General features: G+C 47.5%; 1 protein-coding gene across 1 annotated transcript; it reads right to left on the bottom strand.

The window, feature by feature from the left end:
- Positions 1-11,509: 11,509 nt before the first annotated feature.
- LOC142312055 (uncharacterized) lies at positions 11,510-34,218 on the bottom strand. Its single transcript, XM_075350933.1, has 6 exons — positions 34,074-34,218; positions 33,765-33,944; positions 33,558-33,681; positions 33,377-33,474; positions 29,232-29,322; positions 11,510-13,836 (listed from the first exon to the last, which is right to left on the bottom strand). Exons 1-6 carry the CDS (start codon positions 34,149-34,151, stop codon positions 13,004-13,006), a joined length of 1,404 nt encoding a protein of 467 aa, XP_075207048.1. The 5' UTR covers positions 34,152-34,218; the 3' UTR covers positions 11,510-13,003.
- Between the last annotated feature and the right edge of the window lie 37,871 nt (positions 34,219-72,089).

Below are 72,089 nucleotides of genomic sequence, written 5' to 3' on the forward strand. Positions count from 1 at the left end.
AGCCACGGGCTGCCTCCAACCCCCAGTTGCCTATTTGTACCCGGCTGGGAACCAAAAATATAGGGAAGCCCGTTTTTTTAATTATTTCACTTATTTCATGAAATAATTAAAAAACAAATGACGTGGGCTTCGCCCTATTTTTGTGTCCAGCCGGGTACAACTAGGCAGCTGGGGATTGGAATCCGCAGCACAGGTTAGCCCGAGGTTTGTGGGCGCCTCTGCTGCGGATTTCAGTCCGCAGCCGTCCCAGAAAATGGCGCTCTCATAGAAGCGCCATCATCTGGCGCTGTATCCAACTCTTCCAACAGCCCTGGAGCCGGGTGGCTTGTTGGGTAATCATGAGTTAATACTGGCTTTGTTTTACCAGCCAGTATTAAGCCAGAGATTCTTAATGTCAGGCACGTTTGACCCGGCCATTAAGAATCTCCAATAAAGGGTTAAAAAAAGACACCACACAGAGAAAAAATACTTTAATAGAAATAAATACACAGACACATTAGAGACTCCATCTTTATTACCCCCTGTCAGCCCTCCACGATCCTGCTCTTCTGTCTTCTTTCTTTCTAGTGTAGTAGTAGTGACGATTGTAGTGAGGAAGGATGAGATTCACCAGCTCATCACTTGGGGCTGGGGAACCTCCATCCTAACTACAATGCTCACTACAATCGGGAAGCAGCGTGCAGCCTTCACTCCGTGAGTGATCACTGCTGGCTGTCAGCGGTAACAGCGGTAACGCTGACAGACGCGTTACCATAGCAACGGTGCTCCCGGAGCCGCGGTTAGCGGTGACGTCACCGCTAACTGCGTTGCTATGGCAACGGTGATCTCCGTTAATGACCGGCTGTGTCAGCCGGTCCCTAACGGAACGGGGAGTCGACCGTGTGCTAGAGCATGTCGCCGGTACACGGCGATACACATATGTGCACCGTGTACCGGAGAGATGCACTCGCAGGTCCTACATGACGTGTCATAGTCATGTGACCAGTCTGTAGCCAATGAGATAATAGCCACGTGACTGGTCACATGGCTATTTTGACGTCACGATAGGTCCTGCTTCTCTGCTGGCAGTGCAGGTCACCGGGAGGATTCAGCGATCATCGGATGGAATAGCGGCAGGAGACAGAGTGCAGAAGGGATCGCGAGGACCGGTAAGTGTTATGGCAATGTTTATTAACTGTTTGTGTACATTTATAATGCATTTTTATGTGTTTGTGATTGCCTCCCATTATAGCCTATACGTTCGAGTTCGGTTCGTCGAACGTTCGACGAACCGAACTCGAACGGGAGCCCCGTTCGGCGAACCGGCCTCGAGCCGAACCGGGACCGGTTCGCTCATCTCTACTCAAGAGCTCTGCAAATGTGTCATAATGCCCAAAAAGTCTGAATTCCAAAATATCACTCCTTCCATTCTGAGCTCGACAGTGTGTCAAAACAGTAGTTTATCACCACATATGGGGTATTTTTGTACTCAGGAGAAATTGCAAAACACATTTTGAGATCCATTTTCTTCTGCTATCCTTGTGAAGATGAAAAGAATTTGAAACTACAGCAACAGTTCTGTGTGAAAAATCTATTTTTTTCATTTACATGGTTCAATGTTTTAAACTTTTTTGAAGCACCTGTTTGTTTAATGTGCTCACTACACATCTAGATAAATTCCTGGAGGATTCTAATTAATAAAAAGTGATTACTTGTGTTTTTTTCCCCCCTGTTTAAGCACATCAGGGGCTCTCCAAATGCAACTTGACGCCCGCAGATAATTGCATCAAAGTCTGTATTCCAAATCGTCACTCGTTCCTTTCAGAGCTTGACAGTGTGTCCAAACAATAGTTCCCACCACATATGGAGTATTGTTACAATGAGGAGAAAGTGCTCAACAAAATTTGGGGTCCATTTTCTCCAGCTATCCTTGTGAAAATGAAAAAAATTGGGGCCAAAACATTTTTGTTATAAAATGTTTAAAAATTCTGTGACTCTCGGTATCGGGTCGATGATATAAGGATGATAGGGCTGATGTATTATTCAGTATTTTATTCATACTCGCACTTGCTTTCTATATGTAACTGTATTTTGATGAAAACATTTCAATAAAAACAGATTTATCATAAAAATTCTGTGACTGCTGTAAATGGGAGAGAAAGGCACAATAGGGTCTTACCCGGTATAAGGGTGGAAAGAAATAAAGAGTAATACACTCACCTGATGAGGTTGTGCCAGTCACAACCCCTTATGAACGTTTGTGAGTGCCCGGGTGGTTCAGTAGCGGCCCCGTTGAAGTATGTGGTATATTTGTAAAAGACAGGAAAACAGATTTAATGTCGTGCTAAAAACCACAGATGCTGGTATATTAAAAATTTCTCTTTTATTTCACAGTTCTACGCGTTTCAGAGACATGTCCGTCTCCTTCTTCAGAAAAAAAAACTAAAAATAAAAATCTTTTTTTTTTTCCTGAAGGAGACGGACATGTCTCTGAAATGCACTGTGAAATAAAAGAGAAATTTTTAATATACCAGCATCTGTGGTTTTTAGCGCGGCATGAAACCCGTTTTCCTATCTTTTACAAATATAAAATTCTGTGAAGCAGCTGCAGGTTCAAAGTGGTCACCAAACATCTAGAAAATTTTGGAAGGGTCCAGTTTCCAAAATGGGGTTACTTGTGGGGGTTTCCATTGTTAGGTACATCAGCATCTCTCCAAACGCAACATGGCATTCGCTAATGATTCCAGCAAATTTTGCATTCCAAAAGTCAAATGATGCTCTTTCCCTTCCGGGTCCTGCCATGTGCCCAATCAGTATTTTTCCACTTCATGTGGGGTATCCAAGTACTCAGGAGAAATTGCGCAACAAATTATCTGGCACATTTTCTCCTGATACCCTTGTCAAAATGCAAAATTTGGGACTACAGTAACATTTTTGTGGGAAAAAAAGCTAAATGATAAATTTTTCCTTCCAAATTGCTTTCATTCCTAACACCTAAAGGGTTAATAATAAATATACAGACACACTTGAACAGATATATAGACACACTTGAACTGTGTTAGCCAGGAAATCTAATTGTGACTTTTAACAAATGGATATCGATAGTACATGCTGTGTTTATCCCTAAAGGCCGCTTTACATGCTGCGATATCGGTACCAATATCGCTAGCGTGCGTACCCGCCCCATCGTTTGTACGACACGGGCATATCGCTGCTCGTGGGGAACAAAATCGCGTGGACCCGTCACACATACCTGCATAGCGACGTCGCTGTGACCGGCATACCGCCTCCTTTCTAAGGGGGCGGTGCGTTCTGCGTCATAGCGACGTCACTAAGCAGCCGCCCAATCAAAGCGGAGGGGCGGATATGAGCGGGACAAACATCCCGGCCACCTCCTTCCTTCCTCATTGCTGGCGGGACGCAGGTAAGGAGAGGTTCCTCGTTTCTGCGGTGTCACACACAGCGATGTGTGCTGCCACATGAATGACGAACATCGCTGCTGCAGCAGCAACGATAATTGAGAATAGGGGGGCATGTAAACGATTAGCGATTTTGAACGTTTTTTGCAACGATTCAAAATTGCTAATAGCTGTCACACGCAACATCGCTAACGCGGCCGGATGTGCATCACAAAATCCGTGACCCCACCGACATCGCTTTAGCGATGTCGTAGCGTGTAAAGCGGCCTTTAGGGTCTTTGCTCAGGCTTAGAGCTTTTTGCTCTGCCAATCAGCCTGTGTGTTTGATTTCCAGTGCAGCAGGTGCAATTACGTCACTAGATTAACCTGTTGCACAGAGCCTCAATCCATAGACAGCACATACTGAATCGAAGATCATGAGAACAGCATAGACAAGTACTTTTTGTGTGAGTGCATTTTTCCGTGAGGTGAGGATACATCCTACTGTATTGAGGAGCACAGTAGAAGCCTCATACTGTATTAATGGCCACAGTGGTGGCCTTACATTGTATCGAGATAAGCTATTGGGTAAACCTACTGTATAGGGACAGTATACTGTATTGTATGGTAATGTGGTGGCATCATAATTTGTGGATGTTCACTATGGGGGCACTATGATGAGTTTAAGGGGTGCTGGGTAGGTTATCATAGTATGTGATGTAGGACTGTGGGGGCGTTGATGAGGAAATTTGTGCTACTAGCAAATATCTGGCCTGCACAGGTGATTTGAATAGAAATGTATTTAGAATAAGATTACAATTTCAAAGGGATAGATAAACATGAGAAAAAAACAAAATAACTGCATGGAAACTGGTCTGGTTTGTTACCTAAAGCCTAAAGTATTTCTAGGGAATCTGCCCCTGATTCGTGCTACCCATATTACAGACAGCATAATTCAGAGCCAGGCCGCACAATTGCATATTATATATATATTACAGTATATACACACTGTATATATACAGTACAGACCAAAAGTTTGGACACACCTCATTCAAAGAGTTTTCTTTATTTTCATGACTCTGAAAATTGTAAATTCACATTGAAGGCATCAAAACTATGAATTAACGCATGTGGAATGAAATATTTAACAATAAAGTGTGAAACAACTGAAAATACGTCTTATATTCTAGGTTCTTAAAAGTAGCCACCTTTTGCTTTGATTACTGGTTTGCACTCTCTTGGCATTCTCTTGATGAGCTTCAAGAGGTAGTCACCGGAAATGGTTTTCATTTCACAGGTGTGCCCTGTCAGGTTTAATAAGTGGGATTTCTTGCCTTATAAATGGGGTTTGAACCATCAGTTGTGTTGTGCAGAAGTCTGGTGGATACACAGCTGATAGTCCTACTGAATAGACTGTTAGAATTTGTATTATGGCAAGAAAAAAAGCAGCTAAGTCAAGAAAAACGAGTGGCCATCGTTACTTTAAGAAATGAAGGTCAATCATCTAGAAAAATTGTGAAAACTTTAAAAGTGTCCCCAAGTGCAGTGTCAAAAACCATTAAACGCAACCAAGAAACTTGCTCACATTAGGACCGCCCCAGGAAAGGAAGACCAAGAGTCACCTCTGCTGCAGAGGATAAGTTTATCTGAGTCACCAGCCTCAGAAAATCGCAGGTTAACAGCAGCTCAGATTAGAGACTTGGTCAATGCCACACAGAGTTCTAGCAGCAGACACATCTCTAGAACAACTGTTAAGAGGAGACTTTGTGCAGCAGACCTTCATGGTAAAATAGCTGCTATGAAACCACTGCTAAGGATAGGCAACAAGCAGAAGAGACTTGTTTGGGCTAAATAACAGAAGGAATGGACATTAGACCAGTGGAAATATGTGCTTTGGTCTGATGAGTCCAAATTTGAGATCTTTGGATGCAACCACCGTGTCTTTGTGCGACGCAGAAAAGGTGAACGGATGGACTCTACATGCCTGGTTCCCATAGCGAAGCATGGAGGAGGAGGTGTGATGGTGTGGGGGTGGTTTGCTGGTGACACTGTTGGGGATTTATTCAAAATTGAAGGCATACTAAACCAGCATGGCTACCACAGCATCTTGCAGCGGCATGCTATTCCATCCGGTTTGCGTTTAGTTGGACCATCATTTATTTTTCAACAGGACAATGACCCCAAACACACCTCCAGGCTGTGTAAGGGTTATTTGACTAGGAAGGAGAGTGATGGGGTGCTACGCCAGATGACCTGGCCTCCACAGTCACCAGACCTTAACCCAATCGAGATGGTTTGGGGTGAGCTGGACCGAAAAGTGAAGGCAAAAGGGCCAACAACTGCTAAGCATCTCTGGGAACTCCTTCAAGACTGTTGGAAGACCAATTCCGGTGACTACCTCTTGAAGCTCATCAAGAGAATGCCAAGAGTGTGCAAAGCAGTAATCAAAGCAAAAGGTGGCTACTTTGAAGAACCTAGCATATAAGACATATTTTCAGTTGTTTCAAACTTTTTTGTTAAGTATTTCATTCCACATGTGTTAATTCATAGTTTTGATGCCTTCAATGTGAATCTACAATTTTCAGAGTCATGAAAATAAAGAAAACTCTTTGAATGAGAAGGTGTGTCCAAACTTTTGGTCTGTACTGTGTATATATATATATATATATATATATATATATATATATATATATATGTACAGTGCCTACAAGTAGTATTCAACCCCCTGCAGATTTAGCAGGTTTACACATTCGGAATTAACTTGGCATTGTGACATTTGGACTGTAGATCAGCCTGGAAGTGTGAAATGCACTGCAGCAAAAAAGAATGTTATTTCTTTCTTTTTTTTTTTTAAATTGTGAAAAGTTTATTCAGAGGGTCATTTATTATTCAACCCCTCAAACCACCAGAATTCTGTTTGGTTTCCCTAAAATATTAAGAAGTATTTCAGGCACAAAGAACAATGAGCTTCACATGTTTGGATTAATTATCTCTTTTTCCAGCCTTTTCTGACTAATTAAGACCCTCCCCAAACTTGTGAACAGCACTCATACTTGGTCAACATGGGAAAGACAAAGGAGCATTCCAAGGCCATCAGAGACAAGATCGTGGAGGGTCACAAGGCAGGCAAGGGGTATAAAACCCTTTCCAAGGAGTTGGGCCTACCTGTCTCCACTGTTGGGAGCATCATCCGGAAGTGGAAGGCTTATGGAACTACTGTTAGCCTTCCACGGCCTGGACAGCCTTTGAAAGTTTCCACCCGTGCTGAGGCCAGGCTTGTCCGAAGAGTCAAGGCTAACCCAAGGACAAGAAGGAAGGAGCTCCGGGAAGATCTCATGGCAGTGGGGACATTGGTTTCAGTCAATATCATAAGTAACGTACTCCACCGCAATGGTCTCCGTTCCAGACGAGCCCGTAAGGTACCTTTTACTTTCAAAGCGTCATGTCAAGGCTCGTCTACAGTTTGCTCATGATCACTTGGAGGACTCTGAGACAGACTGGTTCAAGGTTCTCTGGTCTGATGAGACCAAGATAGAGATCTTTGGTGCCAACCACACACGTGACATTTGGAGACTGGATGGCACTGCATACGACCCCAAGAATACCATCCCTACAGTCAAGCATGGTGGTGGCAGCATCATGCTGTGGGGCTGTTTCTCAGCCAAGGGGCCTGGCCATCTGGTCCGCATCCATGGGAAGATGGATAGCACGGCCTACCTGGAGATTTTGGCCAAGAACCTCCGCTCCTCCATCAAGGATCTTAAGATGGGTCGTCATTTCATCTTCCAACAAGACAACGACCCAAAGCACACAGCCAAGAAAACCAAGGCCTGGTTCAAGAGGGAAAAAATCAAGGTGTTGCAGTGGCCTAGTCAGTCTCCTGACCTTAACCCAATTGAAAACTTGTGGAAGGAGCTCAAGATTAAAGTCCACATGAGACACCCAAAGAACCTAGATAACTTGGAGAAGATCTGCATGGAGGAGTGGGCCAAGATAACTCCAGAGACCTGTGCCGGCCTGATCAGGTCTTATAAAAGACGATTATTAGCTGTAATTGCAAACAAGGGTTATTCCACAAAATATTAAACCTAGGGGTTGAATAATAATTGACCCACACTTTTATGTTAAAAATTTATTAAAATTTAACTGAGCAACATAACTTGTTGGTTTGTAAGATTTATGCATCTGTTAATAAATGCTGCTCTTGTTTGAAGTTTGCAGGCTCTAACTTATTTGCATCTTATCAGACCTGCTAAATCTGCAGAGGGTTGAATACTACTTGTAGGCACTGTACTTTAAAGATTTGTTTGGGGACCACAGCCAGATAAAGGATTAGTAGAGCACTGCCCTCAGCCAGCTTTACCCAGAGGTGTTATATATGATTACAAGGTCTATTAGTATGGAGTAGACATATTAATCATTTGGAAAAGTGTTGGGAAAAGCTGAACAGGGGATAAGCCACACGTGTTTAGTCTCCAGCTTTGGTTCCTAAATGGATCTATAAAGTATAATTTGCCTGAAATGGCACAGCTCTGATTCATGGTGCCCATGGTCTGGGCAGTACAATCAGGTAACAGGTTCCCTTTCAGGCTAATATTTTGGCTCACAGCCATGAGGTTTCTGCACATGTCCAAACCAAATTAATTTTTGCACATTAGAAACAAATCAAAACAATTAATTGATGTATGAACAGTTTTCAAGAATCATTTCATGCTCTTTTTATCAACACACTGGTTTCATAACCAAATCAACATTGTACTTCAGTTAAAAGAAGTTGGCATCCTAAGTTATTCTTATCAAAACAGATTCACAGTTTAACAGAGAAACGTACAATGTATTTTACAAATACACACATATATAATTACAGTGATAAACAAAAGGGGTAACAATGTTTTGAACTTTTGACTTTCAGGCTCCATATCTCACTGTCCACTAGACCTGTACGCATGAGACTACCTTCATTTTGTCATCTTGGCTATTTCATACATAAATTTGACTTGAATCAATATCATCATTTCCCATTGGGCTTCCTGGGGTGGCCAACAAGCGAAACGCGCGTCAAGGGGCGTTGGATTGCACTCCCTAAAGACAGCACAATATGGGTAAGCTGGATCTTTTGTTGCGCTACCAACAGTGTTATTGTGTGTGCTGATTAGCCCTTTAGTGGTCCTGACATATACTGCAGGCTATGCACTCCTGTATTGTGTCCTTTTACTCTTGGACACTACATATAAAGAGTCACTTTTTCACTTGTATAGGAGTATATTTTTAATTTATATTTTTCATTCACATTATTGTGCCTTGTATTATTCACACTGTTGTTGCACTGATTTATTCAGGCACAGTATGTAAATGACCTGTCAGCCATCTTTTCTGCACCTTAATCTTTCCCTTGTCATGCAATTGATCGTATTTTTTATGTGTGTCTAATTTTTGTTTAAATAAAATTTACTTATATTCTAATATTATGGATTTTTATTCCATGTTTTTTTGGATATCATAAATTTGACTTGCAACTATTTAGCATATGATTAGTTATCCAGATTCTTGTCATGTAAACAAACAAGAACACAAGAAGTTTATAGTGCAAAAATGGAAAATTTATTTAGTTTATCAATAAATAGTAAGGGAAATAATGTAGGACGTTACAAGCACAAGTTTAGCGAATAGGTACCTGGGTCCCGTGGACCACAATTGTACAGGTTGTAAATATAATGGGGTCCCACTGGGAAAACCCAGTGCAGCTACAATACAAGGTAAGGCGCAGGGAAAAGTACAAAAGTAGCAAGACCATTAGAGTGGATATGGGCTAATTATAATAGACGTAACGTGCTGACAAGCAATAAGGTGGCCCACATCCAAATATGGATTACAGCTACAAGTGAGCGCTTACCTAAAACAATGGTGGTGCAGGGGAGCCTGAGCAGAGGGGACCTCCGACGGCCGTTTTGCGGTATACTACCGCTTCTTCCGGGAGGAGTGAGAGCGGTGTTGAAAGCCCACGCCGCTCTTTTGAATGCCTGCCACCCGATCACGTGATATCAATCACGCGAGCGGAAGCCAGGGGAGTCAAGGACGCGCGTGCAGCCGCACAGCAGAGCCCCGCGCTGCGCACAAAGTGCGCATGCGCAGGGCACGCCGGGGGAGCGCAGCGTCACGGCTCCCTGGCATCAGGAGGGACGCTGGAGGCGCGGCCAGCCCAAGTGATCGCACAGGTACACGTGTGGAACGTAAACACCCGGCGAGCACTGGACACCGCACCAGCAGCGCCCCCCCGGTGACAGAGCAAGGAGAGCAAAACCATAAGCATTAAGGGACATAATAGTCCATATGAGACGCCACATGTGTAACGCGTCACCAAGTATATATTCTTTTGGTTTTGCTCTCCTTGTTCTGTCACCGGTGGGGGGGGGGTGCTGCTGGTGCGGTGTCCGGTGCTCGCCGGGTGTTTACGTTCCACACGTGTACCTGTGCGATCACTTGCCCTGGCCGCGCCTCCAGCATCCCTCCTGTTGCCAGGGAGCCGTGACGCTACGCTCCCTCCGGCGTGCTCTGCGCATGCGCACTTTGTGCGCAGCGCGGGGCTCTGCTGTGCGGCTGCGCGCGCGTCCTTGACTCCCCTGGCATCCGGTCGCGTAATTGATATCACGTGATCGGGTGGCAGACATTCAAAAGAGCAGCGCGGGCTTTCAACACCGCTCTCACTCCTCCCGGAAGAAGCGGTAGTATACCGCGAAACGGCCGTCGGAGGTCCCCTCTGCTCAGGCTCCCCTGCACCACCATTGTTTTAGGTAAGCGCTCACTTGTTGCTGTAATCCATATTTGGATGTGGGCCACCTTATTGCTTGTCAGCACGTTACGTCTATTATAATTAGCCCATATCCACTCTAATGGTCTTGCTACTTTTGTACTTTTCCCTGCGCCTTACCTTGAATTGTAGTTGCATTGGGTTTTCCCAGTGGGACCCCATTATATTTACAACCTGTACAATTGTGGTCCACGGGACCCAGGTACCTATTCCCTAAACTTGTGCTTGTAACGTCCTACATTATTTCCCTTACTATTTATTGATATACTAAATACATTTTCCATTTTTGCACTATAAACTCCTTGTGCTCTTGTTTGTTTACATGTTTTTGGAGAGTGCCATCTCGTGACCAAACGGGAGGGTTAATCTATACCCTACGCCAGTATGGCCTATCTGAGACCTTAAGGTATAACCATGAGGCTCCTTGTTTGGATATAGATTCTTGTCATGTCAGTGCATTGTTCCTGTTTTGCTCTTGGTATTTGAAAAAAAGAATTCTTCCTGTATACTACAAATTACAACCTGTTCTCACAATACCTACAAGCTGATTGTTTTATTAGGTTACCGTATTTTTCGGACTATAAGACGCACTTTTTTCCCCCCAAATGTTGGGGGAAAGTAGGAGGTGCGTCTTATAATCTGAATGTAGGGCTGCGAGGAATGAGGGTGCTGCGGTGGAGCGGGTCATCGGCGGCACAAGCAGGCTGTAGCAGCGCCTGCCGTGACCATTTAATATGCACGCCCATCATCCCACCCATCATCTCAAAGCGCTGAAGCCGATGCTGACAGGTGGGCGGGATGATGGGTGAGGGATAAACAGCTGGCCCACGTGATCACCCCTGGCAACTACAGCCCGGAGTGATCATGTGCGGCTGTATTCACTGCCCCCCGTGCATCATCATCATCAGCGCGGGTGGCAGTGAATCAGTATACTCACCGGCCACGATCCCTGCAGCACTGCAATGTTCTCCTGTCTGCCGGCCGCGGCTGTGTGTGGAGACTAGCGGTACTCAAAGCGATGACGTCATCACTGTGCACACGTGTCCACACGCAGCCGCGGCCGGCACAGATAGGAGAATATCGCGGTGCTGCAGGGATCGCAGCTGGCTCCACACAGGTCAGCAGTGCTGCTGCTGGCACAGACGGGAGGAGGAGCGATGCTGCAGGGAGTGAGGTAAGGTGAGTATGAACGTTTATTTTTTTATGTGCCACAGGATGCGGCCATACACCAGGATGGGGGTATATAGCAGGATGGGGGTATATAGCAGGATGGGGGTAAATAGCAGGATGAGGGCATATAGCAGGATGAAGGGTATATAGCAAGATGGGGGAATATAGCAGGATGGGGCCATATGCCAGGATGGGGGTATATAGCAGTATGGGGCCATATGCCAGGATGGGGTATATAGCAAAATGGGGCCATATGCCAGGATGGGGTATATAGCAGGATGCGGTCATATGCCACGATGACGGTATATAGCAGGATGTGGGTTATACCAGGATGAGGGACAAATGCTGTATATACAAGGCACGAAAATCATTACCAGGATGGGGTACCTTAGCAGAGAATTTGGGGACATTACCCCCATAACAGTGTCAGCAGCAGATCCTCGCCCCATAACAGTGTGTCATGACCAAATTTTTTGCTTAAAATTTTATTTTCCTATTTTCCTCCTCTAAAACCAGGGTGCATCTTATGGTCCCAAGCGAAAGGTCATGAAGATTTGCCAAAAAAAAGAGAAACAGCATTATCCAACACATTGATAACGGTCTCTCGGCCAAGAAAATTGCAAACTCCATCATATGAGTGCCATCCAACTCCATCCATCCATTCAAGAGCCAAGAGGTGGACGTTCAGGCAAAATATCGGAGTCAAAAAGTCGGCTCATCACAATGTCTATGAGTTCTGGTGCAACAAACAAAGGAATGGAGGTAGCTCATATGCTTCATAATAGTGAGGTCACAAACGTCCATGCAAGCACCATGCAATGCACATTACTCAAGTCTAGAATGGTGGCCTAAAAAAAGGTGACACGGCCTCAACTTGAATATCATCATAAGAAGCGTTGGCTCGAGTTTGCAAAGAAGTATGGAAAGTGGACAGTAGAAGATTGGAAACAGGTCATTTGGTGTGATGAGCCGAAAGTCAGTTGACTAGGCTCTGATGGGTCTGGAAGAAACAAGGGAAAATGGGGCTAACAACAAGGTCTATGAGTTGTGGCATGACAAACACAGCAATGGAGGTAGCTCGTATGCTTCATAATAGTGAGGTCACAAACGTCCATGCAAGCACCATGCAATGCACATTACTCAAGTCTAGAATGGTGGCCTAAAAAAAGGCGACACGGCCTCAACTTGAATATCATCATAAGAAGCGTTGGCTCGAGTTTGCAAAGAAGTATGGAAAGTGGACAGTAGAGGATTGAAAACAGGTCATTTGGAGCGATAAGCCAAAAGTCAATTGACTAGGCTCTGATGGGTGCAAATGGGTCTGGAAGATACAAGGGAAAATGGGGCTAACAGATCGAGAAACTGAAGAAACTGTCAAATTCAGTGGAGGAAGCCTGATGATATGGGATTGTTTCACAGACAACTTCAGTGGAATTGGGGTCTTTATAGATATCTACAGTACATGACATTGCTTTTCTCTTGTAGACGTGTTTACTTGACCATAATTTCTATTCTTTTCTTGTACATATTGTCAATTAATTGATTAAAAAAAAGTATATGCTATTTCCCTGTGTGAGTTTTCTGATGTATATTGAAATTTGATTTCTGATTAAAACATTTCCCATGTACTGAACATGAAAATGGTTTCTCACCTGTGTGAATTTTTCATATGTGAAATGAGATATGGTTTACTTATAAAACATTTCCCACATTCTGAACATGAAAATGGTTTCTCACCTGTGTGAATTCTCTGATGTGTTATAAGATTTGAATTCCGACTGAAAGATTTTCCACATTCTGAACATGTAAATGGCTTCTCTCCTGTGTGAATTCTCTGATGTGCAACAAGATTTTTTTTTTCACTAAAGCATTTCCCACATTCTGAACATGAAAATGGCATCTCCCCTGTGTGAATTCTTTGATGTCCTACAAGTTGGTATTTCTTGCTAAACTGCTTTCCACATTCTGAACATGAAAATGGCTTCTCCCCTGTGTGAATTCTTTGATGTGCTACAAGTCGGTATTTCTCACTAAACTGTTTTCCACATTCTGAACATGAAAATGGATACTCCCCTGTGTGAGCTCTTTGATGTGCTACAAGTCGGTATTTCTCATTAAACTGTTTTCCACATTCTGAACATGACAATGGATTCTCCCTTGTGTGATTTCTCTGGTTTTTAACAAGGTTTGATTTCTCTGCAAAATATTTCTCAGATTCTGAAAATGAAAATGGCATCTCCTCAGTGTGAGCTATTTCAGGTTGAAAGGCTCTTCTGTGAATTTTGTCTTCCATATTTGCATCTGATGAAGCAGAAAAAAGGACCTGTTGAAAAGGATCACATGAAAGGTGTGTTCTTTGAAGGACTGGAGGTTTATCTGGGATAATGGCATGTTCTTCACATATATCTGGTGTAGTATCATAATCATCTGCTGTAAAATCTGAAAATATCAGATATCTCTCTGATCTCCTGGTACAGTCATCTGCCAAGAATAAAACCGATTTTATTATTTTTCAATAACGTTCGCTAAAATTTAATTAATATTTTTAGTATAAATTTTATAACATTTCCATACCAATTGCAATGCAATTCAATGATCCACTGCGTAAGACAGTAGACCATAAAGGAGTGAAAAATAATTATATTAATCCACCAGCTTGTGATTATTCAATTGTTCACTACTCTTCTAAAGCGGTCTTCTCCATAGTTTCATGTGTTACTGTGCCTGACACCAATCATATCCAGTTATACGTTCAGTAACGGCTCATAAAAGAGGCTTTAGTCCTCAATTAAACATACCATATTTTTCGCTTTATAAGACGCACCTGATTTTGATATGACCCCCTATGGATGGCACACCTCCCCCTGTGTTTGATATGGCCCCCTATAGATGGCACACCTCCCCATGTGTTTGATATGGCCCCTTATGGATGGCACATCTCTCCCTGTGTTTGATATGGCCCCCTATGGATGGCACACATTCACCTGTGCTGCCAATGGCCCCCTATGGATGGCACACGTCCCCTTGTGCTGCCCATGGCCTCCTATGGATGGCATACGTCCCCCTGTGTTAGATATTGCCCCCATGCTGCTGCCCATAGGAAAATAAACACTTTACTTTACCTTCTCCAGTGCTGTCCTCCCTCGTGTCTCCCTCCGTGCTGTTGATCTCCTGCACTTCCTGGTTCTCGGTGCCAGTCACGTGATCGGCACAGCAGAGTCATATCTCTGCGTGCCTGATTACAGCGGCAGCAGAGAGACCGGGAGATGAGCGCTGGAGGAGGTAAATAAAGAGTTTTTTATTTTACTATGGGCAGCAGCATGGGGGCCATATCTAACACAGGGGGGGGCCATGTGCCATCAAAGGAGGCGCAGGCAGATATAATATGCGAAGCTGCCCCAGCCCATCACCACGGTGCAGTTTCAGCACCACAGTGATGGACACCGGCAGTGCATATTATATGCGCGGGAGCAGGAGATCTAACGCTGCCGCCCACAGCTTTCACCAGCCCCCAGCAGCGCTCCAGAGCTGCCCCCACCTTCCCTGGACTTTAGTATAATATATATATATATATATATATATATATATATATATACACCTCAGTATATATATCTTTCAGTAGATCAAATGACGCTAATCCTGGAAAATCCAGCCCCTTGCTCCAGATCTTCTCATATTGCGTTCTCCTTCCCCTTTTAATATAAACATTTTTCTCCATATAAATAATATAATTCACTTTTTCAACAAATTCCTTACGTGTCGGTGCTTTTTCAGATAGGCAATACAAGGCAATTAGTTTCCTTGCTGCATACAACAATCGTGCCACTGCCAGTTTCTCTTGTTCATCCACCCCCACTTCATCCACATAGCCCAGCACACACACCAGCGGGTTTCTGGGTAGGTCCACTTGCATCACTGATTGAATTAAATTTAACACTGTGATCCAGAACCCTTGTAAACACGGGCATTCCCACAACATGTGCATGATCCCTGCTTCTTCCACAGTACATTTTGGACACTTGGAATCTGTTCTCACTCCCACTTTCTTCATCCACACGGGGGTTCTATATACTCTGTATATAACATATAATTGCGATAGCCGTTTTGCCTCGCTCAGAGATATTTTGATGACATATTTCAAAATAGACTCCCATTTCTCCTCCCCAATTTCTCCCAAATCTTCCACCCACCTTGCATATGCCCCAATTTGTTGCCTCCCAACCGACATGGACAGAAGTCCCCCGTAGACCATCGATATACATCCTGCCATCCCTCTCTGCATCCCTAATATATTAATTACACTATCTAATTGTATAACAATTGGTGTTAGGCTGGTTTCACACTACGTCTTTTTAACATCCGTTGAAAACGTTATTTTAGCGGAAGTACGGATCCTGCTTTTACAGCAAATAACGTATGCAAACGCATCTGTTATTTTGCAGGATCCTGCACTGGATGTTTAGGGGCGGGCATTGGAGTCATGTGATCGGGAGTGAGGGGAACTAGACTGGGAGCCGGCTTCTGACAGCTGCAGACGCTGGTAACCAAGGTAAACATCGGCCTTGGATACCCGATATTTATCTTGGTTACGAGTGTCTGCAGCTGCTAGGAGCAGGGCTGCCTGCACACGTAACCAACGTAAACATCGGGTAACTAAGAGAAGTGGTTACCCGATATTTACCTTGGTTACGAGTGTCCGCAGCTCTCAGGTGGGAGAGAGAGGAAGGGGAGGAAGGGGGAAAGACAGAGATAGAGAGAGAGAGGGTGAGGGAGGGAGTAGAGAGATAGACAGATCACGCGAGACTGGTTCTGGGCATGCTCAGTACTTTCTGGGCATGCTCAGTACAAAAGCAGGATCCTGCCTATCAGCACACCAGCGTTCACCTGCGTTCGCGTGCTGTTTAGTCAGGATCCGGTGACTTGCAGTATTTTGACGCAGCTCAAAAACGCTACAAGTAGCGTTTTTGAAACATGTTAAAAAACTGCAAGTCACCGGATCCGCACTATAACGCACGCAAACGCAGGTGAACGCATGTTAACGCGAGTCCATTGCAAATGCATTGAAATGAAAACGCATTTGCACTGGATCCGTACTTCCGCTAAAATAACGTTTTCAACGGATGTTAAAAAGACGTAGTGTGAAACCAGCCTAATTCTGTTCTGCGATTCAAATGCGTGACGTAGCTGCAGGTATTTATAAAACATACTATGTCCCAGTGGGAAGTCTTTTAGCAGTACTTCAAAAGTCTTAAATATGTTTCCATCCATCACTTGGGAGAGGTACCAGATACCAATTCTCCTCCATTGCCCAAATTCTTTAAGGGATAAAAATTCCGGAATGTTGGGGTTGTCCCACATGGGGGTATATCTACTGAACCCGGTTACCTGTCTCATCTGTTTGATCTTACCCCATACTTTATCTATCAACTGTATAGTAGGATATAATGCAGAGTGTGGACGAAACTTTCCCGCCTCCAGACTTGCCAGCAGAGGACCTTTTCCGATCACATACTGTAATATTTTCCCCGCCGAGGTCTCCAAACCTGTCACACCCCACCCCACCATGTGTTGGCTCTGGGCAGCTAAGTAATAGCACCAAGGATTAGGTAGAGCCAGTCCCCCTTCGTCTTTTGGTCTCTGTAAATATTCTAACCTCATCCGTGGGCGCTTCCTTTCCCAGATTAAGCCTCGGAAAATAGAATTTATTTTATAGAACCTATTTTGTGGTAGCCATACCGGGGCGTTATGGAGCACATAGAGCAGTTGGGGCATTAGTATCATTTTAGCTAAGTTGACTCTCCCCACCACCGAAAGGTACAGTTTGGACCAGGCCAGAATCTTTTGTTTGAACTTAAGTAAAAGGGGGGTGAGATTAAGACGTTCATAGTCAGTCAGTTTATTGGATATCATAATTCCCAGATATTTAAACTCTGACACCACCTGAACCGGAGCACAAGTCACCACTACATTAGAAGGCGTTTCATCTAGTGGCATCAAAACCGATTTGTCCCAATTTATCGTGAGCCCTGATATCCTTCCAAAGTTAGATATGACCCTCATTACCGCCTCCAAGGAACTCCCTGCATCTGCCAGAAACAATAATAAATCGTCCGCATATAAGGCCACTTTCTCCTCCACACTCCCATATCGGTAACCCACTACACCAGGATCCCGCCGCATCACCGCCGTCAGTGGTTCGATAGCGATAGCAAACAACAGGGGGGACAGTGGGCACCCCTGCCTTGTGCCCCTATAGAGAGAAAATCTTTCTGACATGCTGCCATTTGCCCTAATTCTTGCAGTAGGAGCAGAGTACAACAGCTGCACCCACCTAATATACACTTCCCCAAACCCCATTGATCGCATCGTAGCCCATAGGTACCCCCACTCTACACTGTCAAAGGCTTTGGCCGCGTCTAGGGAGAGAATAACCCGCCTCCCCTTATTTTCCGCCGGTATCTGCATATTCAGGTACAGTCTCCTGAGGTTAGTTGCCGTGGATTTGTTGGGCATAAACCCTGCTTGATCTGGGAGTATTAGGGATGTAATGACTTTGGTGAGTCTATTTGCAAGCATCTTAGCCAGGAGATTTACATCTACCGTCAATAGTGAAATCGGTCTGTAAGAGGCTGGCAAACCCGGGTCTTTGCCTTCTTTAGGGAGCACCACAATTATTGCCTCCTGCATAGACGGCATAGGCTCTCCTCTTTCCAGACATGAATTATATACCTTAAGCAGCACCGGCAGTAAAACCTCCCTATGTTGCTTATATACTTCAGCCGGAAACCCATCTACCCCCGGCGCCTTATCATTCGCCATATCACTCAGAGCTAGCTCTAACTCCTCTAAGTCAAATGGCTCTTCTAGTAACTCTCTAGATTCCCTTGAGAGGACTGGCACCTGAGCTCTGCATAGAAATTCATCCACCTCCCCTGCCTCCGGGTGCACCTTGACTGAGTATAGATCAGAGTAGAATGTTTCTAGTACTTTTAGGATCCCCGAGGTGTCCGTGACAACTGCCCCATCTACTGACTGTAACCGTGCAATATATGTCGATTCCCTCTGTGCCGCAGCTATCACTGATAATAGGTGACCCGCCCGTTCTCCATTCTCAAAGGACTGCATGGTTTGGAACATTTTCTTTCTCTCCGCTGCCTGTATGGTCAATCTATTAACCATCTTTTGAGCTGCCTTCATCCTAGCTTTTGCCGCCGGCATGGGGTCTGATATTAAAGCATCTTCCGCCTCCCCCAATTCCTGAAACGCAAGCTGATTCTGCCTTCTTGCCTCCGACTTTACCTTAGATATACCCCTTATATACAATCCCCTCAAGTACGCCTTCATTGCCTCCCAAACCATTCCAATAGATGCTGATCCTTCATTGAACCTAAGGTATTCCCTTAAACTATCACTAATACCCCCCCTTCTTCCACTAATTGTAACCAAAAGGGATTTAATTTCCATAAGGGTCTGTTTTGGTCTTGTTGTTCCCCCAGGTCTATTTCTACACACAGGGGCGAATGATCTGATACCGTCCTGGGGAAGTATTTAGTACCCACTACCAAACCTTGCATTGCTTCATTGCCCAAGGCCAGATCAATGCGCGACAGGGATGAGAACGTAGCCGAATAACAGGAGTATTGATACACTTCTGGATGCCGAGTCCTCCACAGGTCAATCAGCGCCGTTTCTTTAAGCAAATTACCGAATGGTGTATAGTTACCCCCATTTTGCGTACCTCATGTCTCCCTTTGTCCCAATGTGAATTCGGAATATTATTAAAATCTCCCATTATCATAAAGGGAACCCCCGGAAAGTCTGCCAATAAATTTATCAGACTGTGAAGTAGGTTGCTGCAATATGACGGAGGTATGTATAGGGATATAATTACTACGGCTCTTGTCCCCAGCCTACAGGAAAGACATACATACGGCCCATCTTTATGCACGATGACCTTTGGAAATGCAAACCGTGCGCCTGAGCGGACTAGTATACTGGCCCCTCTGGAGTATGCAGAATATGTAGAATGATACCCCACCCTGAGCCACCTTCTATCCAGTAGATGCAGCTTCTCCGGTGTCATGTGTGTTTCCTGCAAGCAAATTAGGTCAGGTTTTTCTGTGCGTAAAAATTGAAATACTGCTTGCCTTTTGATGCTAGAGGCTAAGCCCCTAACATTCCAACTAATTAGCTTAATGCGTCCCGCCATATGATTAATTGACAAAATTCTCGTTCTCCCAGAGCTCCTTAATAGGCCAAATGAGACTGTCGCAGACCCACCCTCCCCCTACCCCCCAATATAAACACCCCCCACAACAATAAACATAGTAACACATCGTTGCCACCAGTCCCCTTTGTATCAGGGACGGAGAGCATATGTTCGCCTTGGCAAGTCTGCCAGATACCGTGTCCATCTTTTATCGTGTTTCCTCTTTTACGACGGACAGGGCCCTATCAACTATCAATAACACCAGAACCAGGACCTCCAGAAGGAGGGACGGACCCCGCCTGTTTGTCGTGCACGGTATTCGGCTGTCCATCTGATCAGTATTGCAGTCCTGCCATATTCTCACAATGCCCCTTTTTTAATATTAAGGGGGAAGAACGAAAGCAAGTTACAGGAAAGAAGGGAGAAAAAAAAAAGGGGGGAGAAAGAAAGGGGGAGGGGAAGTGGGTAAAACAAAGAAGAGAAAGAGAAAAGTAGTATAAGAAGAAGACAGGGTGGAATAAGAGGAGTGAGAGGGGAGAAAAAGAAAAAAAAAAAAAAAAAAAAAAGAGGGGGGGAGAATAAAAATTAATTCAGTATTTATGCATTGCGAGTCCAGTATGAGTTGGAAAGTCCCTTTCCATAGCCAGGATTCCATTTCCTCCCATCCTCAGTGGTGTTTGCAGACCCCTTTCCTCTAGAGTCCATTAAATGTAGATTTAAATTTAGATTGCCGAGGTAAACAAAAAAAAAAAATGTTTTTTAAAATTTTCAAACAGGAACTCCTCCCCGGCAACCATAGCATAGTATTTTTCCTCTACACCACTGCATGCGATGAGAGGTAGGGTGTCCCCAAAAGTCAGTCTCCAGCTTCCCCTTCACGACCCTCCCTCCGCAAGCGTTGTTCATTGCTATCCAGCCATCTTAGCGCTTCCTTAGTATCCAGGAAAAAGTGCACTATTCCTCCAGCTACCACTCTGAGTTTCGCCGGGTACATCATGGAGTATACCAGGTTCAGTTGTCTCAGCCTTCTCTTGATGTCAATGAACTTGGCTCTTTGCTTTTGCACTTCTATGGAGTAATCTGGAAAAATGGATATCTTGGAGCCATTGATGATCAGGTCCGGGTGTCCTCTGGCATACATCAGGATATTATCCCTGTCTCTGTAGTGCAGTATTTTGGCCAGGACAGGTCGCGGTGGGTGTCCAGGAGGCAGGGGGTGGGTGGGAACCCTATGGGCTCTTTCCACCGCATATAGAGGGGTTAGATGCTCAGATCCAATTTTACTTTTCAGCCATTCCTCAAAAAATTCAGTTGGGGATGTACCTTCCACTTTCTCTGGAACGCCAATTATTCTCAGGTTGTTACGCCTTGATCTATTTTCAAGGTCATCCGTTTTTGCTAGGAGTGCTGCGATTTGATGTGCTGCACGCTGCCCGTCTCTGTCAGATCCTGCCATGCGGTCCTCCATGATACTGACTCTCTTCTCAACCTCTCCTGTTCTCTCTTTCACTTCATGAAGCTTGTGCCGCATGGATGCCATGTCTTCTCTCAGGCTCCCCAGTTGCTGGGTCACCTCAGTAATACATACTCTGCATAGCATTACTGCATACCTCCCAACTTTTAAAGAAGGAAAAGAGGGACAAAGTTTGCGGCGCGCTACGCGCGCCGCGGCAAATTTTTAGGCCACGCCCCCTAACCACACCCATTTCACAGTCACGCCCATATACACTCCCCATCCACACCCATTCAGCACAAACACGCAGGCAGCCGGCGGGCCTCCAGCACGGACACGCAGGCAGCCAGCGGGCCTCCAGCACGGACACGCAGGCAGCCGGCGGGCCTCCAGCACGGACACGCAGGCAGCCGGCGGGCCTCCAGCACGGACACGCAGGCAGCCACAGTGAGGCGGCCGGTCGCCTTCACAGACAGGCGGCCGGCCGCCTTCACAGACAGGCGGCGGGCCGCCCGCACAGAGAGGCGGCCAGCCGCCCGCAGAGAGAGGCGGCCGGCCGCCCGCACAATGAGGCGGCGGGCCGCCCGCACAGACAGGCGGCAGGGGGGCGCCCGCACAGACAGGCGGCAGGGGGGCGCCCGCACAGACAGGCGGCAGGGGGGCGCCCGCACAGACAGGCGGCAGGGGGGCGCCCGCACAGACAGGCGGCAGGGGGGCGCCCGCACAGACAGGCGGCAGGGGGTGAGGGGGGAGGGAGGGAAATCAGCGCTGGAGAGATTTTACTGTACCAGCAGCAGCACAGGCAGCGCTCCTCTCTATGCCACGTCTACTAGGATGGTAGGAGGGAAAAGCAGGGAGGCGGAGAGAGAGTGGGTGGGCGGAGCCCGGGAGCCGGCCGTCCCGCCCGTGGCAACGGGACAAACAACGTAAAGCGTGAAAGTCCCGCTGTATCCGGGACGGTTGGGAGGTATGCAGCATGTTAGAATGTGTACATAAGATCCCGCTGGTGGTGGCCGCAGCTTATAGGCCCCAAATCTGGTGACAGGTTCCCTTTAAAGTGAACCTGTCAGGTGCAATATGCACTCAGAGCCAGGAGCAGTTCTGGGTGTATATTGCTAATCCCTGCCTAACCGTCCCTGTATACACTAGCATAGATAAAGAGATCAAGAACAAATATTTTTAAAGATCTTATATCTTATGCTAATGAGCGCGGGGACTAGTCACAAGGGCGTTACTTCACTTGGCTAGTCGGCTCGCATAGCATGTTAGCATGTTATTACGCCCCTGTGTGAGTACTAACACGCTATATGAGCCGACTAGCCAAGTGAAGTAACGCCCTTGGGACTAGTCCCCGCGCTAATTAGCATAAGATATAAGCTCTTTAAAAATACTTTTTCTATAGATGCCTTTATCTATGCTGGTGTATACAGGGACAGTTAGGGAGGAATTAGCAATATACACCCAGAACTGCTCCTGGCTCTGAGTGCAGATTGCACCTGATAGGTTCCCTTTAAAGGGAACCTGTCACCAGAAATTTAGCAAAAAAAATAAAAGATTCCCCTCTGCAGCTCCTGGGATGAATTCTGGAAAGGTTCCTGTTGCTATTGTGCCCCCTTTGAGACCTAAAATAATACTTTATGAAGTCTTACCTTTTTGTATGCAAATCTGTTTTTATGGTCACGGGGGCGGGCTGCCTGGCGTCCGTTATTCCCCCTCCTGCCGTTGTACGCCGTCCCCCATTGCTCATTTCCATACATGAGGACGCCTTCCTCATGTAACTGTCCTCCTGAAGTTTTGTGCATGCCCAGTGCCACTCTCGCGGGAGTAAGCACTGTGCAAAGTGTGAACGCTTTTGAGGTGATTGCGCAGGCGCGAGATTATGGGCGGCGCTGTGATTGTCATCAGCAGCGTCATCCAAGTACCTTCCCATAATCTCGTGCCCGCGCTTCTCACTCTGCCTCCACCGTTATGCGCAAGCACTGGCCATATGAACCACGTTACCTATTACCATGGGCGCGAGATTATGGGCGGCGCTGTGATTGTCATCAGCAGCGTCATCCAAGTACCTGCCCATAATCTCGTGCCCGCGCTTCTCACTCTGCCTCCACCATTATGCGCAAGCACTGGCCATATGAACCACGTTACCTATTACCATGGGCGCGAGATTATGGGCGGCGCTGTGATTGTCATCAGCAGCGTCATCCAAGTACCTGCCCATAATCTCGTGCCCGCGCTTCTCACTCTGCCTCCACCGTTATGTGCAAGCACTGGCCATATGAACCACGTTACCTATTACCATGGGCGCGAGATTATGGGCGGCGCTGTGATTGTCATCAGCAAAGTCATCCAAGTACCCGCCCATAATCTCGTGCAAGCAGTAATAGGTAACATGGTTCATATGGCCAGCACTTGCGCATAACGGTGGAGTCAGAGGGAAAAGTGTGGGCACGAGATTATGGGCGGGTACTTGGTTAACGCTGCTGATGACAATCACAGCGCCGCCCATAATCTCGTGCCTGCGCAATCACCTGAAAAAGCGTTCACATGCGCAAAACTTTGGGAGGACAGTTACATGAGGAAGGCGTCCTTGTGTATGTAAATGAGCAATGGGGGACTGCGTAAAGCGGCAGGAGGGGGAATAACGGACGCCAGACAGCCCGCCCCCGTGACCATAAAAACACATTTGCATACAAAAAGGTAAGACTTCATAAAGTATTTTTGTAGGTCTCAAAGGGGGCACAATAACAACAGGAACCTTTCTAGAAGCAGCCCAGGAGCTGCAGAGGGGAATCTTTTATTTTTATTGTGAAATTTCTGCTGACATGTTCCCTTTAACTGGTAGGGGAGCCAGGATAAAGCAGAGCTGAAGTTGTTGGGAAGCTAGGACCCAGCAGCTCTGCTCCACAGGCAGGAGACCACTGATCGGTAAGCTAATAGAAGCCTGCAGATGTCACTCTGCATAGGTTATTACTGGCCAGTGCTATCTGCAGGAGAGAGAAGAGCTGATTGCACGGTCTCCTCAGCTTCCTGATTCCCCGCGTGTCTGCAGCAGTGAGAAGCCGCACACGGGGAGTCAGAGAACAGCTGCAGAGAAACGCAGGCTCCGGGACTGGGGGGGTCGGCTCTGGTGCAGGGGGGGGGGGGGCTCTGCTGCAGGGGGGGGGTCGCTCTGCTGCAGGGGGTGATTCATACCTCAGCAGCAGTCACAGGAGTAGGTGCGCGCTCGGCTCTGTAATGAATAGTAGAAGGGAGAAACAGCGAGGCGGGGCTACAGTGGGTGGGTGGAGCCGTGACAAACAGCCTCACGGGCGGGACCCGGGATCAAAGGCTCAGAAGAGGGACTGTCCCGCTGTATCCGGGACGGTTGGGAGGTATGCCGGGATGGTTGAGAGGTATGTTACTGCTGTGAGGATGTCTCTGTGTGGGCTCTTCAGGGATATTCTGTGTGCCTGCCAGCTCTCCTAGCTGTGCTGCCTGAGATTTGGGATTTGTCTCTGCCATGCAGGCCTGAGCTCCCTCGCTGCTCTCACCCCTCCCCCCTCCTTCACTCAGCACCATGCTGTCTGCAAGTCCCATATTCATCTGCAGCTCACCTCTCACTGTCTCTCTGTGATGGGCACCGCTCTCCTGCCTGGCAAAACGCTCCAGCCGTGTTGCAGCCTGTCTTCTGATCTCCTCAGCATCTGCACCATTATCTTTTCTCTGCTCCATGCTGCCCACGGCACCATCTTGATTCTGCTCCTCCACTTCTCCCACCTGCTTTTTCGGCCCCCTCCTTGTCATATCTGTGCCAGTAAGCAATGCAATCAGGTCAGGAGGGTCAGAGGGTCGTCCAGCTGCAGCCTATGACTTCTGAGAGTGTTTTTTGGGTTTTGGGTTTCTTCCCTATGGATTTTCTAGATGCTTGGCAGGAGCTACAGGATCTGCTTCGACCCACATACTGAGTTAGGCCACGCCCCCTTTGCAGCTTTATTTTTAATAGTAACTTTGTAGAAAAAAAAAAATCTCTGATAATTTACTTTTCAGGGCTTACTGTATTTTTCAGATTATAAGACACACTTTTCCTCCTGAAAAATTGGGAGGAAAATGAGGGATTCGTCTTATAATCCGAAAGTTGCTTACAGGGGATGGTGGAGAGGGGTTGTAGGAGCAATGTTGCGGGTGCTGTGCTGGGGCCGCGAGTGCTGGTGCTGAGGCAGTGTGCGCTGGTGCTGTGGACTTCAAATAATGGCACCCAGAGTCGCCGCGTGCGCAGATGGAGCTCTCGGCTCAAGATCTCATCTGCGCACGCGCAGCCTTCAGCCCACTCTCAGCAGCGGACTTAAGAAAAATGGTGCCCGGATGTGGCGTGTGTGCAGATGAGAACTTAATTCCAGAACTCCATCTGCGCACGTGCAAACTCTGGGTGCCATTTCTATGAAGTCTGCACCGCCGACAGTTTCTGGAAGTTGCCTGCCTCACTGCACCTGCTGCGAGCATCTGGGGCACTGCCCACAGCATCGCCCTACTCCACCACTGCTCCTGCCTCCTGTGACCCCGCCCAACCACCAATGCCGCACACTCAGAGTAAGGGTGGAAACACATCTATGCGAGTAAAATCGGTCCGACTGGGCTGAAAAAAACTCGGCTGATTGTAGTTCACGTTAGGTCCGAGTGCAACGCAAGTGCGATGCTTTTTCTGAATAAATTAATGATTTTACTAGCGTGTGTAATGCGTGTGTAATGCGTATTTTTTACTATGTCATCTGCCATTCAGCTCTGCTACATGGCCGCTAACAGCAGACACAGACAACCATGTAGCAGAGCTGAATGGCAGATGACAGCAGACACAGACAGAGCCGTACGATCAGAATGAACTCGGGTGAACTTCACCCGACTTCATTGTCATGCTGCGGCTCTGTCTGTGTCGCGTCCTGATTAGCGGTCACCAGTGAAGGACTCACCGGTGACTGCTAATCCCCGGAGTGACTGAAGTTAGCAGCCCTCTCTCATACTCACCGATCCCCGATCTCCGGCGCGGCGCTGCACGGCATTCACACTGCTATGGCGGCTTTTACTATTTTGAAAAAGCCGGCCGCTCATTAAACAATCTCGTATTCCCTGCTTTCCCCGCCCACAGGCGCCTATGATTGGTTGCAGTGAGACACGCCCCCACGCGGAGTGACAGGTGTCTCACTGCACCCAATCACAGCAGCCGGTGGGCGTGTCTATACTGTGCAGTGAAATAAATAATTAAATAATTAAAAAAAACGGCGTGCGGTACCCCCCAATTTTAATACCAGCCAGACAAAGCCATACGGCTGAAGGCTGGTATTCTCAGCATGGGGAGCTCCACGTTGTGCGGAGCCCCCCAGCCTAACAATATCAGTCAACAGCCGCCCAGACTTGCCGCATACATTAGATGCGACAGTTCTGGGACTGTACCCGGCTCTTCCCGATTTGCCCTGGTGCGTTGGCAAATCGGGGTAATAAGGAGTTAATGGCAGCCCATAGCTGCCAATAAATCCTAGATTAATCATGTCAGGCGTCTATGAGACACCTTCCATGATTAATCTGTAAATTACAGTAAATAGTAAATAAACACACACACACACACACACCTGAAAAAATCATTTATTAGAAATAAAAAACACAAACAAATTCCCTCATTACCAATTTAATAAGCCCCAAAAAGCCCTCCATGTCCGGCGTAATCCACGGACCTCCAGCGTCGCTTCCAGCATGAAGGTGACAGGAGCTGCAGCAGACACCGCCGCTCCTGTCAGCTCCACGCAGCAACTGAGGTTGCTGTCACTGAGGTTACCCGGTGGCCGCCACTGGATCCAGCGGTGGCCGCGATTAACCTCAGTGACAGCTCAGCTGATCGCGCTACTCACCTCAGTTGCTGCGTGGAGGTGACAGGAGCGGCGGTGTCTGCTGCAGCTCCTGTCACCTTCATGCTGGAAGCGACGCTGGAGGTCCGTGGATTACGCCGGACATGGAGGGCTTTTTGGGGGTTATTAAATTGGTAATGAGGGAATTTGTGTTTTTTATTTCTAATAAATTATTTTTTCAGGTGTGTGTGTGTTTAGTTACTGAAACTTACAGATTAATCATGGAAGGTGTCTCATAGACGCCTGACATGATTAATCTAGGATTTAGTGGCAGCTATTGGCTGCCATTAACTCATTATTACCCCGATTTGCCAACGCACCAGGGCAAATCGGGAAGAGCCGGGTACAGTCCCAGAACTGTAGCATATAATGTATGCGGCAATTCTGGGCGGCTGCTGACTGATATTGTTAGGCTGGGGGGCTCCGCATAACGTGGAGCTCCCCATCCTGAGAATACCAGCCTTCAGCCGTATGGCTTTATCTGGCTGGTATTAAAATTGGGGGGGACCGCACGCCGTTTTTTTTAATTATTTAATTATTTATTTCACTGCACAGTATAGACACGCCTACCGGCTCCTGTGATTGGGTGCAGTGAGACACCTGTCACTCAGCGTGGGGGCGTGTCTCACTGCAACCAATCATAGGCGCCTGTGGGCGGGGAAAGCAGGGAATACGAGATTGTTTAATGAGCGGCCGGCTTTTTCAAAATAGTAAAAGCCGCCGGAGTAGTGAGAATGCCGTGCAGCGCCGCGCCGGTGATCGGGGATCGGTGAGTATGAGAGAGGAGGGGAAAATGACCGACAGACTGTGAGAGAGGGACAGAGATAGTGACGGACCGACAGAGAGAGACCGACTGACAGAGAATAGTGATTGACAGACATTGGGAGACATCACTCGATTCCAGTGTTTTAGGAAACATGCGAGAAATGTATTTAGAAAATCGGATGTCACTAGGATGGTGTGAGTGCCGTCCCGTGACATCCGATTATTTACACGCTCCCATAGACTTAAATTGGAGAAACTCGCAGTAGAAACTCGCAAAAAAGCAGCATACTGCTATTTTTTTCTCAGTCCGATTTGGACTGAGAAAAAAAAAAAAAACGCAAATGCGAGCTGAATCATTGACTATCATGTGTCCGATTCCAATGCGAGTTTTTCTCGCATTGCTCTACTGCGAGAAACTCGCAAGTGAGAAGCAGCCCTAAGACACCACCGGATTGTAAGACGGACCCCCTTTTTTCCCTCTACATTTGGGGTGTGTTTTATAATCCAGTGAGAAAAATACGGTATATTGTACTGGCATATAGAGATATTTGTATGGACCACTACAATATGCTTGCAAAGAAGAAACCCATTGAGGTTTTTAAGCTCAGAAAATTCTCGTACATGACAGTGCATCCTGAGGTTCACTGGTAATGTCTCTGTCTTACATTATCATTGGTCCTGAATTTTAATCCATGACAATAACATGCTGTAAAAGTATATTTAGAGGTATTCACTGAGCACAATGTCCGGTGTTAGACAGGACTGTAAATACAAAAGTATCACGTCTATAGCAGCTCGGAAGTGTGCTCTGGCTGTAGAGGAGAAACCACTATAAAAAACAATGTAATCAAGTGTTTATTTTGTTTAAGTGCAACATTTTTAAGTATCTACCTTAAAAAATCTCTGAACAAATCCTAATGCGGGCGTCACACGAGACGATCTATCGTGCGATCGCACGAGCGATCGCACCCGCCCCCGTCGTTTGTGTGTCACGGTCAATTAGTTGCCTGTGGCGCACAAAGTCGTTTACCCTCGTCACACGCACTTACCTGCCCTGCGACGTCGCTGTGGGCGGCGAACATCCTCTTCCTGAACTGAAGGGGGAGGGACGTTCGGCGTCACAGCGACGTCACATAGCGGCCGGCCAATAGAAGTGGAGGGGCGGAGATGAGCGGGACGTAAACATCCCGCCCACCTCCTTCCTTCCGCATTGCCGGTGGGACGCAGGTAAGCTGTGTTCATCGTTCCCGGGGTGTCACACAGAGCGATGTGTGTTGCCTTGGGTACGATAAATAACCGGCGCGCAGAAGAAGAAACGACTTTTTGAAAATAAGCGACGTGTCAACAAGCAACAATAAGGTGAGTATTTTTGCTCGTTCACCATCGCTCGTAGCTGTCACACGCTACGATATATCAAACGATACCGGATGTGCGTCACTTACGACGTGACCCCGCCGACATATCGCACGATATATCGTCTCGTGTGACGCCCGCATAAGAAATTCAACACATAATTTTACAAGCCAGTGACTGAATAAAATCTGTGACTTCTCTACATTTAGTGGTCACTACTCACCTGTGCAGTTATCTGTAGGAATCTCCTCTTTACACCTCTCATCTCCCCTCACATATGTCTCTGTAGTATTAATATGGGTTACATATTCATCCTGAAACAAATATTATAAGCCACAGACAAATTGAAAGTTCAGTGAGTTGACATAGAATATAAAAGATCCTAAATTAATATGATGACCAAACATGACATGATAACAGTCATTGTCAAACTGGGTGTCACAGGTGACAGACAGTCTTGTAGTCTCCAGCTATAGAAGGTCACAGCGTTTGGCTGCACAAACTGCTCCCTGACCTTCTATCATTCCTGCTTCATTTTCATCTTTTTAGGACCCTGTGGTGTTGTTCAGCCTGTCAACGGCTGTTCATCAGTACTTCCCTAGTATTTATATGCCTGCACTTCCTATTACTCGGTGCTGGTAATATATGATACATATTTATCAAATGTTCAGTGCAAGCAGGCAGTTTGCATACATCTGGATAATATTGGTGGTTGTTGCAGAATGTCTCCCTGAGTCAACTAAAGATAAGTTGCTTGTTGTTTTCCCTTGTTTGTTATCCCGGTGTGTCCTTTAGTGCCTAGTGGGGTTGACGAAGAGCTCATCCCATCCGCTCCCTGTGTTGGGTCCAGATCAGGGTGAGCCTAGGGTCAGATATACGGCTTGGCGCATAGGAGCGGAACCTATTTAGGGTGATGAGGAAACCCAGGGTCCCGCGGTTGGCTTGGTCAGGGGTCACCATCTCCCCCTTCCCTAGACACAGGGTTTCCCTTCCAGTTTGCTTGGTACTTCCCCATACCAAAAAATGGTGGCTGAGCTCTATGGAAGCTAGCTGTACAGAATGAAAGATAAACGCTTTAATTGCAGGAGAATGACAGCAGACAGAAAAAGCAAGTCAATTCAAACTTGCTTATATTCATGCTTTCTAAGTAATTAAAGCAATTTAATAACTTAATAATACCAGTATAACAACCTGTTCTACCTCCTCCAAGATATGCTCTATAAGATAATGATTTCGAGATAGTGAAGGCCGCGGAAGCTGTCCATGACTATACGACCATTGTGGAATGCTGCATTTAAGGGAACCTGTCACCTAGAATATGCGTTCTGACCTATCAGCAGACACATGTGTGCCCTAATTACACCTCCCTACCCATTCCTGTGTTGTAAAATTGTATAATATGAAAGTAATAAAAAACGTTTTATTACCTTCATATTTCGTATGTAAACAGCAGGGTATGTGGTCACATGGGCGGCGCCTTGCCCTATGGACGTCTGCATATTTCCGTGGAATCACGCCCCTGTGGGCATGATACCATGGAGCGACGCCCAAGCTCTATTATCCAAACAATCATCCACAGGAATCAGAAAACCCAGGATGTTAAAAAAAAAATGTTACATCACATCCAACACACTAAGGACTCATTCACATGTCCTATTCTGTTCCGTAATAACGGACCGTGACTCAATACAAGTCAATGGGCCTGCAAAATCCCTGGAAGCCGCACGGAAGCACTTCCGTGTGACCTCCGTTGGGTGCCCGTGCAAGTCTGGGTCCCGCTCCCTGCCAGCCCCGCAGCTGTCCGCACAGCAGTGTGTCAGTGTCTGCCCGCATTTCAGTATCAGCAGCTTCTCACACTGCAGTGCGGGCAGCCGCGGGGATGACGAGTACTGCTGTCAGGAGGTTAGATGAGATCATTACCTGCTGTGATGATCTCCTGCACTCCTGACGTCAACACTGTCACTGCCTTCTATGCCCGCCGCGTTCTCACATCACGTCTCACGGGCAGCCCAAGACTGTCACTAGCGGTGACGTCACGGGCTCCCGCGATTCTTCGCTGTGAACGCGGCGGACAATGGAAATCAGTGACAGCGCTGACGTCAGGAGAGCAGGAGATCATCACAGCAGGTAATGATCTCATCTAACCTCCTGACAGCAGCGCTCTCGTCATCCCCTGCAGTGACCTGGGCTGACCTATTGATGTTAGCTCAGGTCACTGCACTACTCTCCCAGCCAATGGGGAACATTCTGTTCTTTATTGACTGGGACAGTGACTATGGTATGGATCGTCATGGGACCCCCTTATTAGATTACGCCAGACCCGGATTTGATTCTTCTTTTCAATAAATTGGTGAAAGAGGGAATGTTTTGGGGAGTGTTTATTCAAATAAAACTTTTTTTGTTGTTTTTTTTTTTTAATTACTGACTGGGTTGGTGATATCGGGTATCTGGTAGACGCCATGACATCACAAACTCCAGGGTTTGATGCCAGGTGACATTAAACATCTAGCATCAACCCCATATATTACCCCATTTGCCACCGCAACAGGGCAACGGGATGAGTTGGGGCGAAGCGCCAGGATTGGCACATCTAATTGATGTGCCACTTCTGGGGCGGCTGTGGCCTGCTATTTTAAGGCTGGGGAGTGTCCAATAACGGTGGACCTCCCTAGTCTGAGAATACCAGACACCAGCTGTCCGCTTTACCTTGGCTGGTAATCCAATTTGGGGGGCACCCCACGTTTTTTGTTTTAAATTATTTATTTAATTTAAAATAACAGCGTGGGGTGCCCTCTGTTTTGGATTACCAGCCAAGGTGAAGCTGGCAGTTGTGGTTTGCAGGCTGCAGCCGTCTGCTTTACCCTAGCTGGCTACAAAAGATAGGAGGAATCCCACGTCGTTTTTTTTTAATTATTTATTTATTTTTTGGCTAAATATAATGCTAAGCACCTTTTAGTGCCACATGAAAGTCACTAAAGGGTGCCAGCTTAGAATATGCAGGGGTGTGGAACATTATATATGTCTTTCTCATCTATTATCTATCTATCTATCCCTCTCCATTCATTCATCCATCAATCCCTCTATCTCTATATCTATCCATCTCTATATCTACCCATCTATTTATCTTTCTAGCTGCTTTCGTTTTTTGCGGTCCGCAAAAAAACGGAAGGCACATGGATGCCGCACGGATGCATCTGTGAAAAAACGGACTGTTTTTTTTGCTGACCGCAAAAACGGAACGGTCATGTGAATGTAGCCTAAAAATTGGCTGCCAAATTCTGACTCTTTCATCAGTCTGGGGCAACAGAAATCTGGATTCATCTGACCAGACAATGTTTTCTACTGCTAAGTGATTTAACTTTTTTCACAATCAAGTTTTTTCTGTTTATTTCCCATAGACAACAATGGTACTGAAACTGGTCATTTGCTGCTATAGCCCCATCTATGCTAAATAACAACTAGCAAATTTGCACACATTTGTTGGACACCAGAGCTGTATTCAGCTGCAATATACTTGGCTGGGCATCACATGTTCCTCAGAACCATTACTGATAGCTTACTTCAAAAGTTGTGTTTGTCTACAAGGTCCCTTTTCAATTGATGTTTTTCCTCAATCACAAAATTCTCAGTATACTCTAGACACCACCACATTTAAAATCCCCAAGAAACTTGGTAATTATTAAAGTAATGGTCCTGGCTAATATAGCACTGATGATTGTGCCTTGTAGAAGTAGCTCAAATTGCACAATCTTCCTATTCTAATGTGGATTCAAACTAAAACTGGGGTCAGAGGTCTAATTTCTGAGAAAGGTTCGTATTGGAAAGTGTCGATGTGTCAAATAATGTGTCAGTGTCTAATATTGGCAAAAAAGACTGCCTGCACTCAGCCTCATCGACCTGACGGATTACTGAACATGACATAAAATACAAAAAAAGACAGTTTGCCCTCTGATAATGCTAAAGTATGGAAACCATGAATGTGTGAACATGGACCTGCATTACTTCTAAGGAAAATCTAAGAAAAATGAGATATTTAGCATATAGAAATGGCCATTTGTATATCTGCCCAGTTGCCCCTTCACGGCATATCTCGTAACTGGGTACCTAACGCTATTCTGAAGCCTCTCTCTGGGTTAAAATGGCCATTTCTATATGCTAAATATCTCATTTTTCTTAGATTTTCCTTAGCAGTAATGCAGGTCCATGTTCACACATTCATGGTTTCCATACTTTAGCATTATCAGAGCGCAAACTGTCTTTTTTTGTATTTAGTGTCTAATATTGGTTGATAAAACAAACGGAACACAAGACCTTTACAGCCGTCTAAACTTCAGAGGGGAGATTTCATGACACCTTCTCTCCATCTACCTGATGATCCTGAGGAACATTGGGATTTTCTTGTTTATAGTCCTGTGGAAGAAGATGACGGGGACATCTCTCTGGTGTTGTGGTCTCACTGGATAGAACTGGAGGAAACACATACAGGGACTTAATTAATTCTTTACATACAGATAATTATAGGCCGTGTGTATTTAGACCAGTCTATTACCTGGTGATGTGAGGGGCTTGGGAACCTCCATCATTACATCCTTGTACAAATCTTTGTGTCCTTCTAAATACTCCCACTCCTCCATGGAGAAAAAGACGGTGACGTCCTGGCACCTTATAGGAACCTGACAGATACAATGATACCGTCATCCCCCCGATCCCTTCATAGCGTTACTGTATAATGTCCCAGCATTCCCAACAGTGTCACCTCTCCAGTCAGCAGTTCAATCATCTTGTAGGTGAGTTCTAGGATCTTCTGGTCATTGATGTTCTCATGTATCGGGGGGTGAGGTGGAGGCCCCGTGATTGGGCTCAGGGGTCTTCCCCATCCCTCAGACACAGGGTCCTGACAGCGGTCACTAGAGGTCTTCTTCACTACTGTGTAATCCTGGTTATGGAGAGACACATTAATAAATCTCACTACAGACATTTCCAGAGTCCTCACCTCTCCAGTTCTGTCCATCTGTTATTCCCATAGATAAGAATGATGTAATGTGATGTCATCAGAATCTCTCACCTCTCCAGTAAGCCGGAAGAGGATCTCTAGGGTGAGGTGTAATATCCTCTCCACCATCTTGTCCCTGTCTCTATCCATCCTTGAGGGTCAATCAGGAAAATCCTCTTATATAGAAGATCTCCACTGAGAGGATCCGATATTGTAGGGACCTGGGGAGAAGATGACGATGTAACATCATAAAGATCCCATGGAAGGATACAATTACTAGAGCTAACATCGAGAAACATATGAGGAGATATAGCGTGTAGATGTCAGATTCTTTGTATGAATTGAAAGATCTAATTTGCTATGAAAGCAGTTCTTCCATGTTTGAAGTCAAAGCACATCAACTTGACATAAACATTACAGCTAAATATTGGAAGCAGCGATGATGGCATTATGTAAAGCTCACCAGAAAAAAGCCACGAGCCAACTCAGGTCAAAATGGCAAATGCACTTGCAGGATGCAGCCGACCCCCATGATAAAGGTATGGGTAACACAGGTGCAGAATACCAATGAGACAGCCACTCTCAACCTACCAACTCATGGAGGGGGTGGCTGCTGGTATTGAACATGCACACTAATGAGGTTTTACATAGGGCACCAGTCACACAGATATGTGCAATGCACAGTGTCTGGCTTACAGCCTATTGATGACGCCCTTCTATTAGATCAGGCGGGCTGCCCAGCACTATTTAAGTGCACTAGCCCACAGGACAGACACCCCAGAGGGCCCGGCTGCATCCTTCAAAAAGTTGTACAATCCAAAATGATATACAGTAAAATAATAAATGTGAGGTATTGGTCCATATTTTGGCCAAAATACATAAGCTTGTAACCCAAATGTCAAGGGTCCCCACGCTTACGAGTCCCTGTTTTTTCATTACTATACCCCTGTAACTGGATACTACTTTTATATCCATAGTGTTCACTACCATGATTACTAGAGATGGAGGCGCACTAAAATGCTCGAATGCTCGGTCCTCGATTCCAGCTGGTCAGACGATCGGACGAGCTAGACACAAGTAACGAGCATTATGGAAAGTCAATGATTGGCCTGTTCGTCTGGAGGGTTTTTTTTATTTTATTTTTGGCGCACACTATGTCAGATCAGAGAACACTGTTTTATTCCCCGGGAGAAACATTCGGAGACTGTAAATGTCTCTCCCTGCTGGGGTACCTGCACATATCATGCAGTGAAGCAAGCCTGTGCGCTGTGGTCCTTGTTTCATGGATGAAATATCAGAGCACCTGCGATACTCAGCTGAGCTCCACGGGTACCCCGATGCTCGATCGAGTAGCGAGGACACTCACTCATCACTAATCATTACCTTTAGGCTATGTGCGCACTGGAAAATGGAATTTTCTCAAGAAAATTCCGCAGGTATTCAAAGATTACCGCACCCGCGGTAAAAAAAACGCGGCAAACCGCACCCGAAAACAGCATGCGGTTTGCCGCGGTTTTGTTCGCGGTATTGCCGCGGTTTTGCCGCGTGCGGGTTGGGATGTGCTTTATTGCATTCAATGCAATAAAGCACATTGGAAAAAAAAACGTCATTTCACTCTGAGATAGATAAAGAGACAGAAGAATAGAGGGATAGATAGATAGACAGACAGATAGAGGGATAGATAGATAGACAGACAGATAGATAGAGGGATAGATAGATAGACAGACAGACAGATAGAGGGATAGATAGATAGATAGATAGATAGAGAACAGATCGCTGCATTTCCCACGGTCGGCAGTGAGTTCACATTACCGGCCGTGGGAAATGACCGGTAATTACCTCTGCTGTCTGCTGCATTCATTCAGCGCTGTGTCTGTGACAGTCGCGGCTGGATGTAAGCAGCACAGGACCTGTGGATTACGCCGGAGCTGTGGATTACGTCGGAGCTTTGTTTCGGGAGGGGTTAATAAAAAGGGTCAACGAGGCTTGTTTGTTTTATTTAAAATAAAGGATTTTTCTGTGTGTTTTATTCACTTTACTTACGGGTTGATCATGTCAGCTGTCTCATAGACGCTGCCATGATCAAGCCTGGAGTTAATGGCGGCGATCCGCCACCATTAACCCCTTGTATTACCCTGACTGCCACTGCTACACGGCGGCAGGAAGAGCCGGGGACACGCTGGTGCTGCCGCATAATGCATGTGACAGTCCCGGGGCAGCTGCGGCTGATATTCTCGGCTGTGGGAGGTGGGAGTGAGGCTTTGGACATTAACCCTGCCCCTCTCCCTCCCCAGCCTGAGAATACCGGGCCGCCGCTGTGTGCTTACCTCGACTGGACGGTAAATATACAGCGGAGCCCACGTTCTTTTTTTTCTATATTTCCGTTTGCTTTCTATGTGTCTGTGTCTGTGTTCTATGTCTGTGTGTGTCTGATATGTGTGTGTGTGTGTGTGTGTGTGTCTGTGTCTGTGATCTGTGTGTGTTTACTCTCTGCTTTGCTTCCTCTTTCTGTAATGACATCACTTCCCTGCAAAACCGCAGACAAGCGATGTACATTACCGGAGGTAAACCGCGAAATACCGCAGGGAATAACGCAGGAAAACACAGTGAACTGCACAGAATTTGCTGCCTGCGTTATTCCCTGCGGGATTTCACAATTAACATTGGAGTCAATGTAGTGAAATCCCGCAGCGATGTGCGGAAAAGAATTGACATGCAATTGTTTTTGCTGCGGGAATCCCGTAGCAAAACATGCAGCTGTCAAATTCCGCCCAGTGCGCACAGGATTTTTTTTGCCCATAGGTTTTGCTGGTGATTCACTGCAGAGATGTTATGAACATTTTCTGCAGCGAAACATGCAGCAAAACCGCAAAAAATCCGCGGCAAAATCCGGTAAGTGCGCACATAGCCTTAGACCATGTTACTGGTTCTTGAAATATATGCTCCTGTATGGTCTTTATATTTCACATTATTAGTCTTTTTTATGTGCTACTTTTTTCATACTGATGTATATGTCTTCTATTTTTACATATTACGTATTTTTCGTTTTATAAGACGCAACGGATTATAAGATGCACCCCAAATTTAGAAGAAAGAAAAAAAAAGGGGGGGTCCATCTTATAATCCGGTGGTGTCTTATCGGAGAAGAGGGTGACAGCGGTGGTGGAGCGGGGTCACAGAAGGCAAGGGCGGTGCTGGAGTACGGCAATGCTGCAGGCGGTGCGGTTGGTGTCCCAGATGCTCTGTCAGCAGTGCAGGCTTCAAAGAAATAGCGCCCAGAGTCAGCACATGTGCAGATTGAGCTATTGGATCAATGACAAGCCGAGAGCTCATCTGCGCACAAGCAACCTCCGGGCACCATTTTCCTTAAGTCCACTGCTGGAAGATCAAGGGGCTGGAGGTGGCGCATACACAGAAGAGATCTTGAGATGAGAGCTCTATTTGTGCATGCTCCGATTCCGGGCGCTATTATTTGAAGCCCGCAAGGCCAACAGAGCATCTGGGACCCCCACCACACTGCCTGCAGCATCACGCTGCTCCACACAGCCAGCACAGCCCCCATTCTCCACCTCCCGGTAAGCTACATTCGGACTATAAGACGCACCCCTCGTTTTCCTCCCAAATTTTGGGAGGAAAATTGCGTTTTATAATCTCAAAATTAAGGTAATTCAAGTTGACAAATATTTATATAGATTTTTTTCTTTTACAATTTCTGTACATTATATCTGCACAGTGCATCTGATGAAGGTAAGGCATCTGACCAAAATGTTACGCAATAAACTGTGGATTGCACTTATTAATAAATTACACTCATTTGCAACTTTCTATCAGTGTTATGTCCTTGTATATTTTTTTTTTTTACTTCTTTTTATTAACAACTCAAACAAGGTACTGCTAACATTGTGTACATTGTTACACGAACCGAGTACATGAATGGCGACATTATAAACATAGTGGTAAAGAATCATATTGTCAAGCTACCGGTCCGATTGCGTCGCTCACCACCCGTTGCTCCAACCCCTGGGGTCCCCACTCCCCGCCGAGCTCGCTCTCCTGCTACCCCGTACATACCTTTTCCCCGTCGGTCCCGGACCCGGGCCGCTCACTCACTGCAGCCACCTGAGCCCTAGCAATCTGCCTCTCCTCCTGTGGCCTCGGCTCTGACGTCCGGGTTGTGGCCCTCACACATGCACACTAGGGGGTGCGCACTCTCCTTGACTTAAAGGGAACCTGTCAGCAGAAATTTCGCAATAAAACTAAAAGATTCCCCTTCTGCAGCTCCTGGGCTGCATTCTAGAAAGATTCCTGTTGCTATTGTGCCCCCTTTGAGACCTAAATAAATACTTTATAAATTCTTACCTTTTTGTATGCAAATGTTTTTTTATGGTCACAGGAGCGGGCTGTCTTGCATCCATTATTCGCCCTCCTGCCGCTGTACGCCGTCCCCCATTGCTCATTTACATACATGAGGACGCCCTCCTTATGTAACTATCCTCCCGAGGTCTCGCGCATGCCCAGTGCCACTCTCGTGGGACTGAGCACTGTGTAAAGCGTGACCGCTGGTGAGGTGGGCGGCGCTGTGATTGTCATCAGCAGCGTCATCCAAGTACCCGCCCATAATCTCCTGCCCGCGCTTTTCCCTCTGCCTCCACTGTTATGCGCAAGCGCTGGCCATATGAGCCCATGTCACCTATTACCGCAGGCACGAGATTATAGGCGGCGCTGTGATTGTCATCAGCAGCGTCATCCAAGTACCCCCCATAATCTTGTGTCCGCGGTAATAGGTAACGTGGTTCATATAGCCAGCGCTTGCGCATAACAGTGGAGGCAGAGGGAAAAGCGCGGGCACGAGATTATGGGCGGGTACTTTGATGACGCTGCTGATGACAATCACAGCGCCGCCCATAATCTCGCGCCTGCGCAATCACCTCATCAGCGTTCACACTTTGCACAGTGCTCAGTCCCGCGAGAGTGGCACTGGGCATGCGCGAGACCTCGGGAGGACAGTTACATGAGGAGGGCGTCCTTGTGTACGTAAATGAGCAATGGGGGACAGCGTACAGCAGCAGGAGGTCGACTAACGGAAGCAAGACAGCCCACCCCCGTGACTATAAAAAACATTTGCATACAAAAAGGTAAGAATTTATAAAGTATTTATTTAGGTCTAAAAGGGGGCACAATAGCAACATTAACCTTTCTAGAATGCAGCCCAGGAGCTGCAGAAGGGGAATCTTTTAGTTTTATTGCGAAATTTCTGCTGACAGGTTCCCTTTAAAGGGCCAGCAAAGCTGTCCAGAATATCACTAATTAGTAACCTTGGGTATTTAAGACTTGCTACTCCCCATGGCCAGTGCTTGTTCAATGCGTCCCTGTAGCTTGTCACTACTAGTTGTTCAGGTCCCTCTATGCCTGTGCTTGGTGTAACTCTGCCTCTGCTTGCAGATCCTGAGTACCGTTCTGAGCACACACTCCAGCTTGATCCCGTTAACCTGCACCAGTCTCCGGTTCTGGACTTCAGCCTAATCTCATTATCCTGCACCAGTCTCCGCTCCTGGATTTCAGTCTAACTCCTGTGACCTGCACCAGTCTCAGTTCTGGACTTCTGCCTGATCCCATTAAACTGTACCTGGTCCAGATTGAATCCTGCATCCAGTGGCTCTTGCTGATCCCGGCACCCGTGCATCTAGGCCCTCTGCGGTTACGGCCAACAGTCCCTGTATAGGGGTTCGCTCGAGGTGTCCTCGCAGGGGAGTGCATGTGGTCCAGTGGGTCGACTCCCAGGACTATCCTTACACATATAATTTTGATGGCGCCTGCTATACCTACAACAAAGTAATGTTGTTGTCCATACACCCTAGAATTTATACATTTAATAGAATTGTATTAAGTATATGGACAACTTAATCAGTCAAGCTAATCAAAGAACCTAAACAAAACAGAAGGCAACAATAACAGCTACATAGCATCTCAATATCAATATACCGCTGGACAACATTCTAATACCTTGAGGGATCTATCAATGTCACAATGATTCCCCTCAAGCTTCTGTAAGTGTGTCGGGAGGAGTTCCACAAGTTCCAGATTTTATTTAATTTTTCTGGATATCCCCTATTGTAATATTCCACTCGTTCATAGGGTATGGTTGAATTCACTAATTTGACCCAGGACCGCACTGTTGGATCTGAACCTCCCATCCACCTTAGGGCTATAAACTTCCTGGACATGAACAAAGTTTCCCTAAAGGCCGCTTTACACGCTACGACATCGCTAAAGCGACGTCGTTGGGGTCACGGAATTTGTGACGCACATCCGGCCGCATTAGCGATGTCATTGCATGTGACACCTATTAGCAATTTTGAATCATCGCAAAAAAGTTCAAAATCGCTACTCGGTGACATGCCCCCCTATTCTCAATTATCGTTGCTGCAGCAGATACGATGTTGTTCGTCGTTCCTGTGGCAGCACACATCGCTATGTGTGACACCGCAGGAACGAGGAACCTCACCTTACCTGCGTCCCGGCCGCAATGAGGAAGGAAGGAGGTGGGCGGGATGTTATGTCCCGCTTATCTACGCCCCTCCACTTCTATTGGGCGGACACTTAGTGACGTCGCTATGACGCCGAACGAACCGCCCCCTTAGAAAGGAGGCGGTTCGCCGGTCACAGCGACGTCGCTAGGCAGGTAAGTAGTGTGACGGGTCCGCACGGTTTTATGCGCCACAGGCAGCGATTTGCCACTAACGCACAAACGATGGGGGCAGGTGCGCACGCTAGTGATATCGGTCACGATATCGCAGCGTGTAAAGCGGCCTTAAGAAATATTTTCATGTAATGATCCCATGATTCTTCTTCCATTACCCAAAACAGTCACAACAGAGGGTCACACAGAACAGGAATTGACATGACAGATGATAGCAGGGAAGTCGCCTCCCGCCAGAAAGAGAATATAATTGGGCAGCTCAATATCGTATGTGTAAAATGTGCCCCGGGAAGATGACACCACGGGCATTTCGATGTATGAGAGTGGCCCATACTGAACAGACGAGTGGGAGTAAGATATGCCTGATGGATTATGTAACATTGGATTAACCTATTGTTGGCAGATGGGGACACTGTAGTTGGTGATTCCAATACCTCCTCCCACTCCTCTCCCTGTAGCGAGGGAATTAGAAGTTTCCATCTATCATACACGGGCAGGGAAGCCGACTCCACCTCCACTGATAACAGGTAGGTATATATGGCAGATATTAGACCCCGAGGCCCCTGCAACTTCAGAATGCCTATCAGTGGAAATGACAATATCGGTTCTCTTGGCCCAGCTCTCTGCATATGGAACTGGAGCGCCGTGCGAATCTGAAGGTACGTAAAAAACTGGGATCTTGGGATGCCATGTTCTGTTTGAACTTGTTCAAAGGATTTGAAAGTGTTAAGGCCCCGTTACACGCAACGACGTATCTAACGATATATCGCCGGGGTCACGGATTCCGTGACGCACATCCGGCGTCGTCAACAACGTCGTTGTGTGTAACAACTCCGAGCGAGCGTTAGCGATCAAAGATACTCACCTTATCGTTGCTCGTTGACAAGTCATTCATTTTCATAAAATCGTTGCTGTTGCAGGACGCTGGTTGTTCGTCGTTCCTGCGGCAGCACACATCGCTATGTGTGACACCGCAGGAACGAGGAACAACCTCGTACCTGCGGCCGCCCGCAATGAGGAAGGAAGGAGGTGGGCGGGATGTTCGGCCCGCTCATCTCCGCCCCTCCGCTTCTACTGGCCGGATGCTTAGTGACACCGCTGTGACGCCGCACGAACCGCCCCCTTAGAAAGGAGGCGGTTTGAAAGGCAACAGCGACGTCGCTCATCAGGTAAGTCCGTGTGACGGGTCCGAGCAATGTTGTAGCCACGGGCAGCGATTAGCCCGTGACGCACAACCGACGGGGGCGGGTGCTTTCACCAGCGACATCGCTAGTGATGTCGCTGCGTGTAAAGTCCCCTTTAGTTTCCAAGATAAAGAAATCTCCCAGCACAAGGATATTATAAGCAACCAAGAACTGCGCTGAATGATGATCTAAAGTGGGAAAATGACCATTTCCCCATAACGGGAGCTCTGCCACCTCCCCCTCAAAATATACTGCTTTTTAGCCTTCCGCCACACTGATCATGGCAACCTGAAAATAAGCAACAGCCTCGGTACCCCCGGCCTGTCTGAGTCCAGTAAGTCCAACAGACAATTGGTCCTGATTGCACGCGCCAGATGATACTTCGAATTAGGCAGCCAACCGCTCAGCATTCAGGAGCTCAAAGCCCTAAGCTGTCCTGCCAGGTAGTACAGGAAAAACTCCAGTAGGGCCATCACCCCAATCTCTTAAAATGTCTGTAAAGTGGACAGTAGGCGCTTGGGCCTAGACTTTCCCCATATAAAGGAAAAAGTAAGCTAGTTGAGTGTTGAAAAAATAGATTTGTGCACCGATAATGCGCTATGTTGGAAGATGTAACTAAGCTTAGGGAGCAGTATGATTTTAATTCTAGTTTATCATACCGACCACCGAAAGCGGCAACTTACTCTGAATTATATTTAAGTTTAGTGTGTTCCAAGAGCGGAAATATATTCACTTGGAGGTCTAGTGTGTGGTCTTTCTGTTATCTATTCCAAGGTATCTAAAGCTAGAAACGACTGGCAAGGGCAATGAACCAGCAAGGTCCCAGGACTATGCATTAATGGCATTAAAGCAGATTTGTCCCAATTAATGTGTAAGCCACAAAAGTCCCCAAATTCATCTATAGTGCCTATAACTACTGGTAGAGTCTCCTGCACCCTGTCCATAAAGACAACCATATCATCCGCATATAATAATATTTATTCATTTATATAGCGCTGTTAATTTCACAGCGCTTTACATACAATGGCAACACTGTCCCAATTGGGGGTCACAATCTAGAGTCCCTATCTGTATGTCATTGGAGTGTGGGAGGAAACCGGAGAACCCGGAGGAAACCCACGCAAACACGTGGAGAACATACAAACTCCTTGCAGATGGTGTCCTTGGTGGGATCCAGCGCTGCAAGGCTGTAGTGCTAACCACTGAGCCACCGTGCCGCCCATATAAACCTATTGTATTTGTACGATCAGCTACAGTGATTCCAATGATAGATGAATGAGATCAGATTCTGATCACCAGGGCCTCAATAACAAGTGCACAGGGCCGTGGACAAAGGGCACCCCTACCGCGTGCCTCGCCCCAAGGTGAAGGGAGCAGATAAAACATTATTAACTATTATCTTGGCCATTGGGGATTTATACAGCATGTGGATCCAATTACTAAACTTAGAGCCAAAAGCGAATCTCTGGAGGCAGGCAGACAAGAATGGCCACTCCACTGAGTCAAATGCCTTGGCCGCGTCCAGCGAGGCCAAGGCCCACTCGCTTTCCGGGACCAATAGGCTGTATTGCACTATGGACTGGACCCATCTAATATTTATAGAGTTGTTTTTCCCAGGCATAAATCCGGTTTGGTCAGGGTGCGCTATATCTAGTATAACAGAATTAAGCAGGGACGCCAATATTTTAATAAAAATCTTATAGTCAACATTGACCAATGATATAGGGCGGTATGAGTCACCATTCTTTGGGTCCTTTCCCTCCTTCCTCAGCACAACAATATGTGCTTTGTACAGAGAGGCAAGTAGAGAGCCACCAATTGAAAGGTGTGAAAAAACATCTAAAAGGATCGGGGCCAAGGCATCACAATATTTGCCATAAAATTCTATGGGAAGGCCATCTCGATCGGGGGACCTCTCTCTAACCATATCTGAGATGGCTGCTGTTACTTCTTCAATTGTGATGTCTGCCTCCAGAAACTCTCGTTCTGAATGACTCAAAGAGGGAAATTCTAGATCTGACAAATATGTCAAACAATCCTGGACTCCATGAACACTTCTAGAGCTGTAAAAAGTTTTATAGCATGTGTAGAAACATTGTGAGATGCCCTCAGGAGATGTGACAATTGATATATCTGCCTCTCGTATACCCAGTACTGTATTTGAAGCATTATGCTGTAACAATATATGGAAGTAATTTTCTTGATAGGTTCCCAAGCTCAAAACAGGACTGTCGGGTAAAGAATAACTTACGCCTAGATTTAATTTCAGAGTGTTCTACATATGACATATAAGTGCAACCAAGTCGCCCTATTCCCATCATTCGGGCTAGATATATATTTTACTTCCGAATCCCTAAGGGGTACTTTGCACGCTGCGACATCGCAAGCCGATGCTGCGATGCCGAGCGCGATAGTCCCCGACCCCGTCGCAACAGCGATATCTTGTGATTGCTGCCGTAGCGAACATTGTCGCTACAGCAGCTTCACATGCACTCACCTGCCCTGCGACGTCGCTCTGGCCGGCGAACCGCCTCCTTCCTAAGGGAGCGGTCGTGCGGCGTCATAGCGACATCCACACGGCAGGCAGCCAATAGAAGCGGAGGGGCGGAGATGAGCGAGGCGTAAACATCCCGCCCACCACCTCCTTCCTTCCGCATAGCCGGCCGGGACGCAGGTAGGAGATGTTCCTCGCTCCTGCGGCTTCACACACAGCGATGTGTGCTGCCGCAGGAACGAGGAACAACATCGTACAGTCACTGCTGCGACATTATGGAAATGTCGGACCCTACACCGATCATACGATAACGATGCTTTTGCGCTCGTTAATCGTACGTAAAAGGCTTTACACACTACGATGTCGACAGCGACGCCGGATGTGCGTCACTTTCGATTTGACCCCACCGACATCGCACCTGCGATGTCGTAGTGTGCAAACTACCCCTAAGTCTTCTTTCTATTGTTGAGGAGAGTAATAAAATGAAATACTTAATTAACCTCTGGACATAGAGCATTGTGGGAAATATGTCGATTTGCCTTACATAATTCAGCTCTCAGATCATACACATGACACAGATATAAAGATGGCCGCCATTTCCGGTTATCCACACCTTGCTTGGAATGCAGGGAATGAAAGAAGATACCATATAAGGGAAGACCCCTGGTCAAGCTAGAAGACATCACAGACCAAACCATCAGCATGGATGCACCAGATGACGTCCCTCCCATCATCATGGTTTCATCCACTGAAGTCAGACGCACCCATCAACAGCAACACGGATCTCCCCATTGGCTAGCTCATGAACTGTCCCACTAAATGGGCATATCTGAACTTGTGTACGCCCCTAGCCTATATCAAGAGGACGCATGTTCCTTCTCTGTCTGTTTGGTGCCATCTTTACCGTGACCAAGAAGAGACTTCATATCCGACTGTGTCTGGTGTGAATTCTTTTATGCATGCACTTGGTATATACCAATTTGGCCAGGCAGTAGGCAACTAGTGATCTCTGGTTAAGAGTTCACCCTAACATTATTGGCGCCCAACGTGGGGCCAATAGACGGAGACACCTGAAATCCTGATGAATCGGCAACTGGAATGGCATGACGTGCTGGACACCCCAGGAAACTGATCACTTCCTAACAAGAGAATGGTAAGTCTGCTGATTTTTCATAATCTGTAGTCATCCCATGGTCTCGGTGGGGTGTGTGGCACTGATTGCCTGACTGTGTCCGGTTTGTTGGGGTATCTGTTGACGGGCAGACGGGTCTCACGGCTGTTGGCCATATTAATCTCGGAAGAACCGTCACATATTCAGTTGCCTGCTGCCTGTTGTGTATTTGAGAAGAGAGCATGTGGGTTTGTGACTGGTGTCTGTAAAACGTGTAAAGTATATGGTTTGTGGTTGCCTGTGATACGGTTTGTGGTTTTGGAAGTGCCAAGCTCAGATGAGTGCAGAGCCAGATGTAAGTGCCAAGCTCAGATGAGTGCAGAGCCAGATGTAAGTGCCAAGATCAGCTAGACTTAAGTGCAGAGCCATAGGTAAGGGCCCAGCTTTGGCTAGACTGAGTGCAGAGCCTTACGTTATACATAAATCTAACCTTTTTAAAGTGTTTTCCTGGAGTGAATTGGCTGGTATAGACACCTTGACGTCAGGGGTGATACTAGGTGTTTTTTTATTAGGCTAGTTATAAGTCCTCCAAGAGAGGCGATTCGGCCGGTAAAGACACCTTGTAGTCAGGGGTGATACTAGGTGGTTTTTTTATTAGGCTAGTTATAAGTCCTCCAAGAGAGGCGAATCGGCCGGTATAGACACCTTGTAGTCAAGGGTGATACTAGGTGGTTTTTTTATTAGGCTAGTTATAAGTCCTCCAAGAGAGGCGAATCGGCCGGTATAGACACCTTGTAGCCAGGGGTGACACCATTGGTGTCTTTATGAATTACGGACCATGTAGAAACTGGGCAGGGACACCGTGACGAGGCGCCTGCTGCAGACTTAACAAAAACTTTACTTAGTGTTCAAGTTGTGTGTCAGTTGTGAGTCATCTACTCCTGTGTTTGTTTGTTGGTTTTGTTAGTGTTGTTTAACTTGAGAGAAAGATGGAGAAATTGATGAAGTTGTGTGTAGTTGTGGTCGAAAAAAATCCGGATGAGTGGACTGTGTTGAGATGTGGGGACTCTAGGCTGCAATCCTGTGATAAAACATGTGCTAGTCATGGAGGCAGACATTTTAGGTAAGATTTTAAAATGGTGGACGAAGCACATGGCTACAGCATGATTGAGACAAAGAAAACGAAGTGAGTCAGGGGTTTGTGTGAATAAGACCATGTGCTCTGTAAATGTTTGAGCAATGGATTGGATGGAGTACTATATACTTAGACCGAAAAATAAGTGTTTTTATCTATAATTAGACTTAGATCTAGGACATATGTGTGTGTGTATAAATATATATATGTATAAGTACAGACTATAGAAAATGGGGAGACAGAGTTTGAGCAGATGTGAGGTCAGTTTTCCCTTTTCTCTGCCACATGTTCCTACAGACTTTAAAATGGTGGCTGAAGCACATGGCTGAGGCATGACTAAGACAAAGACAGAGAGTGAGTAGGGGGATGAATAATGGATTGGATGGAGTACTATATACTTAGACAGAAACATGAGTGATTTTAACTGTAGTTGGATCAGGACTGTAGATATTTGAATGTGTGTATATGAGATATATAAATGTATGTGTCGTGTGTATGTATAAAATCCAGACTATAGAATATAGGGGGAAATAGTTGAAAAAAAAAAAAAAAAAGTTTACCTTCCCCTCCCCCACATGATGCTGCAATCCCAACAAAGAGAAGGAAATCACGTGCTGTGGGGCCATTTTCTAGAGGCCTCAGTGGAGCTGACAAAACTGCAGCCACTGAATAACATGAAGTGTTAGTAAATGTTATTAGCACTAAAAGATGGAACATTGAATGATTGGGTGGTTGTGGAAGACACTTAATATAGATCCAGTGTGCAGGTTGGATTGAGTCAGGACAGTCACAAGGAGCAATATCTTATTAATTAGTAAGCAATAAAATTAAAAAAAAACCTTTAAATAACGTACCTTTGCAGTAGAGGTCATGATAAAGAAGTAAATAATAAATATTTCCGTTATGGATCTGATAGATTTATCCTGAGAGTTGCATGTTTTAAAAAATAAAAATAAACAAATAAATCAACAGAAGAAGGGAAATTTGACTTGTCTCCTGCAGCTGAAGAAGCCTCTTTCCATCTGGTTTTGGGGGGAGGAGCAATCTTAAAAACTTGTGGAACAGGGTTTTTTTTGTCTCCCCTTGGAATCTATTGTGAGAGCAGCCCAAGAAAAAAAAAAAAAGGGGCTTCCTGCATTTAATTCATTGCAAATTATATTGGAAAAAGGTCATTGACAATAGTTTTATTTTACTAACTAGAAGGTGGCCCGATTCTACGCATCGGGTATTCTAGAATTTACGTATTGTGTAGTTCATGTATGATTTTTGTTATATATATATATATATATAGATGTTGTTGTGTGTAGTTACCAAGTGTTTGTGTAGGGCGCTGTACATGTTCTGGATGTTGTCTGGGTGTGATGGGGGGTGAGAGCGGTGTTGTTTGTGTGTTGCGTTGTTTGTGGAGCGCTGTGTGTCTGTAGCGTTGTGTGTGTGTTGCGCAGTTTGTGTGTGTGTGGTGTGTTTTGGGGGAGGTATGTTTTGTGCAATGTGCGTGTTGTGCGGTATGTGCTTATATTTGTGTGTGCAGCGTTGTCTGTGTGTGTGGGTGTCTGTGTAGGGCAGTTGTTTGTGGTTCCCAGTGTGTGTGTGTGGTGTGGTGTGTTGTGCAGTGCGCGCGCGCGCGTATGTGTGTGTGTTGGGGGGAGGTGTGCACTTCCCATCGTGCCCCATCCCCCATGCAGCGCACTCCCCATCGTGCTCCATCCCGTATGCTGCGCACCCCCCATCGTGCTCCATCTCCCATCCTGCGCACTCCCAAACGTGCTCCATCCGCCATGCTGCGCACTCCCAAACGTGCTCCATCCGCCATGCAGCGCACTCCCCATCGTGCTCCATCCCCCATGCTGCGCACTCCCAAACGTGCTCCATCCGCCATGCTGCGCACTCCCCATCGTGCTCCATCTCCCATGCTGCGCACTCCCAAACGTGCTCCATCCGCCATGCTGCGCACTCCCAAACGTGCTCCATCCGCCATGCTGCGCACTCCCAAACGTGCTCCATCCGCCATACTCCGCACTCCCCATCGTGCTGCATCCTCCATGCTGCGCACTCCCAAACGTGCTCCATCCGCCATACTCCGCACTCCCCATCGTGCTGCATCCGCCATGCTGCGCACTCCCAAACGTGCTCCATCCCCCATGCTGCGCACTCCCAAACGTGCTCCATCCGCCATGCTGCGCACTCCCAAACGTGCTCCATCCCCTATGCTGCGCACCCCCCATCGTGCTCCATCTCCCATCCTGCGCACTCCCAAACGTGCTCCATTCGCCATGCTGCACACTCCCAAACGTGCTCCATCCGCCATGCTGCGCACTCCCAAACGTGCTCCATCCGCCATGCTGCGCACTCCCCATCGTGCTCCATCTCCCATGCTGCGCACTCCCAAACGTGCTCCATCCGCCATGCTGCGCACTCCCAAACGTGGTCCATCCGCTATGCTGCGCACTCCCAAACGTGCTCCATCCGCCATACTCCGCACTCCCCATCGTGCTGCATCCTCCATGCTGCGCACTCCCAAACGTGCTCCATCCGCCATACTCCGCACTCCCCATCGTGCTGCATCCCCCATGCTGCGCACTCCCAAACGTGCTCCATCCGCCATGCTGCGCATTTCCAAACGTGCTCCATCCGCCATGCTGCGCACTCCCAAAGGTGCTCCATCCGCCATGCTGCGCACTCCCAAACGTGCTCCATCCGCCATGCTGCGCACTCCCAAACGTGCTCCATCCGCCATGCTTCGCACTCCCAAAGGTGCTCCATCCGCCATGCTGCGCCAGCATCAGCCTCTCCGTCTCCAGCATCAGCCTCCCCATCCCAGCCTTCCCCAGGTTCAGCCTCTCTCCTCTCAGCCTCCTCCAGCACGCCGTGCTCCTCTGCCGACACTCACAGATCCGATCGCATACACTCACACACACCCACACACACCCACCCGATCGCATACACTCACACACACCCGATCGCATACACTCACACACACCCGATCGCATACACTCACACACAAAGACACACACACTGACGATATTGCACATACGCGCTGATACTCACAACATCCGGGGATATCACATGCTTCTGGCCATGTGATCCCCCGGCAGGTCCTGGAAGCTCACAACAGCACAGTATCGCCGCCGAGAAGCAAGCGATATCCCAGGATGTTGTGAGTATTTGGATGCGATGTGATGTGTGAGGTGTGTGTGAGTGTGATCTGATTTGTGTGTGTATGTGTGTGTGTGTGTGCTGTTATGTGTGTGTATGTTCCGCAGCTGCAGGACCTTGATGTGTGGATGCGATGTGATGTGTGTGTGAGGTGTGTGTGAGAGTGAGTGTGAGCCGGTGTACACTGGTAACTATGATACACATCGGGTAACTAAGGGACCTTAGTTACCCGATGTGTATAATGGTTACCAGCTTTCACGGCCTCGGTCAAGATCCCAGCATCGCAAGGTTATGTCTGGCGCTGCCGGGATCCTGACGGAGCCGGTGTAGAAGCAAGCGATATCCCAGCATGTTGTGATGTGTGAGGTGTTTGTGAGAGTGAGTGTGAGAGTGAGTGTGATCTGATGTGTGTGTGTGTACTCACCTGGGAATCGGAGCTCCGTGTCAGTTGGGCCAGAGCGAGCGTGCATTGCGTGAGGGGGGCGGGGCCTGCAGAGAGCCGGGGCGAGAGGCCAATCCGTGTGGGGGGGGGCGGGGCCATGGCGAGCCCAGCGGCCAATCAGCTTTGTGTCACCGTAAGGACACAATTTCGGAGCATGACAGACAGACAGACAGACAGACAGACAGACAGAATAAGGCAATTATATATATAGATTTTAGCCCAAAGAAATAAAAGTCAACTGTGGACATGTTTAGATTCATTGATAGCTTTTCAAGTATAGAAGTCTGTTAGATAATTTTTCTATGGCAAGTCAACATTTTGTTTTCCCACATGGCCTGTTTATTTGTTCTAGATTCTTTTATCCCTTCAAGTTATAGGACAGTATCACAGAGATGCTGATAATCTCCTCAATGTTTCAAAAATGAACGTCCCTACATCCAATATCCAGAGGTTGTGCTACATTATAGTTATTATTATATTATTATTATTAATAATAATAATAATAATAATAATAATAATAATAATATAATTTATTAATATATTTATTAATAATTACAATAATTTGTTTTAAGGAATGTGGATGATTTATGGCATTCTGTGTTTTATATATAATGTATTGAATCATCTGTTTCCTTTTTATAGAAAGAAAGATTGCAATGCAGATTTCTGTGGTTCAAGCGAAGGTTGAAAAGCCATTGAAATAGTTTTCTATTATAAGGTTATACATAACATAATATTTATTTTGTTCCCGATTAGGTACAATCTACACAATGTGACTTTTATGCCTAAATGTAGAGCTCCGGGGCCACACAGTTTTTGAATCTAATTATGCTTTGGATAATAGATTCAAAAATTATTGCGTAGAATTTACTTTCATGTTCCAAGATAAGATGCAGGGCTAGACCCCGTTTTTTTGAAGTTCCATCTGCGGTTGTCTCCCACATCTGCAGATCACTTACCTACACAAGCCGTCCTGATGAAACGTGATATTAAAAATTTCCCGTCTTGTGGGAAATTAAGCTAGTTCTTTTGTGGCCAGTATTCCTGCCGCTGAGTCATATTTAGTTGGTTCCACTTAAATGTCCTAATATTAGATTTATAATCCTGGTTGTTCTCATAGATGTCACACCTTTACCTGAACGTTACAGCTAATCACTGTCAGCAGCGGTGATGGCAGCATGTAGGGTGCATGATCTCTGTGATCCATCACGGAACAGAACAGTCCCATCACATACATATTGGCATGACCTCGACAACCAATATTGTCATATCAGCGATGTAATCAGAGACTGAAGGAAATTACAGGGCATCAGCGCTGGACAATCAGATCACACAGTGTAAGGCTGCGTGCCCACGATCAGTGTTCAGTGTTTTGGACGCAGTGTGTCTTTGGTGCATCCAAACCGCTGCATTGTACAGTACAAACACAGTGGATGGGATTTCTAGAAATCCCATGCCCACTGTGCATGTACTAGTGATGGGCAGTCCACCAAAAACAGCCGACTCATTCGGATTGTTCTCGGTTCCTTATTAAATGTGTTCACCCCAAGTTGAACACATATTTAAGATTATAGTGATGCCGCTGAAACCACGCCCACCCACGGCCAAACCCCGCCCACTTACAAGGGACCAATTAGATCATGGAGTGGGCGGGGTATAGATGCGGGCGGCCGGGGTTTCAGCGGCAAAAAGAGCTGTTTAGCGATTTTAGTGGCTCACTTTGGGGATGTGGCTCCTGTCAGTCACAACAGGAAGCCGGATCTTTGTGTCGGATCGTTCGCAACCGACACATCACTAGCATGTACGGTTGCAGCAAACACTGGTCTTTCCGAGCCGCAGCATGTCAACTCTTTTCAGTGGAGACACAAGCGTCCTCTGTAGGGAGAACAAAAGAGACTGCAGCGCCCCGAACCCTGATCGTGGTTACAAGCAGCTGCGGTTTCCTGCGGAGAAAACTTGCGGCCCCACAGGTCAAGATCTGCCGCATCTAGGATGCAGCAAGTCCTGATTGTGGGCACGTACCCTTAGACTCCATTGCTTTTCTACCAAGTATCTACCAAGTTTCTACCAAATAAAGCAGGAAACGGGTCATAAAGATGGAGTGCGACCTAAACGCCACATGCGTTATAGCTGTCCTCCAGAATCCGCCATCTACACGGACAGTGGTGGAGATGATCAATACAATAGGTGCTCAGGGCACAGGGACTTCAGAAATATGGAAGAGACCGGACATAATGCGGCCAAGAGGGGGATTTACAGGAGACATTAATGATAACAGGCGCAATTATAAACGTCTGAAGAAACAGGTCCGGTATATACAACCGCAGAGAGGTTTCCCCAGAGACGTGTGCGCTTCCATCTATTCATCGTCTATGGGACGGCGGAGAACCGAGCGTGGCTGTAATGGGAAACAATGGAGGAGGCGACTTAAAAGGAGACCATAAGGGAATCGCTGAAGAACTAAACCTCAGTAAAAATTTATGTTTCTAGAACCTTCTATTAAATACGACCCATAAATATCCCACAGAAGGCGACATCAGCAGAAATAACAGAAGCTCCAGAGAAAGAGAAGTGTCCATCAGTGAAGTATATGGGAGCGATAATAGGAATGTAAGCGCAGCACTCGGGGGGTTAATGCACCCAGTAAGGCTAGTTTCACACTTGCGTTGGACGGCTTCCGTAGCATTGCGTTGTGTGACGGATGCGTTGCATATTGTGGCACAACGGATGCTACGGATCGTACAAAACAACGGAAAGCTTTTTTTTTTTCTTCTTTACAGTTTTACCGGCAGCAGACTATTGTGAACGATCGCTCTCAATAGCCGGCGGCTGGTCGCTCAGCTGAGCGCTCTCACTTGCCGGCGGCCGAGCATGCCGGCGGGCGGGCGCTCAGGTGAGCGCTCTCACTTGCCGGCGGCCGGGCATGCCGGCGGGTGGGCGCGCAGTTGAGCACTGTCACTTGCCGGCGGCCGGGCATGCCGGCGGGTGGGCGCTCAGCTGAGCGCTGTCACTTGCCGGTGGCCGGGCATGCTGGCGGCCGGTCGCTCAGCTGAGCGCTCTCACTTGCCGGCGGCCGGGCATGCCGGCGGGCGGGCGCTCAGCTGAATGTTCAGCCACCAGAGACAAAATAAAGTTTGTGATTTAAAAAAAAAAAAGAGCATGCGCAGTGTAATCCTACGGATTGCGCTGCTCAAAAAAATGTTACATGCTGCGTTTCTTCCGCCCAACGCAGCGTCAAAATAACGACGATGCGTCGTACAGCGGATGCAACGCAGACACTTGCGTTACAGTGCGTTGTCCATACAAGTCTATGGAGAATAGCGCAGTGCGTTAACGGACTGCGCTATTCTCCATAGTGATGGACTCCGCTGAACGCAAGTGTGAAAGTACCCGAATGGGGAATCTCCACATACCTCCTCCTGCAGAGCTGCACACTAGATATTAGATGCTAGAATGTATGGGCTCCTTCCAGGTTAGTGGGTGCTCTGTGCTTACAGGACCTGTGATGATGTCACATGGAGGGGAGGAGTCAGAGGTCACATGGTCATCTCCTCAGTGTATGCAGGACTCTGCTGTGCTCGTTGTCATGGTGCTGGATGAGGAGACGTTTATGTGTGGGGTCAATGAGAGATTTATAGTGTAGATGTAGCAGACCCATGTGTGTGTGTGTGTGTGTGTGTGTATGACATGTCCGGAGCGGAGCCGCATGTGTGTACAATGTGTACGGAGCAGAACGAGTGTGTGTACAACGTGTATGGAGCGGAGCTTGTGTCTGTACTATGTGTACGGAGCGGAGCCGCGTGTGTACAAGGTGTACGGAGCAGAGCCACATGTGTATGAGGTGTATGTGTGACGCCCCTGGACTAGTCAGGGCGTCACAGGGGACTGCACGCTCTTTGTTCTTAGTGCAGGACTCAACCCTTCAGGTTCTGGGTTCCCAACTTACAGTACTGCATCAGCATCCAAAAATCCCAATCACACCACACCCTGTCAGACACACCAGTGGGCTGCTAAACTGGAATAGGGACGCCCACCTAGGGGGTCAGGCAGACTGGTGGGAGGTGGCAAGTGAGTTGAGTGGTAGCCCTCGAGCAGTGAGGAGCTAGGGGGAGCGTGTGGCTCCCGAGGAGTAAAAGATTGGGTTGCAGACGGTGGTCTGGACCCGGAGGAGTCGGAGACCTGGTCGCAGGATATTGGGACTGGGTGCCTGACTTAAGGCCCCGTTACACACAACGATATCGCTTGTGATCTCGTTAGCGATGTGACACGCCCAGATCGTAGTTACGATTTGCCGAGATCGCTCATAGGTCGTTTTGTAGCGGTCACACGTACACATCTCACAAATGATGCTACATTGTTCAGCAATATATTGTTTGACCAAGGCGGTCGTGTGGATGTTGTTCGTCGTTGGCAGGGTGACAAACGTAGCTATATGTCTGCTGCATTCCAAACGATGAACAATATTTTGAAACTGAACGGCATATCAACGATTTTCACCCTATTTGCGATCATTCGGAGTCACACGTAGGTGTCACACGCAACGACGTCGCTAAAGACTACGGAAGTGCGTCACGGAAACCGTGACCCCGACGACATATCGTCAGATAAATCGTAGCGTGTAACGGGGCCTTTAGTCTCGGAGGACGGTCAGCAGTATAATAATCGTCGGTCTGGGACCGAAGCATGTGGGGTACTGGACCCTAGGTCGGGGAGAGGCTTCAAGCAACCCGGCAATTAACCTGCGAAGGACAGTGGCTTTATGGACTGTCTCCACAAAGCTCAGAGATCGGGGGCACTATCGTAACGAGGGGGATAGGGCTTTCCAACCTAAGCAGCCCACTAAAATCCCAAGCGTGAGCTCCTGAGAGCACAGCTCCTTTACCCAAAAGGTAGGGAGCGGGGCCCGGACAGCTTCAAGCTTACGGGCCACTTGGACACTTCTAAAATTTGTGCATGGAGGCAGGCTCTGGACATTCAGGCAGTACTGTAGTACAAAAACCTTTAAACGCTACAAAGAAACTGGCTCACATTAGGACCGCCCCAGAAAAGGAAGACCAAGAGTCACCTCTGCTGCAGAGGATAAGTGTTACGGGGGAACCGGCAGATTAGGACCAGGGGGTATATATCCTAATCGCCAGTTGGGGCCCACCGTGCTCCAGATGACAATGGAGCTGCTGGCACCTGAGGGTTAGGCGGAGACTATAGAGCTGGATGGCTCTGAGATAACCCAGGAACTCTGGGAACCGGTCACGTGTGTTGGGACACGTCAGACCGGACGACAACCCGATTAGCGTTTTGGTGCACCTAGCGCTACACCAACCACGTGTGCAGGAAACACGTCAGGCCGGGTGGTAACCAGGTAGCGTTGACCGGAAGACCGCCACGAAAGCGCCCTGTCGGCCACGTGTGTAGGACACGTCAGGCCGAGCGATCCTCTGATTAGCGTTTCTGGCCACCTCTCAACTGGCCACGTGTGTGTAGGACACGTCAGGCCAGATGGGTACACCAGTAGCGTTGACCGGGAAGCCGAGAAAAATAAGGAACACCCTGTTAACTCCACAGGGGTCCTGGAGTACGCTGTCCGTGCGCGTAGGGGGCACAATCGGACAGGTGGCGCAGCAGGTGCGTTGTCCGTGTGCGTAGGGGGCACAATCGGACAGGAAGCACAGCAGCCGCAGCCCAGTTAACGCCACTGGGCTGATATAGCAAGACTGGAACGGCAGGAGGGAAGCACGGCGCCTGACCCTGATGTGCCGAGCCACGAATCTTGGCGTGACAGGCACCGTTCGCCTAACCCTACCTACCGCTTCCCAACATAGGCTTATGCCGCAATGAGGCTCTAACATGGAGGTGTGCTCTGACAGAGCAAAAGTGAAGACTGCGCACCTCCATGTTGTCTCCAGCCCCTTTTATAACCTGGGTCCGCCCCAAACCCAGGGTGGAACCACCAAGGTCCAATAGCAGAGTGCCATGTCATCAGTGACATCACATGCGACCTATCCGGAACCGCCACGTCATTGATGACCTCATGGCAGCCACGCCCCAATCACTTCACCAGTCATCATCTGACGACCAATACTGAGGTGCCAGATCATAGGGGCGGGCCTCTGCGAGCCAGTCCGGAGTTGCCACATCATCAGGACACCTGACACCCTCTGCCCTATCAGGGCCTGCCACCTCACGGACATGATCAGTGAGGTCCTTACCGGACCTAGCCTCTGATGCACTAAGTGCCTGAGCATGCTCAGTAGCCTGAGCCACAGGCTTAGAAAGCAGACTATCAGTTTGAGCATGCTCAGTAGGCACATCCCAGAACTTAGACAGCACGAAGTCCAAGTACCTGTGCAAAGAGGCTGTTAGGGTTAATTGTGGGAGCATGCTCAGTAGCCTGAACTGAGGACTTAGTCTCAGACATAACACAAACAGGCTGAGCATGCTCACTAGGCAAAACACCGGGCTTAAACTCTGGCTGGGGTAAATCGGCGCACGCATGCGCACTAGCCGCCTCTCCACACTTAGACGTGGTGGAAGGAACAGCCAACTGGACGACCCGAGGCACGGGCAAGAACGGCAGCTGCCGCCTGGGCACAACAGGAACCGCAGCAGGCTGCTTGCGGCTATGGCGGCGCCGGTTCGTAACAGTACCCCCCCCCTCTAGCGGCCCTCCCACTCGAATGGTCTATAGTCACCACAGATACCACTGAGCGACGGGCGGAAGATGGAGACATGCAGTGGGAGCTACAAGACTCGCTCCACCGCGTAATCACCCCTGACGACCAGTCGATATGTGGGGAATGCCGCTTCAACCAAGGAATACCCAGCAGAATATCATCTGCACCCTTAGGGAGAACCAGAAATGAAATGCTCTCCCTATGCCCAGATGACATGGCAAGGGTAATGGGCACTGTCCGCTGGTGAATTACCTTGGGCAACAAGGACCCATCCACCACATGGACTCTCACTGGCCTTGGCATTTGCACCAGTGGGATGGCATGCCGCCGGGCAAAAGAGGAGGAGATGAAACTATCCCCAGCACCTGTGTCCACACTTGCCCTTGTGGACCATGTTGACCCCTTAAAGGAAATGGATGCGGGAAACGTCACCCTAATGGATGACGCAGAGTCCAGTCTACCTCCAGCTATGGTCACCAATCGTGGTCGCTTATCCTGACGCTTTGGGCAACGGTTGGCATAATGACCATACTGCCCACAAGCGAAACAGGAAAAGCCCTTGCGACTCGAAGACCTAGCAACACCAACCCTAGAGATGTCCATAGGGACAGAGATGTCCTCTAAGGGAGGTGCAGTAGGAGAGACCACTACAGTGGCTGAACGACCCTCTGACCTGCGCTCCAGCTGACGTTCGGAGGTCCGCAGGTCAATGCGTGTAGCCAGAGTCATGAGGCCCTCAAGGGTAGTTGGTACCTCACGCGACGCTAATGCGTCCTTCACGTGCGAGGCTAATCCCCTCCAGAACAGTGGAATGAGAGTCCTCTCTGACCACCCCAGTTCTGCAGCAAGTGTCCGGAAACTCACAGCATATTGACTTGAGGAGGTACGCCCCTGCTCCAAAGTCAGTAGCTGTAGGGCAGAGTCGTGAGTGACCTGAGGCCCCAGGAACACTTGTCGCAAGGACTCCAAAAACTCCTTAGAGTCCTGTACTACGGGGTGATTCCTCTCCCACAATGGTGTAGCCCACTCCAGTGCTCTATCAGAGAGCAAGGAGATGATAAACCCCACCTTCGACCTCTCTGTAGGAAATCGTGCAGCCAACAGCTCTAGATGGACTGAGCACTGGTTCACGAATCCCCTACATGCCTTGCTGTTCCCCGTAAACTTGTTGGGCAGCGAGAGGTGAGAGAGGGTAGGAGTAGGCTTGGTGACGGACACCATTGCAGCCGCTTGAGCCACCACATCATCCATATCAGCAGCAAGAGCAGACTTCTCCAGAGACCTCACTCTGGCATCAAGCTGCAGCATGAACTGACGTAGCTGCTCCATCTCCGCCATGCCAGCCAGACCCTGGTGCAGTCTTACTGTTATGGGGGAACCGGCAGATTAGGACCAGGGGGTATATATCCTAATCGCCAGTTGGGGCCCACCGTGCTCCAGATGACAATGGAGCTGCTGGCACCTGAGGGTTAGGCGGAGACTATAGAGCTGGATGGCTCTGAGATAACCCAGGAACTCTGGGAACCGGTCACGTGTGTTGGGACACGTCAGACCGGACGACAACCCGATTAGCGTTTTGGTGCACCTAGCGCTACACCAACCACGTGTGCAGGAAACACGTCAGGCCGGGTGGTAACCAGGTAGCGTTGACCGGAAGACCGCCACGAAAGCGCCCTGTCGGCCACGTGTGTAGGACACGTCAGGCCGAGCGATCCTCCGATTAGCGTTTCTGGCCACCTCTCAACTGGCCACGTGTGTGTAGGACACGTCAGGCCAGATGGGTACACCAGTAGCGTTGACCGGGAAGCCGAGAAAAATAAGGAACACCCTGTTAACTCCACAGGGGTCCTGGAGTACGCTGTCCGTGCGCGTAGGGGGCACAATCGGACAGGTGGCGCAGCAGGTGCGTTGTCCGTGTGCGTAGGGGGCACAATCGGACAGGAAGCACAGCAGCCGCAGCCCAGTTAACGCCACTGGGCTGCTATAGCAAGACTGGAACGGCAGGAGGGAAGCACGGCGCCTGACCCTGATGTGCCGAGCCACGAATCTTGGCGTGACAGGCACCGTTCGCCTAACCCTACCTACCGCTTCCCAACATAGGCTTATGCCGCAATGAGGCTCTAACATGGAGGTGTGCTCTGACAGAGCAAAAGTGAAGACTGCGCACCTCCATGTTGTCTCCAGCCCCTTTTATAACCTGGGTCCGCCCCAAACCCAGGGTGGAACCACCAAGGTCCAATAGCAGAGTGCCATGTCATCAGTGACATCACATGCAACCTATCCGGAACCGCCACGTCATTGATGACCTCATGGCAGCCACGCCCCAATCACTTCACCAGTCATCGTCTGACGACCAATACTGAGGTGCCAGATCATAGGGGCGGGCCTCTGCGAGCCAGTCCGGAGTTGCCACATCATCAGGACACCTGACACCCTCTGCCCTATCAGGGCCTGCCACCTCACGGACATGATCAGTGAGGTCCTTACCGGACCTAGCCTCTGATGCACTAAGTGCCTGAGCATGCTCAGTAGCCTGAGCCACAGGCTTAGAAAGCAGACTATCAGTTTGAGCATGCTCAGTAGGCACATCCCAGAACTTAGACACAGCACGAAGTCCAAGTACCTGTGCAAAGAGGCTGTTAGGGTTAATTGTGGGAGCATGCTCAGTAGCCTGAACTGAGGACTTAGTCTCAGACATAACACAAACAGGCTGAGCATGCTCACTAGGCAAAACACCGGGCTTATACTCTGGCTGGGGTAAATCGGCGCACGCATGCGCACTAGCCGCCTCTCCACACTTAGACGTGGTGGAAGGAACAGCCAACTGGACGACCCGAGGCACGGCCAAGAACGGCAGCCGCTGCCTGGGCGCAACAGGAACCGCAGCAGGCTGCTTGCGGCTATGGCGGCGCCGGTTCGTAACAATAAGTTTATCTGAGTCACCAGCCTCAGAAAATCGCAGGTTAACAGCAGCTCAGATTAGAGACTTGGTCAATGCCACACAGAGTTCTAGCAGCAGACACATCTCTAGAACAACTGTTAAGAGGAGACTTTGTGCAGCTGGCCTTCATGGTAAAATAGCTGCTATGAAACCACTGCTAAGGATAGCAAGCAGAAGAGACTTGTTTGGGCTAAAGAACACAAGGAATGGACATTAGACCAGTGGAAATATGTGCTTTGGTCTGATGAGTCCAAATTTGAGATCTTTGGATGCAACCACCGTGTCTTTGTACGACGCAGAAAAGGTGAACGGATGGACTCTACATGCCTGGTTCCCATCGTGAAGCATGGAGGAGGAGGTGTGATGGTGTGGGGGTACTTTGCTGGTGACACTGTTGGGGATTTATTCAAAATTGAAGGCATACTAAACCAGCATGGCTACAACAGCATCTTGCAGCGGCATGCTATTCCATCCGGTTTGCGTTTAGTTGGACCATCATTTATTTTTCAACAGGACAATAACCGCAAACACACCTCCAGACTGTGTAAGGGCTATTTGACTAAGAAGAAGAGTGATGGGGTGCTACGCCAGATGACCTGGCCTCCACAGTCACCAGACCTTAACCCAATCGAGATGGTTTGGGGTGAGCTGGACCGCAAAGTGAAGGCAAAAGGGCCAACAACTGCTAAGCATCTCTGGGAACTCCTTAAAGACTGTTGGAAGACCAATTCCGGTGACTACCTCTTGAAGCTCATCAAGAGAATGCCAAGAGTGTGCAAAGCAGTAATCAAAGCAAAAGGTGGCTACTTTGAAGAACCTAGCATATAAGACATATTTTCAGTTATTTCAAACTTTTTTGTTAAGTATTTCTTTCCACATGTGTTAATTCATAGTTTTGATGCCTTCAATGTGAATCTACAATTTTCAGAGTCATGAAAATAAAGAAAACTCTTTGAATGAGAAGGTGTGTCCAAACTTTTGGTCTGTACTGTGTATATATATATATATATATATATATATATATATATATATATATATATATATATATATCTTAAAGATTTGTTTGGGGAGCACAGACAGATAAAGGATTAGCACTGCCCTCAGCCAGCTTTACCCAGAGGTGTTATATATAATTACAAGGTCTATTAATATGGAGTAGACATATTAATCATTTGGAAAAGTGTTGGGAAAAGCTGAACAGGGGATAAGCCACACGTGTTTAGTCTCCAGCTTTGGTTCCTGAATGGATCTATAAAGTATAATTTGCCTGAAATGGCACAGCTCTGATTCATGGTGCCCATGGTCTGGGCAGTACAATCAGGTAACAGGTTCCCTTTCAGGCTAATATTTTGGCTCACAGCCATGAGGTTTCTGCACATGTCCAAACCAAAATAATTTTTGCACATTAGAAACAAATCAAAACAATTAATTGATGTATGAACAGTTTTCAAGAATCATTTCATGCTCTTTTGATCAACACACTGGTTTCATAACCAAATCAACATTGTACTTCAGTTAAAAGAAGTTGGCATCCTAAGTTATTCTTATCAAAACAAATTCACAGTTGAACAGAGAAACGTACAATGTATTTTACAAATACACACATATATAATTACAGTGATAAACAAAAGGGGTAACAATGTTTTGAACTTTTGACTTTCAGGCTCCATATCTCACCGTCCACTAGACCTGTACGCATGAGACTACCTTCATTTTGTCATCTTGGATATTTCATACATAAATTTGACTTGAATCAATATCATCATTTTCCATTGGGCTTCCTGGGGTGGCCAACAATCGAAACACGCGTTGGGGGCCAGTGGATTGCACTCCCTAAAGACAGGACAATATGGGTAAGCTGGATCTTTTGTTGCGCTACCAATAGTGTTATTGTGTGTGCTGATTAGCCCTTTAGTGGTCCTGACATATACTGCAGGTTGTGCACTCCTGTATTGTGTCCTTTTACTCTTGGACACTGCATATAAAGAGTCACTTTTTCACTTGTATAGGAGTATATTTTTAATTTATATTTTTAATTCACATTATTGTGCCTTGTATTATTCAAACTGTTGTTGCACTGATTTTTTCAGGCACAGTATGTAAATGACCTGTCAGCCATCTTTTTCTACACCTTAATCTTTCCCTTGTCATGCAATTGATTGTATTTTTTATGTGTGTCTAATTTTTGTTTAAATAAAATTTACTTATATTCTAATATTATTGATTTTTATTCCATGTTTTTTTGGATATCATAAATTTGACTTGCAACTATTTAGCATATGATTAGTTATACAGATTCTTGTCATGTCAGTGCATTGTTCCTGTTTTGCTCTTGGTATTTGAAAAAAATAATTCCTGTATACTACAAATTACAACCTGTTCTCACATTACCTACAAGCTGTTTTATTAGGTTACCGTATTTTTCGGACTATAAGACGCACTTTTTTCCCCCCAAATGTTGGGGGAAAGTAGGGTGTGCGTCTTATAGTCTGAATGTAGGGCTGCGGGGAATGAGGGTGCTGCGGTGGAGCGGGTCATCGGCGGCACAAGCAGGCTGTAGCAGCGCCTGCCGTGACCATTTAATATGCACGCCCATCATCCCACCCATCATCTCAAAGCCCTGAAGCCGGTGCTGACAGGTGGGCGGGATGATGGGTGATGGATAAACAGCCGGCCCGTGTGATCACCCCTGGCAACTACAGCATCATCAGCGCGGGTGGCAGTGAATCAGTATACTCACCGGCCACGATCCCTGCAGCACTGCAATGTTCTCCTGTCTGCCGGCCGCGGCTGTGTGTGGAGACTAGCGGTGCTCAAAGCGATGACATCATCACTGTGCACACGTGTCCACACGCAGCCGCGGCCGGCACAGACAGCAGAATATCGCAGTGCTGCAGGGATTGTGGCTGGCTCCACACAGGTCAGCGGTGCTGCTGCTGGCACAGACGGGAGGAGGAGCGATGCTGCAGGGAGGTAAGGTGAGTATGAACGTTTATTTTTTTATGTGCCACTGGATACGGCCATACACCAGGATGGGGGTATATAGCAGGATGGGGGTATATAGCAGGATGAGGGCATATAGCAGGATGAGGGCATATAGCAAGATGGGGGAATATAGCAGGATGGGGCCATATGCCAGGATGGGGGTATATTGCAGGATGGGGCCATATGCCAGGATGGGTTATATTGTAAAATGGGGCCATATGCCAGGATGGTGTATATAGCAGGATGCGGCCATATGCCACGATGACGGTATATAGCAGGATGTGGGTTATACCAGGATGAGGGACAGATACTGTATATACAAGGCAGGAAAATCATTACCAGGATGGGGTACCTTAGTAGAGAATTTGGGGATATTACCCCCATAACAGTGTCAGCAGCAGATCCTCGCCCCATAACAGTGTGTCATGACCACATTTTTTGCTTACAATTTTATTTTCCCATTTTCCTCCTCTAAAACCAGGACCATAAATCTTATGGTCCGGTGCGTCTTATAGTCCAAAAAATACAGTAACTCCCAAGCTAAAGGTCATGAAGATTTGCCAAAAAAAGAGAAACGTCATTATCCAACACATTGATAACGGTCTCTCGGCCAAGAAAATTGCAAACTCCATCATATGAGTGCCATCCAAGTCCATCCATCCATTCAAGAGCCAAGAGGTGGACGTTCAGGCAAAATATCGGAATCAAAAAGTCGGCTCATCACAATGTCTATGAGTTCTGGTGCAACAAACAAAGGAATGGAGGTAGATCATATGCTTCATAATAATGAGGTCACAAACGTCCATGCAAGCACCATGCAATGCACATTACTCAAGTCTAGAATGGTGGTCTCAACTTGAATATGATCATAAGAAGCGTTGGCTCGAGTTTGCAAAGTATGGAAAGTGGACAGTAGAGGATTGAAAACAGGTCATTTGGAGCGATAAGCCAAAAGTCAATTGACTAGGCTCTGATGGGTGCAAATGGGTCTGGAAGATACAAGGGAAAATGGTGCTAACAGATCGAGAAACTGAAGAAACTGTCAAATTCAGTGGAGGAAGCCTGATGATATGGGATTGTTTCACAGACAACTTCAGTGGAATTGGGGTCTTTATAGATATCTACAATACATGACATTGCTTTTCTCTTGTAGACGTGTTTACTTGACCATAATTTCTATTCTTTTCTTGTACATGTTGTCAATTAATTGATTAAAAAAAAAGTATATGACTACTTCCCTATGTGAGTTTTTTGATGTATATTGAAATTTGATTTCTGATTAAAACATTTCCCACATTCTGAACATGAAAATGGCTTCTCACCTAAGTGAATTTTCTGATGTGTTACAAGAGTTGATTTCCGACTGAAAGATTTTCCACATTCTGAACATGTAAATGGCTTCTCCCCTGTGTGAATTCTTTGATGTGATACAATTCGGTATTTCTCACTAAACTGTTTTCCACATTCTGAACATGACAATGGATTCTCCCTTGTGTGATTTCTCTGGTTTTTAACAAGGTCTGATTTCTCTGTAAAATATTTCTCAGATTCTGAAAATGAAAATGGCTTCTCCCCAGTGTGAGCTATTTCAGGTTGAAAGGCTCTTCTGTGAATTTTGTCTTCCATATTTGCATTTTATGAAGCAGAAAAAAGGACCTGTTGAAAAGGATCACATGAAAGGTGTGTTCTTTGAAGGACTGGAGGTTTATCTGGGATAATGGCATGTTCTTCACATATATCTGGTGTAGTATCATAATCATCTGCTGTAAAATCTGAAAATATCAGATATCTCTCTGATCTCCTGGTACAGTCATCTGCCAAGAATAAAACCAATTTTATTATTTTTCAATAACGTTCGCTAAAATTTTATTAATATTTTTAGTATAACTTTTATAACATTTCCTTACCAATTGCAATGCAATTCAATGATCCACTGCGTAAGACAGTAGACCATAAAGAAGTGAAAATAATTATATTAGTCCACCAGCTTGTGATTATTCAATTGTTCACTACTCTTCTAAAGCGGTCTTCTCCATAGTTTCATGTGTTACTGTGCCTGACACCAATCATATCCAGTTATACGTTCAGTAACGGCTCATAAAAGATTAAACATACCGTATTTTTCACTTTATAAGACGCACCTGATTTTGATATGGCCCCCTATGGATGGCACACCGCCCCCTGTGTTTGATATGGTCCCCTATAGATGGCACACCTCCCCCTGTTTGATATGGCCCCCTATGGATGGCACACCTCCCCCTGTGTTTGATATGGGCCCCTATGGATGGCACACCTCCCCCTGTGTTTGATATGGGCCCCTATGGATGGCACACCTCCCCCTGTGTTAGATATGCCCCCCTATGGATGGCACACATCCACCTGTGCTGCCAATGGCCCCCTATGGATGGCACACGTCCCCCTGTGCTGCCCATGGCCTCCTATGGATGGCACACGTACCCCTGTTAGATATCGCCCCCATGCTGCTGCCCATAGTAAAATAAACACTTTACTTTACCTTCTCCAGTGCTGTCCTCCCTCGTGTCTCCCTCCGTGCTGTTGATCTCCTGCACTTCCTGGTTCTCGGTGCCGGTCATGTGATCGGCACAGCAGAGTGATATCATCTCTGCGTGCCTGATTACAGCGGCAGCAGAGACCGGGAGATGAGCGCTGGAGGAGGTAAATAAAGAGTTTTTTATTTTACTATGGGCAGCAGCATAGGGGCCATATCTAACACAGGGGGGGCATGTGTCATCAAAGGGGGGCGCAGGCAGATATAACATGCGCCGCTGCCCCAGCCCATCACCACGGCGCGGTTTCAGCACCACAGTGATGGACACCGGCAGTGCATATTATATGCACGGGAGCAGGAGATCTAACGCTGCCGCCCGCAGCTTTCACCAGCCCCCATCAGCGCTCCAGAGCTGCCCCCACCTTCCCTGGACTCTGGTATAATATATATATATATATATATATATATATATTATATATATATTATACCCCCCCCGTATATTCGGATTATAAGACACACCCCATACTTTCCCCCAAATTTGGGGGAACAAAAGTGCGTCTTATAAAGCGAAAAATACAGTAATTATTTGGTTATATTTGAAAACTGACTTAAGTGTGATGCATTCATTTTTTATCTAAGTGTGAGCTTTTACAATCTGTGTGTTATCTTGATCTGCTTTCTGCATGCACATGGTCACTCTCTCAGATATATACCTTGATAAAGGCTTCAACAAGCCGAAATCTTATTCCTGTTCACATGAGTCGGTCAATATAAAAATGTACACAGGAAGACCTAATTTTTCTCTTTTTATCATTTGTGTGCCGAAGTTTCCATCTACTTGGATTCATTTGTTTTTTTTCTCATATAAAAAAAGCATATAGAAAGGCTTTCAAAAGCTATTCTTACCAACTGCTCAGTGAAAAATGGTAGCACTCAAAATGACATCAAGGTGCTATCCCTTGTTTGTTTTTTTTGTATTTTTAAACAGACCCATTTGGTTGAATAGCAGTTTGATTCATAGATATTATTGAAAACAGACATGTCTCATTCTCTATGGCGGACAGTCATAGCCTGTGTTCACGTGTTGGATTCTGGAGTTTTGCTTGTCTATTCTATTTTAGAAAATCAGAATTCAGGTCCAAAACTGATGCAAACAGAAGACAATTGGGCCCATTGATTTTATTGAGTATATTTGGTTTCAGTTATGTTATTTTTTAGAAAATAAAAAGTTTTGATACACTTTTTTACCCCTCTAAAAACTGACAGGGATAAAAAACAATTGGGCCATATTTATTCACATCATTTACCAATGGACAATAATAATATGTCCTACATACTCTACAGGTTGTTATGATTAAGGGGATAGAAGATATGTCCATATTTATTGTAATTGCTTTGCAGCTTTATTTTTAATAGTAACTTTGTAAAAAAAAATGTGATAATTTACTTTTCAGGACTTACTGTATTTTTCAGATTATAAGACACACTTTTCCTCCTGAAAAATTGGGAGGAAAATGAGGGATTCGTCTTATAATCCGAAAGTTGCTTACAGGGGATGGTGGAGAGGGGTTGTAGGAGCAATGCTGTGGGTGCTGTGCTGGGGCCGCGAGTGCTGTGCTGAGGCCGTGTGCGCTGGTGCTGTGGACTTCACATAATGGCACCCAGAGTCGGCGCGTGCGCAGATGGAGCTCTCGGCTCAAGATCTCATCTGCGCACGCGCAGCCTTCAGCCCACTCTCAGCAGCGGACTTAAGAAAAATGGTACCCGTAAGTGGCGTGTGTGCAGATGAGAACTTGATTCCAGAACTCCATCTGCGCATGTGCCAACTCCGGGTGCCATTTCTATGAAGCCTGCACCGCCGACAGTTTCTGGAAGTTGCCTGCCTCACTGCACCTGCAGCGAGCATCTGGGGCACCGCCCACAGCATCGCCCTACTCCACCACCGCTCCTGCCTCCTGTGACCCCGCCCAACCACCAATGCCGCACACTCACAGTAAGACACCACCGGATTGTAAGACGGACCCCCTTTTTTCCTCTAAATTTGGGGTGTGTTTTATAATCCAGTGAGAAAAATACGGTACATTGTACTGGCATATAGAGATATTTGTATGGACCACTATAATATTGTTGTAAAGAAGAAACCCATTGAGTTTTTAAGCTCAGAAAATTCTCGTACATGACAGTGCATCCTGAGGTTCACTGGTAATGTCTCTGTCTTACATTATCATTGGTCCTGAATTTTAATCCGTGACAATAACATGCTTTAAAAGTATATTTAGAGGTATTCACTGAGCACAATGTCCGGTGTTAGACAGGACTGTAAATACAAAAGTATCACGTCTATAGCAGCTCGGAAGTGTGCTCTGGCTGTAGAGGAGAAACCACTATAAAAAACAATGTAATCAAGTGTTCATTTTGTTTAAGTGCAACATTTTTAAGTATCTACCTTAAAAAATCTCTGAACAAATCCTAATGAGGGCGTCACACGAGACGATCTATCGTGCGATCGCACGATCGATCGCACCCGCCCCTGTCGTTTGTGTGTCACGGGCAATTAGTTGCCCGTGACGCACAAAGTCGTTTACCCCGTCACACGTACTTACCTGCTGAGCGACGTCGCTGTGGGCAGCGAACATCATCTTCCTGAAGGGGGAGGGACGTTCGGCGTCACAGCGACGTCACACAGCGGCCGGCCAATAGAAGCGGAGGGGCGGAGATGAGTAGGACGTAAACATCCCGCCCACCTCCTTCCTTCCGCATTGCCGGTGGGACGCAGGTAAGCTGTGTTCATCGTTCCCGGGGTGTCACACGGAGCGATGTGTGCTGCCCTGGGTACGATGAACAACCGGCGCGCAGAAGAAGAAACGACTTTTTGAAAATAAGCGACGTGTTGTTAGGGCCAGGTGGACGGGCAGACCCAGGAGGTGGATCCACTGGGCCGAACTCCTTGATGATGGTAAGGGGTCCGGTAGCTGGAGCACTACAGGTAGCAGGGCAGTCCGTGCACAAGAGTATAATGGAGAAGTCCCTGGGACCACGGAGTCATTGATGGTAGTCCGGGTGACGGAGCTCAGGTTCGGAAGCCGAGATGATGTCAGGGGGAGTCTGGAACCGTTGGAGCGAGATGACGGGTCACCACAGGGGTCAGAGATGGTACGGACTGTCAGGATGGCAGATAGGCAGCGTTCGGGGTGCGGGATTCGGCAAGACCGGATGGCGAGGCAGGATCGGCTCTAGAAGAGAGATACGTAAGTATGGCAAAGAGACACAAGGAGACCTGACTCCTAGCTTGGGAAACACGAAGATCAGGCCCCGCCCACTTGGACATTCAACCCCTTTATACCCTGTACCTGTGTGCTTCATTTCCTGTCAATGGACACTGGCCCTTTAAGAAAGGGTCAATGACCGCGCGCGCGCCCTAATGTGCATGCGCGCGGCCCGGGTGCCAGAAGCCAGAGCAGGAAGCTGAGAGGAGGAAGCAGCAGAGCCGGGCTGGGGCTGAGACGCCGACGGGCGCCGGGAGTGGGGACCAGGACGCCTAGGAAGCGCCGGCAATGGATGCTGGAGAGTGGGGAGCGGCGGAGACCGGACTGAGGAACCAATGAGCGAGCCAGGGGAGCCGGGGAGTGTGACAGGTGAGCCGGGGAGCAGCGCAGGGGACCCGGGGAGCGTGACAGTACCCCCCCCACGCCCCCCTCCCCGCAACCGGGACAGGAAGGCACGGATCAGCGGAGTACCCATATTCTCCCGGGGCTCCCAGGACCTATCCTCAGGACCATACCCTGCCCAGTCCACCAGGAAGAACTGTCGACCCCGTACGGTCTTCATGGCCACGATATCCCTTACCGCATAGATGTCGTCATCGGCAATAGGAGGAGGAGCCGAACTGGCAGCAGCGGAGAAGGGACCAAGGACAACCGGCTTGAGCAGGTAGACGTGGAAGGAGTTGGGTATCCTCATCGTGGCCGGGAGCTGTAGCTTGTAGGAGACCTCATTGATCTTGCTGAGGACTTTAAACGGCCCGATGTAGCGAGGACCCAGCTTGTAGGATGGTATCTTCAATCGGACGTACTTGGAAGCAAGCCAGACTAGATCTCCAGGAGAGAAACACGGAGGGTCCAGACGTCTCTTGTCTGCATGTCTCTTCATCCGCAGGGAAGCACGCCCAAGGGACGCCTTGACAGAGTCCCAAATGGTTGCAAAGTCACGGGCTACAGCATCAGCAGCAGGGACATCCGAAGAAGGAGATACAGGCAATGGGACGGAGGGCTGAAGTCCGTAAACGACATGAAAGGGAGAGCTGGAGGAGGACTCACTGACGTGGTGGTTATGGGAGAATTCAGCCCAAGGAAGAAGCGTGGACCAGTCGTCGTGATGGGCGTTGACGTAGTGTCGTAAGAAGGAGGTCAAGATTTGATTGACCCTTTCCACTTGGCCATTAGACTGAGGATGGTAGGCAGAAGAAAAGTCCAGAGTCACTCCCAGATGTTTGCAGAGAGCCCTCCAGAAGCGGGAGGTGAACTGAGTTCCTCTGTCGGACACGATGTGTGATGGAAAGCCATGCAAGCGGAAGATGTGATGTATATAGGCGTCCGCGAGTTCCTGAGCAGAGGGCAGTCCAGCCATAGGGACGAAATGAGCCATTTTAGAGAACCGATCCACCACGACCCATATGACTGTGTGTCCGGAGGACAATGGCAAGTCCGTAATAAAGTCCATCGCAATGTGTTGCCACGGAACTGAGGGTATAGGCAGAGGTAGAAGACGGCCATATGGCAGGTGTTTGGGCGTCTTGTTCCTGGCACAAGAGGAGCAGGCAGAGACAAAAGCAGCGACGTCCGTGCGAAGGGATGGCCACCAGTAATGACGTACAATCGCACTCCATGTTCTCTTTTGACCAGCATGACCGGCTGTTTTCGAGGCATGGCCCCAGTGTAACACTTTTTGCCTATCAGTCTCAGAGACATAGGTTTTCCCGGGCGGTATCTGGGCCAGGGTGACAGGAGCCACTGGAATGATTTTACTAGGACAGATGATGGGCTGGGATGTCTCCTCCTCCTGCTCCATGGGCATGAAAGACCTGGACAAGGCATCAGCGCGTACATTCTTGTCCGCGGGTCGGAAATGGAGCTGGAAATCGAACCTGGCAAAGAACAAGGACCACCTGGCTTGCCGTGGGTTCAGTCGCTGAGCGGACCGCAGGTATTCCAGGTTCTTGTGGTCCGTGTAAATGATTACGGGGTACACTGCTCCTTCCAGAAGGTAGCGCCATTCCTCCAGAGCCAGTTTTACTGCCAATAGCTCTCGGTCACCGATGGTGTAGTTGCGTTCAGGCGCTGAGAAGCTCTTGGAGAAGAAACCGCAAGTCACCATCTTCCCAGAGGAGGACTTCTGCATGAGCACTGCTCCGGCTCCCGAGGAGGAGGCATCCACCTCCAAGGTGAACTGGCGGTTTAACTCCGGACGGTGGAGCACAGGAGAGGAGGCAAATGCCCGCTTCAGAGAGCCAAACGCGGCGTCGGCCGCAGGTGACCAGTCCTTTGGATTAGCCTCCTTCTTGGTCAAGGCGGAGAGAGGAGCGGTCAGAGCAGAGAAGTGAGGGATGAACTGGCGGTAGTAGTTGGCGAATCCCAGAAAGCGTTGGATTGCCTTCAGTCCAGAAGGAGGAGGCCAGTTGAGAATGGAGGAGACCTTCTTTGGATCCATCTGCAGTCCGGTATCGGAGATGATGTAACCCAGGAAGGGGAGAGAAGACTGCTCAAAGACACACTTCTCGTACTTGGCGTACAGACGATTCTCTCTCAGTCTTTGTAGAACCAGCTGCACGTTCTCTCTGTGGGTCTGGAGATCCGGAGAGAAGACAAGGATATCATCCAGATACACCACCACACAGACGTAAAGAAGGTCCCGGAAAACGTCGTTCACCAATTCTTGAAAGACTGCTGGTGCGTTACACAGGCCGAAGGGCATCACGCAGTATTCATAGTGCCCATCGCGAGTATTGAACGCGGTCTTCCATTCGTCCCCAGAGCGGATGCGGACCAGGTTGTAGGCACCTCGAAGGTCCAATTTGGTGAACACATGAGCTCCTCTAAGCCGGTCAAACAATTCGGGGATGAGCGGCAGAGGGTACTTGTTTTTTACGGTGATTTGGTTCAATCCCCGGTAGTCTATACATGGGCGTAAGTCGCCTTCTTTCTTCTTAACGAAGAAGAAGCCTGCTCCAGCAGGAGAGGAGGATCTCCGAATGAATCCCCTTGCCAGGTTCTCCGTGATGTAGGTAGACATGGCCCTTGTTTCGGCTTGAGACAATGGATATATCCGTCCTCGAGGTGGGGTTGTTCCCGGGAGCAGGTCGATGGCACAATCGTACGGACGATGTGGCGGAAGTACCTCAGATTCCTTTTTATCAAAGACGTCCGCGAAGGACCAATAGGCCGAGGGCAGTCCCGGTAGGTTCTCTGGAACCGGAGGTCGTCGGATGGGTTGTATGATCTTCAGACAGTTCTCATGGCACGAAGAGCCCCATCGGGTGATTTCACCAGTGCCCCAGCTGACTGATGGTTCGTGTGTCCGTAACCAGGGAAGTCCCAGCAGGATTTGATGGGACATGTGTGTGAGGACGTAGAGAGCGATGTTCTCGGTGTGCAGAGCACCGATACGCAGTTCGACCGGCCTGGTGATCCAGGAGATGGTGTCAGAGAGGGGTCTCCCATCCACTGAGGCAATCACGAGGGGTTTGTCGAGTGGAGTAACAGGC

Source organism: Anomaloglossus baeobatrachus, chromosome 5 (assembly GCF_048569485.1).
Source record: "Anomaloglossus baeobatrachus isolate aAnoBae1 chromosome 5, aAnoBae1.hap1, whole genome shotgun sequence".
NCBI lineage: Eukaryota > Metazoa > Chordata > Amphibia > Anura > Aromobatidae > Anomaloglossus > Anomaloglossus baeobatrachus.

Excerpts from the sequence above, each read along its gene's own strand:
- LOC142312055 (XM_075350933.1), bottom strand. The coding sequence starts at position 34,151 with ATGGATAGAGACAGGGACAAGATGGTGGAGAGGATATTACACCTCACC. Across the intron at positions 33,945-34,073 it reads TCTTCCGGCTTACTGGAGAG|GATTACACAGTAGTGAAGAA; the intron begins GTGAGAGATTCT and ends CTCCATAACCAG. Across the intron at positions 13,837-29,231 it reads TCCTACAGATAACTGCACAG|ATGACTGTACCAGGAGATCA; the intron begins GTGAGTAGTGAC and ends TATTCTTGGCAG.